Source organism: Mytilus galloprovincialis, chromosome 10 (genome assembly GCF_965363235.1).
Source record: "Mytilus galloprovincialis chromosome 10, xbMytGall1.hap1.1, whole genome shotgun sequence".
Taxonomy (NCBI): Eukaryota; Metazoa; Mollusca; class Bivalvia; order Mytilida; family Mytilidae; genus Mytilus; species Mytilus galloprovincialis.
The window spans coordinates 34,947,271-35,019,359 of NC_134847.1; the positions used below are offsets into that span (position 1 = coordinate 34,947,271).

The 72,089-nt window shown below is 32.8% G+C and overlaps 2 protein-coding genes and 1 long non-coding RNA gene across 3 annotated transcripts; all 3 read right to left on the reverse strand.

Moving 5' to 3' along the window:
- Positions 1-11,801: 11,801 nt before the first annotated feature.
- LOC143047448 (uncharacterized) lies at positions 11,802-17,304 on the reverse strand. The gene is made up of 2 exons (XM_076220517.1): positions 17,247-17,304; positions 11,802-15,396 (listed from the first exon to the last, which is right to left on the reverse strand). The coding sequence occupies exon 2, from the start codon at positions 15,390-15,392 to the stop codon at positions 13,719-13,721; it is 1,674 nt and encodes a 557-aa protein (XP_076076632.1). The 5' UTR covers positions 15,393-15,396; positions 17,247-17,304; the 3' UTR covers positions 11,802-13,718.
- A 1,848-nt stretch (positions 17,305-19,152) lies between these two features.
- On the reverse strand, positions 19,153-23,715 carry LOC143047449 (uncharacterized). The gene is made up of 2 exons (XM_076220518.1): positions 22,419-23,715; positions 19,153-19,719 (listed from the first exon to the last, which is right to left on the reverse strand). The coding sequence occupies exons 1-2, from the start codon at positions 23,650-23,652 to the stop codon at positions 19,610-19,612; spliced, it is 1,344 nt and encodes a 447-aa protein (XP_076076633.1). The 5' UTR covers positions 23,653-23,715; the 3' UTR covers positions 19,153-19,609.
- Positions 23,716-48,458: 24,743 nt separating this feature from the next.
- LOC143047454 (uncharacterized) lies at positions 48,459-54,100 on the reverse strand. Its single transcript, XR_012969555.1, has 2 exons — positions 54,046-54,100; positions 48,459-50,578 (listed from the first exon to the last, which is right to left on the reverse strand). It is a non-coding gene; the product is annotated as an uncharacterized LOC143047454 (long non-coding RNA).
- Between the last annotated feature and the right edge of the window lie 17,989 nt (positions 54,101-72,089).

Consider the following 72,089-nt stretch of genomic DNA (forward strand, 5'->3'; position numbering starts at 1 on the left):
TTTGAAGTTGTATGTCTATTAAACCTCAATAAATTTGAAAAATACTGGACAGTAAATCAGTTGTCGATTCGTGAACTTACTGCATCCAGTAAACCATTTGTAAACTACTATTAAATATTGCGTTTACTTGACCAATAAACTACCAGGAAAATAATAAACTCGGAACTTACAACTGATTTTCAAGTAGTTTATTGATTCCTTAAACTAATCATTTCATGCAGTGTTAATATTGATATTAAAAGACCTCCGAACAAAAAGGGGTGTTCAGATCCCCGAGCCCGAAGGGCGAGGGGATTTGAACAGCCATTTTTGTGAAGAGGTCTTTTAATGTCAATATTAACTTAATCATTGCACTTTTAATGACTTACAAACCGTCAAAAATATAAGAAAAGTACATAAAAAGCACTTGCAGAAACCTAATTCCCCTGAATTGGACAAGTCTAAATATGTGTAACTTAAATGATAGTTAAACAGTACTCAGACTGATATATACAATTAACAGTTACCAAATTGTAATGAAAACGGACCGATTTAATGGCATTACATCATATAAATATTTATTTATCATAATTTTTTTAGCATTAAAATAACACCAAATGATAGTATTACCAAATTAGGGGGTAAATTTATATTTTTTTAGCCAACTTTTCAAAATAACGATTTCTTATTTAATAAATGAGGCAATTAAAAACCCATACATACCTCATTTATGACTGACCAATGAATAGTCTGGCAAACAACTTCTTGCTATATATACTTGATAATTTTGATCTGTCAGTAATCATGAAATAGATTCGTAAAGATCAGACCTTAGAAAATAGTAAGTAAACTCTTCCAACAATATTCATCCGGTAAATGTTCATTTTATATCTGATTCGGTAATTTTCCTACATTACGTAACATGCGAATGCAAAATAATTAGTTTTGTCTATTCAGTCAAATTAATTAATAGATCTTGCTTTTAAAATAAAAATAAAAACTATGCATGCAAACTTCAATGAATAAAACCGTATTAAACTAGATTTCACTGGCCCGATCAAAGTGAGATATATTCACAAGTTCAATGTATTATGTGTAAACAAACTCTATAATTTAGTCGTCCGCTATTCCCTTTTCATGTCTAAATGAAGCAAAAGCACCTGAAAAAAATATCTTTCTTAGGTTTATCCTTGCCTGACAAAATAATCATATGTTATAAATCGTATTAAAACAGTAGATAAGAACCATAGTAAAAAAATATTTAAAACTTATTAATAAGCAGTCAGTTATGTGATAAATTGAAGAGCCCCCCCCTAAAAACCCATAAAAATCTAAATGGAAATTGTACATTATAGCATTTTACAAGACTGTCTTTGTGTGCTAAGTACATGTACTAGTACAGGGAAATTAATTAAGGTGATTGTGATTCATTGTTGTTTGCTTTACGTCCAGTAGCAAATATTTCATGCATGTTCATGACTATAACACATAAATTTTAAATACAATAGGTAGGTCGTGCAATAGGAGGTCGACAGTGAGATTGGACGTGAAACTTAAAAATACCACTGTAAAATGAGGGTGTATTGAATAAGGACAGACTTATCAACAGCTGGCAACATTCGGACCACTCAAATAATAGGTGCAAGACTTTTTAATTTGCCGAGAGCGTTGATCCATAAAATCTACCCTGAAGTCGATCATCGATGTTTACGTGAAGTTTACAATATCATTTCACGCATCCAATTTAGGTTACTCGATACCTTTAGCTCGCTTTAGAAACTGTAAAAATTCTGTGAAATTGTATTGTGTATTGTATTTTGGTATATTTTGTACTACCGATCACTACCGCTCTCCTGGTTGGTCTCGTGAGGAGGTGTTCGTCTCGAGAGCGGGATGTCATTTGTTCGAAACCCAATCGTGTCAAACAAAGACGTTAATTAAATTTGTATTCTATTTCAACGCTCAACACGTGGCATCATATGGTTAGAGCACACGCAGACTGGCCGGCTCAGAGTCGGAAATGTGTCAGGGTCGGTTGACTTTTCTTCCTTGTGAACTTACACAATACAAAACCGACTCAGCGTGTCAGTCTAGTAAAAAACGGGGTTAATACTCTTATTATATTTTCGGAAGCGTATTAGCGCCACACTTTTTTTATTTATTTTTCTTCCTATGTTTGCGTTACAACGAAAACCTTTGCGTTAAACGCAAACCTTTGCGATATAACGCAAACATTTACGTTACAACGCAAACATTTGCGTTATAACGCAAACCTTTTGCGTTTAACGCAAACATTTACGTTACAACGCAAACATTTGCCTTATAACGCAAACCTTTTGCGTTTAACGCAAACCTTTGCGTTATAACGCAAAGATTTGTTTTATCTTTTTTCTTATTTAAGATTCAAAGGAAACAGTAGTTATTAATTGAGGAGGCAGTATATAATAAAATTTATCACCTTTGTAGTAATTGCAAAGTAAACTGCTTGAATAATTAGATCATATCAATGACTAATAATGAGCAGAATAATATAAGAAGATGTGGTATGAGTGCCAATAAGAAAACTCTCCATCTAAGTCACTATTCGTAAAAGTAAACCATCATAGGCCGAATTACGGTCTTCAACACGGAGCATTGGCTCACACTGAACAACAAACTATAAAGGTCCACAAAAACGATATCCAAGTTACTACTAGTATATATATTACAAAGAAAATTGAGTAAATTGAGCTTATACCTAAGAAAAAAATCAACCCTGCTAATATAGCTATAACCGAATATAAATATACTTCCAAAGTAAGCTCTCGTTTGAGAACTGTGTAAAGTAGGTTAGATTCAAACAAGCTACCCTTTGGCAATAAATGTATAGAATGAAGATGGTTTATTAATAAAATTATGTTCTCTCTATTCAAATTGCTACCCAAGCATCTTAAAAATACTTCATTATATTGAAATGAAAATTCAATGACTTTCTATCAAAGAATCTTGATCATATTCTGAGATTTAAAAAAAATGTTTCCTTATTAATAATTCATTTTAAAGCAGAAAGATCATTTTGTCTATTTGACTTGGAGGTTTCACAATTGTATGACATTATTTTTGATCTTTCAATTTTAATATGACTATATACTACATTGTACTAAACTATATCTATTTTCTTGTTAAATTATATACTTTTCTGATGCACAAATCAGTCTTAATTTATGTATAGTTGCACTTCAATTATTCCATTATTCCTATGCATATTTATTATAATGATTTGGCCTTGTATGTATGTTTCTTTTTTTATCTACTAGTAAATCACATCCGAAATGAATGACAGACGGACATATATACAAAACTTAATGAATAAATGAAATCAAGATATTTGCGTTATATCGCAAAGGTTTGCGTTAAACGCAAAAGGTTTGTGTTTTAACGCAAACATAGGACAAAAAATTAAAAAAAAATGTGTGGCGCTAATACGCTTCCGTAGTGAAGTGTTTTTCTTTTACTGGTTTATATTACAACTTCTTAAATTTTCACCGATCAAAATTAAAATAGGGCAGTTGAAATTTTTCAAACAAACACTTGTGATTGTTGGGATATCTTTGACGGTAAATAATATTGAATCAAATGTGCCTTTTCGGATATATAATATTTGACGGTAAATGTTATAAATTAACTCCGTATAGCTATTTTATTTAACCATGGGTCGGGTTTGAGCTTATTATTCTGTATACGCATCTTTCGATAAAAAAAAATAGACTGAATGTTGACTCTAAATATTTTGATTTATCTGTTTCTTTGGGTTGCTGTCGCATCAATGTATACCTTTATCTCCTTTTATTCAAATCCAAATGATTCACTTGGGTATAGAAATATTGACATCTCTGGACCTCTCCCGTTCCACAGTATACCCTTGCCAAATGGGTGCGTTCGTTTGGCTTATCGGATATATAAATGCTTTGTCCGATCGAAATATACATAATAGGAATGTATGGGCGTGTTTTTTTGTTCTTCGGTAGTGAGCCAGAAGAGGTCCATTTCTATTTTTTTGCATTGGGAAGATCTTCTGGCTCTCTTCCATCTCTTCTTTTTAAATAGGTGGTTTAGACAGCAGAAGCACAAAACAAACATGGCGTCGTTTAGTCTAAATGACATTCATAAATTAATGAATGAAGATATACTAGAATGTGAGCTTTGTAGTATAAACGTTTTTATGGTATGACAGCCTTTGTAGGACATATCTGTAGGACGATAAGCTGGATGAATATAAGAACTTCACGGACAGTAACAGTTAAGGGACAACTATTTGAAATTCTAGAGACGGAATTTTGATTCTTCTTTAGGTACAGAAAACCATCAACGTTTTGAAGATTACTTTCCGGCGTATGCCTGATTGAGGTTGCTAGTTTATTTCAATTTTTCTTTTATTTATTAAACTTTACAATTTTATTGAACTTTAAATTTTTTACATTTTTTTTTTATTATATTTTCATTAGTGATTAACGCTAATTTCAATACTCATGATTGGGCTAGTAGTCATTTTAAATCAATAGATGAGGAATGAAAAAGGAAAGAGGACATCATTATTCATTTTAATTTGTCGCTAATCATGCCTATTTTTGTTTTGCTCTTACCAGGCAACCATATTCATAAACGAAAATCTCCTTTCCCCCATCCCAACAAATAAATAAATATCAGATGTTTTTTTCTTATCTAACACAAGTTTAAATTGATGCTAATTTTTAACGCCCAGTGAAAAATATTTCATGCATGTTCAGGAAAACACGAGAGAAAAAGTCTGGTATATAATATTAAAACGAAGAGATGTGATATGATTGCTAATGACGCAACTATCATAATATGAAGTAGTTGATGGAAGCAATAATAGGAAACCGTAAGGCCTTCAACAATAAATTAAACCCGATACTGTAAAGCCGTTTATAAAACGCCATGAAAGTGTGAAATAATTCAAACGATAAAACTAATATGGTCTAATTATACAAAACAAAACAATTTGAAAAAATACCAAATATGAGTTGAGACATGAACCAACGACAAACACTAAACTACATGCTCCTGACTTGGGACAGGTTCATAAAGAATATGACAGAAGTTGATCATATAAAAACGAAGATGTGGTATGATTGCCAATGAGACAACTCTTCACAAGAGACCAAATGATACAAAAATTAACAGCCATAGGTCACCTGACCATATGGCTTTTAACAATAAGCAAAGCCAATACAACATAGTGAGCTATAAAAGCCCCCGAAATCACAAATGTAAAACAATTCAAAGGAGAAAACTAACGGCCTAATTAATGTATAAAATAAAGTGAACGAAAAACAAAGAAGTAACACAGCAACAAACGGCAACCACCGAGTTCCTGTCCCAAGTCAGTAGCCTGTAAGTCACTGACTTACAGGCTACTTACTTGGGACAGGCACATACATACAGAATGTGGCGGGATTAAACATAGTAGCGGGATCCCAACCATTTCGTAACCAGGGACAGTGATTTAACAGTACAACAACTAGTTTGTGAGAGCTCGATCCTCCTCGAAGCTGAAACAGTAGTGTAGCAGTACAATATAAGAACAACCTGTGCAAATCAGTTGCAATTTGATTAACTAAAAAGGTCGGTACGAGATACTCAAAAGAAACCGGCCAACTAACATAAGACCATAGACTCAAAACATCAAACTAAGAGTATTTGCAAAAGTGTTCAAAGCTAGTTGCAACTAGTTCTAAAATAAATCTTGTTCTCCCAGACTGAAGTATCAATCAGTACACAACCAACTGATAAAATTTATTAAAAAGAAAAGTATAGGAAACGTCTGGTTTACGTTGCATACTAACATATGGATCGATATATAATGAAAGCATTTGAAAAGTGGTAGTCCGAAGGTTTTGTCCATTGGAATTTTGCATTAGAAATAATAGTTCGGACCGGATAAGATTTTCTTCAAGGACCGGTACCACCAGAAAAAAATGATTTTGAGAACTTTCTAAAAGCTTTGCTTTATACAAAAATAATCCAGTTCGGTTACTTTAAAAAATAAATAGATAGACTAAGATGTCCTTTTTGTAAATTGATCCGAGTCATTTTCCAGACAAATATTAACGAATTCTTGTGCAGGATAAGATTATTCTTAAAAATCAAATAGTGGGGGATAAAGCCTGATTTGTTTAGCAACATTGAATTGAAGAAAAGCATAAAGAAAATTGTAACGAACAGAGTACAATTTTACAGTCCTTCTACTCTACATGGTCTACTGGACGTATCTTAATTTTCTAAAAAAAATCGTAAACTTAATTCAATTCATCCAACATAACAAGAACGTGCTGTATTCGACGGCAATTTAATTTTTTATTTTATTGATCTTCCGTAGAATATCTCCAGAAGAGGTCCAGATTCATTTTTTTGAACTCTTCACCAGAAGACATTCTGGTGATGTACAGAAGAGACCAATAAAACACGCCCCTGATCTGATGCCTGGTGTAGTGAGAATTTCAAGCTATCTATACCTTAATAAACATTAGAGGGAAAGACGATCTGCGCACGAGTTGAATGATTGAAATGTGTAAACAACAAGAAAGGTCATCTAAAACTTTTCAAATAAGTCGCATGGCTGATTTTAACAACATTTTTTGTGACTTTTGCTAGGACAATAGTAGATGAACAAAATAAATATAAAAAAACCGATAAGAAAGACAATATAAAAAAAATTGAAACACCCAAAATAGGTTGAATCCTTTTATAAATTGTTGTCGACATTTTTTTATCATTTTTTTTGCTTTTATTACAACTATTATACTAGTCTGAGATATAAATAAACTTGAAACAGCAAATGTTGTCACCTAGACGAGACAGCCGTCATTGTACGCTTCAATATAAGAGTTATTGTCACTCAATGAAGATTTTTTTTCTGTTCTTATCCCCTCCCCCTATATTAGCTTTGCTGGAAAGGATATGATGTAGCCCCTGATGTGTACTACTACAAAGTTTTTTTTAATGTTAAAAAAGAAAATTAATGGAAAGAGAACAATGACGGAAGAAATGCTAAGTTTTACGCTTAAAAATTCAAATGTAAATAAAACTGGAATATATAAAAATTAGAAAATTGTTTGAGATAATAATCAACTGAGGACAAATGGTTATACATCACTAAATGAAGCTGATTAATTTATTAATCCTTTGTGTCCAGTGACAAATATGTCATGCATATTCACGACTAGATGCAAAGTGGATCAATCTGTAACAAATGCTAACTTTTCACAATAAGGCAGCGTTCGCTGGAGGTAAAACGAACGCCGTAATAGAATAGATTAGAATCATGATGATCGAATTCGTAAATAAAGCATTTAGCCCTCCTTCCCTTTTTTTTTTATTCACGATAGACGAATGCCATAAACGAAACGTCATGAATTTACAATCAATAACGGCCACTATAAGTAGATGAGATATGGACTTTTTTTTATAAATAAATTCCTATTGCAGCCAACATCTCCCGGTTAGAGACAGGTTATTATTTCCACAAAATACTATTTGATTATTGATCGAAGATATTTAAGCAACCAAAGGCACTTTAAATAAAAAAAAATAAAAATTGTAAATTATGGTATTTTGCTGGATGTTTTTTCCCGATCCTATTTCGGACCCCCTGATTTTAAGAGGGCGTATCTAATTAGTCATGCCCGATTAACTTTAAGTATATTGAACCTTAACCTAAAGACCTACACTGGGTAAATAAGTTCAAGGTACACTAAGTAGACAATAGAAATCCTTTGTGAAATGAGATCGTCCCAGGTCTCTTAGATAATTATTTTGCGTTGAATAACAATGAAAAATGCACGAGCAGGTTTGTAAAGAGTTTGAAAGTGTTTTAAAGTTAAGGAAATACATTAAGTGCATGATAATTTGATAAAATTCATTCTTCTGAAGAAGCTCAAGGCAATATACACATGTTTAAACACATTTTGTTGGATTTAGAGCATGGGTTTGTTCACAAAGCGAAAAAAGCACGTCATGTTATAATTTGAATTATAATAAGTCTTATCATGCATATGCCACAGCAAACATAGCAACTTAGTTAATCTCAAAATCACATCAAGCGTTGGACCAATGTTCTTTATTTCAAAATCTTTTAATTCGTCAGCCTTGAGTACTCTTATTTTATAGTTATCATAAGAGCCAAATACCATCCTACCACCAGGAAGCAGTGAACAGCCTATGGCAACTCTATATTGATATGTTTCTGTAATGTCAAAGTAAGATTTTTGAAATCTCTAGTTGGAGGAGTTACCATAATCTGGGTTTGTTTGTTCCTCCGTTTCTAAACAGAAAAATCACATGAATCGGAGCTGACATTAATTTCTCAAAACTTCTGCACGTTGGCAGTTATTTGCTGTAAATACTCGTTAATCTGACATAATATATTGACTTGGTTTGTTGAGTCACTTGTGGTAATCGATTGAATCCTTTTTTGAGAAAATATAAGTATTGTTAGTCATGTATATTTGTAAAAGAAGGTATGCTATGACTGGATAAAAAATGTAGCCTCGCAACAGGTTCTCTATAGACCTCTCAATAATTGGTGATAGGAATCTTCAACCTGTCCAGAACCTGACCTGATATCATTGCATTTTTAATTTCCCTATTCCTGTCGCACAATGTTGTATATTTATACATCTCGCATGTATTTACCCCTCAACATGGCTCTTTTCTCCAGGGAGGGAGAATGACAGGTGACCATATCAATATATAGATAAGCGAAGCGGGATACGATCGCAGATGTCTAACACTGAAATGGACGGGCCAATATGGACACAATATTCACTCTTGATACAGTTCTGAATTTGAATTGTAATTAAATTTTTGACACATAATAGGTTTCTGACACAGAATCACTGTAGTCAAAGAACTTCAAATTAGTTATATACGATTTCAATTTATATTCAATTTTTTGCTTAAGTGCAATACACTATGCTGTTGCGAATTGACCCCCCCCCCCTAAAAAAAGTGTTAATTTTCCCCAGGTTTTTTGCTTTTGTGCAATATACTAAGCTGTTGAATATTTGCTCCAAAAAAATATTTAAAAAACTTTTCTTTTAATTTCGGAAATCTGAAATGAGAAAAATGTCCCCTTTTCATTTTTTTTATCTTCCTTTCCCTTATTTCAAAAATAAAATAATTCCCTCAAGATATGATCAGTTCCTCAATTCAAATTTCTAATGAAGTTTGCAACCATAATTACCCATCTTAATACATAAAAAAAGTCTTAAAATATAAAATGACATACATTATTATGGCTAAACTAATTTCAATTATTAGTAACTGTTGAAAATAAATTGACAGCTAATCAATTCAAGACAATCATCATTTCTTAATACAATTTTGACAAGCAGTGTTATGGAGGTAATCAAACATTTTTCTTTAAAATAGATTAGGATTACCTCCCTTACACCACTTTTCAATTGTCTAAATTGTCCTTTAACCAGAAAACCCCTTGTCTACCCCTTATTTGTCCATAACTCCTGAATGGCATGGTTTGACCAATTAAACCGCAAAGTCCTTTGTAGTGTAGAAACTGATATAATTTCAGAGAGATGCATACACTTTTACACAATTATTGTCCGGACACCACAAATATGCTTATTTGGGCCGTTTTCTCACCCCTAATTCATAAATAGTTAGGACCATTACCCCGGAAATCAATTACAACCTTTCTATAGTGGTTATATACCTTGTGTTACAATTTTATTGATTTTTATTTACTTATACTAAAGTTAATATCCGGAAATCATCTGTCTTCGGACGACGCTGACAACGACGACGACGACGACAACAACGTGATAGAAATATGCGACCTCCTAAATGATAATGAAACCACATATCCTTATTGACAATCGTAATTGCCTCTACTTGATATCAATCGCATCTATATTTTCTTAAGGACAATCATACAGCGCTTTTTATTCATATTAATTCGTTATATCATATTCTCATTAAGCCACATCTAGTCATTAAATATCCAGCTATATCTTCTTACCCACACTCAAACCACATCTTACTATTTAGATATTTTCAATCATACAATACTCATTATTGACAATCATACCTCATCTTCTTATTGAAAATCGTTCCACGTTAACAAATTGACATTCTTATGACATTGCCGTATTAGCAATCATACCACAATACATCTCACTATTGACCATAATAAGACATCTCCTTATTGAAAAGCATGCCACATTTTCTTATTGAAAATCTTACCAAAATTCAACATTGACATTCATATTTACGTCACCTAAATTGAAAATCATACTGCATCTCATTATTGAAAATGAAAGCAATCTTCTTATTGACAATCATACTACATCTCTTTGTCGAAAATCATAACACATCTTCTTATAGACAATCATATTAATCTCATCATTGACAATCATACAACATTTTCTAATAGGCAATCATACCACATCTTCCTATTGACAATCATACCACCTCTTCTCTTTGAAACTCATAGTACGTCGTCTTATTGACAATCATGACCAAATCTCCGTATTGATAACCATGACAGAATTTCCTTATTGACAATCATGGCCGAATCTCCTTATTGAAATTCATGACAAAATTTCCTTATTGACAATCACGTCCGACCTCCTTATTGACAATCATGTCCAAATCTCCTTTTTGATAATCATGACCGAATTTCCTTATTAACAAAAATGTCCGAATCTCCTTATTGATAATCATACAACGTATTTAATGCGTTATGATTATTTTTCCTATTTTTACATTGTCTAACTTATTTATATATACGATATACCATCATCTTCCTTATCTTCCTTATTGACAATGATATCCGCATCTCCTAATGGACAATCGGGACAGCATAATTGAATTTGATGCGACTGTTATACAAGTGAGAGGTTTAGCTAGCTATAAAACCAGGTTCAATCCACCATTTTCTACATTTGAAAATGCCTGTACCAAGTCAGAAATATGACAGTTCTTGTCCATTCGTTTTTGATGCGTTTTGTTATTTGATTTTGCCATGTGATTATGGACTTTCCAAATTGATTTTCCTCTGAGTTCAGTATTTTTGTGATTTTACTTTTTTCTCATTATTGACCATGACCAAATGTCCTTAATGATAATCATTCCGAATCTCCTTATTGACAATCGGGACCGAATTCTCCTTATTGAAAATCGGGACCGACTCTCTTTATTGACAATCATATCAAAATCCCCTTTTTGACACTAAGGACCAAATTTCCATATTGACAATCAGGACCTAATCTCCTTATTGACAATCTTGCGTAAATCTCCTTATAGATAACCATGACCGAATCTCTTTCTTGAAAATCATGACCGAATTTCCTAATAAACATTCATGACCGACCTCCTTATTGACAATCATGTCCATATCTCCTTATTGATAATAATCCCGAATCTCCTTATTGACAATCATGACCGATTAACAATCTTCTTATTGACAATTCTATCCAAATCTCCTTTTAGACAACCAGGACCGAATTTACCTATAGACAATTATTACATAATCTCCTTAGTGACAATCATGTCCAAATCTTAATATTGATAACCATGACCGAATCTCTTTATTGAAAACCATGACCGAATTTACTTATTAACAATCATGACTAACCTCCTAATTGACAATCACGTCCAAATCTCCTTATTGACAATCATGTCCAAATATCCTTATTGATAATCATTCCGAATCTCCTTATTGACAATCAGGGCCGAATTTTCATATTGACAATCAGGACCTAATCTCCTTATTGACAATCTTGCGTAAATCTCCTGATAGATAACCATGACCGAATCTCTTTATTGAAAATCATGACCAAATTTCCTAATAAACATTCATGACCGACCTCCTTATTGACAATCATGTTCAAATCTCCTTATTGATAATAATCCTGAATCTCCTTATTGACAATCATGACCGACACTTCTTTTTGACAATTCTATCCAAATCTCCTTTTAGACAATCAAGACCGAATTTCCCTATGGACAATCAAGACATAATCTCCTTAGTGACAATCATGTCCAAATCTCCTTATTGACAATCATGTCTTAATCTCCTTATTGATAATCATCCCAAATCTCCTTATGGACACTCATGGCCGACCTCCTTATTGACAATCATGTCAAAAACTCCTTATTGACAATCATGTCCAAATGTCCTGATTGATAATCATCCCGAATCTCCTTAATGACAATCAGGGCCGAATCTCCTTATTGACTATCATGACATAATCGCCTTATTGACAATAATGTCCAAATCTCCTTATTGATAACCATGACCGAATTTCCTTATTGACAATTATGTCCGAATCTCTTTATTGTAAATCATGACCGAATTTCGTAGTTGACAATCATGACCGACCTCATTATTCACAATCATGTCCAAATTTCCTTATTAATAATCATGACCAAATTTCCTTATCCCTGTGTTATCAACAATCATGTCCGAATCTCCTTATTGATAATCATTCAACTTATTTAATGCGTATTGATTTTTTTTCTTATTTTCACACTGTCTTACATATTCATATACGTAAAACCAACATTTTCTTTATCTTCCTTATTGAGAATCGGGATCGAATCTTCTTATTGCCAATCCGGACCGAATGTCCCTATTGACAAACATGTCCAAATCTCCTTATTGATAATCATCCCGAATCTCCTTATTGACAATCGGGACCGAATCTCCTTATTGACAGTCGGGACCGAATCTCCTTATTGACAATCATGTCCAAATCTCCTTATTGACAAATATGTCTAAATGTCATTATTGATTATCATTCCGAGTCTCCTTGTTGACGGTCGGGACCGAATCTCCTTATTGACAATCATAGACAAATCTCCTTATTGACAATCATGTCCAAATCTCCTTATTGATAATCATCCCGAATCTCCTTATTGACTATCATGTCCGGATCTCCTTATTGACTATCATGTCCGGATCTCCTTATTGATAATCATGACAAAAGCTCCGTATTGATAATCATGACCGAATATCCTTATTGATAATCATATAACGTATTTGAAGCGAATTGATTATTCTAATTATTGTTACATTGCCTAACTGCCTCATGTACGTAATACCAACATCTTCTTCACTTAAATTGAAAGTTGTTATGTTAATTTTGTCATTATGTTGTTGTCTCGTTTACGTGTAACGCATTTCTTGCTTATTTAAACTGAACTTTTTAACAGACATCTTCAAATTAAACTGTCTTTGATATTAAGTCGGGATGTTCTCTGATATCTCCTTTTATTTATACGGAACTGTCATTATAGACATTTTTTCGATGAGTTGCTGTCTCGAAAACGTATGACAGACATTTACTATTATTCATATGGAACTGTCCTTAGATCAACTTTTAGATGAATTGCTGCCTCATAACTGTAATTTGTGGTATATCTATACCAACGAAATCCACCAAAACTTGTACCCCACGAATAATAATGAATCCTTAGAAGTTTAATTTTTCTGTATAATCTCGATAAGATTTCGTCTAGTCTCGGGTCCAATACAGCTAATTTCAAATCTATAACAGGGCCAATACAGAAATTGTCAGTTAATAACGCTATAAATTAATTTTAAACAGATCTCAATTAGATCACAAAAAAATTATATAATTCAATTAAAATAATGTTTGTAATCGAGATCAAGAAAATGTTGAATAAGATTGAAAAAGTCACCCGTCATGTCTTAATTATTTAACATCATACAGAAAGGCTTTATTGGATGTATTTGAAACTAACAATTCATTGGTAGACGTGTCATAATGCAGAGCCCATGGGACGCTCAGTCCATCTTCACTTGATAAGAGTTGTCTGTAGTGTTGTCCATCAGCAGAGATAACAACCACATTGCTAGTATAACCTCCCACTACATACACGTTACCATCATGGTCTACAGAGACACCTTTTGGAGAGTGCATAACACATTTATCACAGAACGTCCACAGTATGTGACCATGGTAATCACAGCAGGTTACGTAGCCATTGGAATTTGTGTAGAACAATTTGTCACCGAATGTTGTAACGTACGAAAAACCTGAAAGTTTGGTATTGTTAACATTGGTAATTGTTTCGTCATTCAGACTGATCATCTGTATTCCTTTCTCTCTGGCACAATAAATCAAATGACCTTTTTTGTATACTACTCCACCAGTGTATGAATCAACTTTTATTAATTTCGACTTTGATTTCTTCTTAATATCGATAATATTAATCTGATTTGAATTGCCGGAAGTTACAGCAATAGAATCATCACCAATAAATACCACATCAAACGTTGGACCAATGTTCTTTATCTCAAAATCTTTTGATCCGTCAGACTTTAGTACTGTTAATTTATTGTCTGTATAAGAGGAGAATACCATCCGATCACCAGGAAGCAATAAACAACCAGAAACATCTGACAACTTTGTATTGATACGTTTCTGTAATGTCAGAGTCAGGTTGTCGATATCTCTGGTTGGAATAGTGACCATAATCTGGGCTTGTTTGTTCTTCCGTTTGTGAATCGAAAAATCACATGGATCAGAACAAACATATATTTCCCCAAACTTCTGCACGCTATCTGTGATTTGTTGCAAAGACTTGTTTATCTGACATGAAATATTGACTTGATTTGTGGAGTCACTTGTGGCAATCGATTTGATAAATTTTTCTTCGCCTATAATATCTTTTTCTATATCTTTCATTGTTAAAAATGTTTGAAGTTCTGACGCATGATGTTTGATACTTGCAAAATTTTCTTGTACTTCAGCGATCTCTTTTTCCTTCTTATTTAGAGAAGTTAACAATTTTTCTATTTTGCTTTTTTCTCTTTGTTCAACTGTCATTAGTTCTTTAATCAAGTCATCCTGAAGTTTATCAAGGTGATGATTAACGTTTATCCTGGTTTGTTTTATTGCTGCTTCAATTTCTCTTTTCTTGTTTTCTATAGATTTTAAATTTTCATTCCTGTTTGTGCATAGTCGTGTAATATTCTCGATGACTTCCTGCAGGGTTTGTTCGATTTCATTAAATGCGTTTGAAGTTTTTACGTTTTTTATGAGTTCATTTATGTCAGTTAAACCTTTACAATCGTTGTGAGATTTCACACATTTCTTACAGCAAGGACAATCGTGTTTTGTACAAAACAACTCGTATTTCTCATTATGAAGTTTGCAGGTCTGAGAGATTTGCAGGACTTCGGTGGGTAAGTTTTTGTATTTAGCGATAGAAACGGTTTCATGGTTTTTTGATGCCTTGGAAACTACGTGATGTTTCTTACAATCTCCACATAGTCCTTCGTCACATTCGGAACACCATACTACTGAAGGTTTAGTAATCTGAAGGTTTTCACAAATACCACAAATACCCCAATTGGTGGCCATAATCCTAAAATAGATTGCATGTACTTACATGAATACTCTAATATATGCTGAAATGTCTCGCATACTTTATAGGTTATAATTTAATTTTATCTTTAAGGCCTTTAATATTAGTATAAAGTTCAAGTTTCATTTAAATTCAATATCATTATTTTTACAGGCTAATGTTCAGGAAATGACATATATAACATGTCGTCCGCGTTGAACGGGTTGTTTTCTGTTAAGGTACAAGGACAATTACAAAAAAACTTTTTTTTCGGTTATTGTCCTTGTAAAAACTTTTCTATAATAATCTCAAATAGTTGAATGCTTCAAAGCAAATGTAGTGTAATTTTCCGTTATATTTGTTTTCCCATGGGGCATAACTTATATCACAAGCCCAGTAGTAAGCACTTTTTGTGCTGACATGAATTGTCATTGATATGGTTATATTTATAAATTTACTGTTTACAAATTTTAGAATTTTTTTAAAAACTAAGGCTTTTCTACCTCGGGCATAGATTACTTTAGCTGTATTTGATAAAACTTTTAGGAATTTTGGTCCTCAATGCTCTTCAACTTCGTACTTTATTTGGCCTTTTAAACTTTTTTGGATTCGAGCGTCACTGATGAGTCTTTTGTAGACGAAACGCGCGTCTGGCGTATACACTAAATTTAGTCCTGGTATCTATAATGAGTTTATTTGTACCTCAGAAACTACAAAGCGGAATATTTCGAAACTTTGCAGGAATATATATAAGATGTTGTTGGGTCAAACTAGTCACATTTTACATGAAAATAACATAAAAAAATCAATCTTTTTCTTAGTAGGTATCAAACAGAGTAGTATATACTAGTCAACAAAAGAAACAATCCAAGGAATTGTATTCCATGTAAAGTGAAATTGGATACACTGTTCCTAGGTTAATAAAAAAATATATAGCCCCCCCCTTTTTTTCAAAAGTTAAGCGGGGTATATCATTTGTATTCTTCACGGAAGAATTATTGTATCATATTTGTTCCTTAAGGAATATTCAACAGGATGTTAGCTGTGATAAAGTTTTTTTTAAAAAGACTTTTGTTATTGAAGAAAATATAAGCGGACATCATTACTATGCAGTTTAACACAATGATTCAATTGGTACACAGGTAATTAGAATCTTTAAATAACTTGTTTGCTTTGATTCGATACCGGCATTTAAAGTATAATTTGTCAACCTCAGCGTCGAGTATATACATTACGTAACACGTCTATTAAAAAATATTGATTGGCATTGCTTTTCGCACTCGTATTAGATTTTAATAATACAACCTATCGTATAAGTTTTATAAAATTCAGTCACAAATTGTACATATGATTGCGCTGACAATGCGATGTTCCAATTAATTTAATGATTCTAAATGGCTTATCTACATTCTATTTCTTTTATAAATACATGATCAGAACTGCTTATCGAACTATATAGTCGAATACATTGTTGATGTAAACCTATGTTATAAGTTTTATAAAAAAAATGGCAAGAACTGTAGATATTAGCAAGAGCGCGCTATTAAACAAGACCGGACGGAGGGACGTGTGGACGGAAGGACGGTATTTAAGGACGCCCAATATTTCTATGTCCCCATCAACGCATTACACGGAAACAATAAAGACAAAACTCCACAAAAATCGAAGCACACAATAAAAACATAGTTGAAATAGGCATAATTATTAAGGCATTAAGAAGCGTGTTCTAACATATCTCCTAAACAACTGAAACGAAAGTTGATCAAAATAAAATAAAAAAGTATAACAAAAAACCTACTACACAGTTAAAGTATGTGTGTTTGTGTGGATGTCTGTGTATAAAACAGAGATAAAACGATCAAATTACATACCTAATTTAGTCTTATAAATAAAACATTTCTGTGGAAAAGGAAGGTAAATGGTCATATGATTTAATGTTTGTAAGCCAGAGGAGATAATTCTATAGATATATAGAATAATGTTGTAAATGTTTATCAAGTCAAAAATGAATTATCTGTATTACATAGCTGATTAACCTGGTTTCTGTTTATTATCTTATGTCCCCTTTTTCATCAATCCATCCTATGATTTATTCCTTTTCGTATAATCATTTATAAAAAAAATTTATCTGGAGATTTAATTTTTTGTTCGTTAATGAGATTACATTTTACTCACTATGTACATGTATAAGTATTAGAGTGTGTGCTAATTCGGGTAAAAAAACTCACGAAAGGTTGACCTGGGAAGAAATTTTGGTTTTTATGTACATGTGCATACTGATTTTTTTCTCGCTTTGCTATCTATTGGTGAAGGTATATCTTATTAATACAATACCATTCTACTATATCAGCAAACTTTGGCCTGCACTGTGGGTGTTGATTAAATTTTAAAAAGGAAAGAAAATATTATCACACAGGCTTATTCACAAAAGTCATCTAGATATAACTGTGTATCTTAAACATGGTTAAACATTGGATTTACTCTAACACTGTTTTATAAAATTGTAGTATTGATATTTTACTAAAAGTACGAAGAATTCGTTGGGTCGTATCATTAGGTTAGACATTTGATATATCGTTTGTAACTTCTGTTTCGTTTTGGTTTTGTTTATAAACAATCAGACTATTTATTCTGATGAGGCGGACCTAATACAAAAGTATAAAAAATAATGGAAAGAAGCAAAAATCATTCGCTAACTTCACGTTCCGCTAAATAATGTTATACTCTCCAAAAAAGACACCTCAACATTTGTTGACTATGTTGACTGAATATATCCCATTTAGATCAAAACAAAAGATAAAATATATACACTTAAGTCTGCCTCATATATTGACTTTCATCTGGAATCAAACTATAAGAGTCGGTCAAAAATAAAATTTAACCACAAAAAAAGATAATATCAGTTTCAAAGTTATACATTTTATATTGATGTAGAACCATCCAAGGAGCCCCTGGATATGGAAGTTTATAAGTCCTAGTTGATACGATTTTCCAGCAACTTCATTTCCTATCATGATTACCTTGATGAATGGATATTACTTTCAATGTTGGACTGTACTTAAACAAGGATTTTAAATGGTGAAGTTAAAGTCATCTTCTTTCGAAAAATTTGCAGACGCCTGCATGAGGTGGTTGATTGTTTTGGAATATCTATTTCACAGACGACGACGAATATGACCCAATAATCGTTTTCTTTTATTCGAATGTGGTATAAATATACTTATCAACGAGTGTGTTTTTAATTGAACAACGTGACATTTAGATATGGATATGCTTACCTTCAGGACTTAGAATGTTTTTTCTCGGATTCCTGTTGTTCTGTCATAAAATTTCATTTTCATGTAATTGTTTTTGTTAATATTGTTATTTGGCGTTTGGTCGTTAGTTGACATAGTGTCGTCAGTTTGTCATCAATCCGTTTGAATATTACATTGGTATCTTCCGTCTTTCTTTTTTTTTAAATACTGCGTTTAAATGACAATTCATCATTAACAGTGTGGATTCACGTGATGGTTAATACATGCAAAACAGGGAACTCTTATATTATCGACACACCATTCCTCGCTCCTATTGGAGTTCATAAGGTTCCTTTGTTTACATTGACACGTCTCTACCTATTTGATTACCCGCAACTTGACACTAGCAAACTACTTTTGACGATCTCGATCTACAATGTTTCAAATTTTATCAATAAAAGTAACAAAAGTTTCAAAAGTCAAGACCAAACTACCGATAATGATAAATATCGTAGAAATTGAAATAAAAATTAAAGATCGATTTGTGGTTGGAAACATTTATTTTAATGAAGCAGTTAAAAAAACAGGGGTGATATCGATCCTACTTAAGAAATGCCTTGCTGCGTAGATATTTGCAAGTATACATGTGACAGGATAAAGAATATCGTAACCTAACTGTATTCTTTAGGTTATATTTTTTTAAGGATTTGAAATTATTAAAATTTTAAAATAAAATAAAGTATAATGCAAAAAAGTAAGTCATATTTTACCATTTGATGCAAGTTACATAATAATTATGCTCGTGGCAGCTACATATATAGTTTGTTGTATCAAATTGCCCTTAGAATGTATTCTAGAAAAAAAATACACTGTTATACGCACGAAATTTATAAAGTATTATTAACATTTTATATCACTTTTCCATATATTATATCAATATCTTGAGAGTAATTGTGCGCTTTTTGCAACTTCGTGAGTTTTTTGTATGCTGTTATTATTCACGGTAGAGTCCATTGTGAGTAACTTCCTCGTAATGAAAAGAAGATCCCAATACTAACAACCATAATCATCAAATTGGGGAAAAACATGGATCCATCTCCTGTTACTCCTGAAAATAACAGTATAAACTACAGATAATAATTAATATAGAAATAAAAGGAGAAAATCAATGTGTTTGTATTTTCAAGTATCAATTATATTCTATGTCAAGCTTACTTTATTTCACCAAAGTTTAAATATCATAAATCCATAGATATAAATTCAGGTAAAACAAATAAACTTTGAAAGGAAACTTTTTACGTCTACAGAAAAGGCGTTTAAGGCTGTTCATGCATATCATTCATGCCAATCAACACTTATTTAATATGTCAAATCGGCAAAAGAACCATCGGTAAATTTAAAGTCTGGTATCTTATTCCAATATCGTGGTGGTAAATTAAGACAAATATATTCAGAATTGGGTCTTCAATGCTCTTCAACATCTTTTGTTTGTTGCCTTGTTTGCCCTTTCGATTCAAGAGCCACTAGTTGGTCTGTTGTGGACAAAACGCGAGTCTGGCACATACTTTTATTAATTATAGTACCCTTGCCGAATTGATAAGATACATCGTGTTGGTCAACTAATTCGTGTTGGTGACCATGACCATAATAAAGCGTCGACTTCAGTCATTCTTTTTCATTTGTTTTTCAGGACAGTTTCATGTACAGAGCATATCTCTTATAATAAAGCCTGCATTTTATAAATATACATGTGCGTTCCTAATAACTTTAAATATATAAACGCTATAATAGTGAATGATACTCTACATAATAAAAAGGCTAAGTAGTGTGGTGATATATACAGCCAATAGAAGTATAACGCTGTTCAATAGTCATAAATCATGAATCATAAATCGAATTAAACTAAAACAAATGCGAGTCACAAAACCAAAACAGAGGGAAACCCATACTGTTAAATTGAAATTTTCGTGGAGGATTGAATTTCATTTATTTCGTGAAAAGATTATATCCACGAAATTAAAGCCCCCACGAAAATTTAGCCGCCATATAAAACCACTTACATTTAAGGAAACCACGTTAACTTTGTAGAATTTGTTTAAGTTTAATTCGATTTATGACTACAACACTACAAGTATTGTACACGACTATAACATTTCGTTGCGATGACATTTGCAAATTTACTTCTAATAATCAGGTATTTCCTCGTGGGAAAAACACTTTTGCTTTGTAAAATGATCATGATGACTGTTGACTGTTTGAAAACATCGTATGTATATCCTTGAATATAGAAGTATCAATAATTCTATTCGTTTGTTATTTTGTTTAGAGTCTTTTTCATACTAATACATCAGCGCTGGATGCTTTGAGTCAAACGTCCTTTGATATGTATTTTCATATAAAATATGTGTATGATTGGAATGAGTATATCGAATACGAAGTTAAAGAGCATTACAAACAAAATAAATCAGATTTAAAAAGGTCTACGGCAATCTATTACTGGGGGTGAATAAACGTTAGTGTTTCGTAGTTTTATATATTTCAAAATTTTATAAATAGCGCATCTGAAGAATAACAAAATATCAATGATAATTCAGGTCAAAGTGTAAAAAAAATTAAACACGATTAAAAACCAAACAATAATAAAAAAAAAACCCGCATAAAATAAACACACCACCGAACTACTGGTTCCTGACTCGGGATAATTAGTTTGTTTTTAAGTATTGCCCGTATTATAAACCATTTTGATTTAGCAATTAGTAGTAAATGCAGTTAATTTTATGGGTAATGCAAACATTGGTAATGACTGTATAAGTTAACAGGGTTGATATCGATATGAATCACGGTTTCAAAGTTTTTAGCAATCCAATGTCTGAATTCTTTCATTGAACGCGAAAAAAATATGTATCTAGGTTATCGTACATGACTGTGTATTTGTCCCATATCACACACACTGTCAACCAATATAATCGCTCAAACAGAGCTGTTTGAATTATGTTGAAATTTCGGTTTGAGATTAGTTTTATTAAATTTATTACATGCTAACCTTTTTTTTCGAATATGTTCAAAATAAAACTGCAGCGATTTTGTTTTGGATTTTAAAAATCCACGAGTTTAACCTTAATTTCTCTCTCAGTTATCAACATGTTTACGACAAAAGTCAACCTTTATAACAATTTGTTTATTCTTCTGTTCTCGTTATCAAACAAATCGGTTATCTCTTTTGTTAAGTATACGTTGTCGTCTACTCGAGTTTCACTGTGTCTCCTCTAATAAAGTCAAGGGTAAAAGATAATACCTCGCATTCTTAATATATGTAACAAATCATTTAGGATCACTGAACCTGTTGCGGGCTATTGAGAGATAAGATAAAATAACCATTTCAACAACTCCTTGTCTTTTTACATGCGACTCATTCAAATATAACAAATGAAACAAGGTGTCACATCTTAATTTCAAAAAGATATAGATTTCTATTTCACGTTTTGTGGATTTCCTCGTTGTTGTGTTTTGTTTATTGTAATGATGTAGTTATTTTTCATGCGACCTGTTATACAGCAGTTTTCTTTGGCTGGTGTCTTTTATTATTGTTGTAGTATGAATAAATTGTGTCATATTGTGTCGTAGGTCTTTTATAGCATAAATACAACATGGGTTTGTTCACTGTTGAAGGCTATTTGATAATCTGTAAAAAAAATTACCTTTGTGCATTAGGTGTTATTTATTGTTTTGTCAATCATGCTATATGTGCTTATTGCAATACTGAATGGAGAATATACTATAACATTACATATTGCTACAATAACATACCGTTATCATTTGCAGTTACATTGAATAACAATGTGTCACAGCTTGCATCTAAGCATCCTTGTGATGTTAGAATCTTGATAGAAAACCCGCCAATATTGCCATTGAGATCGCCCGTTTGTGTCATTTTCTTGAACTTGTTTACTGTTGTGTTAAGATTGGATGGTACTCTTGTGTTCTTTGCGTCTAGATCATAAACATTTCGGTTAGTTAGAAAAACATCGATATACGTTTCGCTTGAAGCAGAATTGTTTGAGTTTATTTCAGGATCAGAAAACCAAAGAACCCCGTTTTCCTGCCAGTGAAGTTTGTACGCCATGGAATCTACGAAATCATTAAGAATTTTCATTTTATCATCCGAATTTGGTCGTCGGCGCCTACCTAAAATAAAGAAATATTTCAACTTCAGTTTAACTAAGCGAACGGGTCCATCAAAACTAAAACTTGGAAGGAAAGACACAGTGCATTGTTTTAAAGTTTCGAACATGCTTCTGATTGTACGAAGTGACGAATTGGTCGAGGTTTTTAAGCTGGATTGGATTGTCCAAAACACAGAGAAGTAATCTGATGCATCTAAATTGCAAACGGAAATTGAAGGAGACTCTGGAATTGGTTTAACATAACATGGCGTGTGAGAATCAAACGCTATTCTCTTAACATCCTCACATGTGAAAGGTAAGTAAGGACGGAGAGATTGCACTAAGGAAACTTGAAGACATTTTCTGACGGCATCTATCCACTGTTGTCCGTCCTGTGAAAAATCTTGATAATTTTGGGAATACAAATCACAAAATTTTGTCGCAAACGCCATTGCATAGTCGTCTTCTGTTCCGCTGCATTTAAACTTTCTCTCTAAACAGTCTCGATACCAAGAGCAGTCTGCCCCTGAAGGACTGTAACATCGCGAGGGTAAGGTTAAATTAGACTCTGTATATTCCTGGCCATTTTCACATTTGCAATCATCATATACTGGTCCGGACTCCACGTCATGAAGTTCTAACATGCATTGATAATAACAATATGTTCTTGTGCTATCTCTGCAATGATATTTTCCTCCCGACTTTTCTTGCATATATACATTTGTAATACATGTTCCCCACTGATACTCTTTATAATACGAAGAATCTAGAAAACATTCAGTTACTCCACTTGGACCAGTATCGCGATCACAATTCCCGTCTACAACACGTACACATGACAGGAAAAGTATATAATAGAAATATGTTTGCGTAAACATGTTAAACAAAGTTACTTGATGATCATTGACAGCCGAGCCAGTCTACATATGACATAAATATTCAGAATTCAAACTTAAATTTATCTTGTTGAAAAATCCGAAAAGATAACCTATGACAAATCATGAATATGATAACGCTTTATCAAAAGAAAACTAAAGTAAACACATAATTGTTTTTGTATTACAAATTTACGCGTCTTACGTTAAAACATACATTCAAAGATGACGTAGCATTGTTATTGCATGTACGATTTTTTGTATATTTCTAGCTAAACGTTTATCACCGAATGCGTTCGATATTTTAAATATTCCGAAGACAAATTATTTGAATGACTTGTAACATCCTCGCTTAGTGCGTTGAATCAAGAATGCTATGTTATGGTTTTGTTTTTAACGAAAGTAATGGTTGGCTTATTATTCTTCATACATGTACCCAACTTCTTATTTTTATAGTATACTATTTTAATTCTGGATGTAACGCATCTTCTGATTGGCTTACGTTGTTTTGTTGATCAACTCATAGACATAATTTATTCATTGAGTCATCAACGTTTTTTCATGATTTACTTCGGATAAAAATGGAATTAGGAATTAAACTATATGGAATGACTTTAATATTTTTCTGCATATTCGAAATATACGGGTTTATTTGTGTGCACCACATTTTTGATGTTATTTCTATATAGATAGAAAACCATATTCATGTTTCGTCATATCCGACATCATGAAATGCATATTATCAACGGTACATGTTTGCAATGGTTTTGTTCAGCTAAACAGTTCAAAGTTGTAACTAAAGAATCCAAAGAACCTGTGTCGGTACCCTTTATCTTCATTCCCTAAACAAGGTCAATTTGTTTCAGTAAAAATCATTCTTAAAGGTGAATAACACTATCATGACAATTTTAGTCATGTTAGAATATTTAAAGATATCATCCTGCCTATTATTTACCTTTTTGAAAATTCTATTTAACTACAACAAAAAAATCGACATAACATGAATACAAAATTTAAAAAAGTAATATTTTGTAATTCTGGCTTTGTTGGCGTGGTCACCGTACACATTTTAGAAATTTTATACCATAATGATGATTGTGGCTAAGTTTGGTTTTATTTGGCTTGGTGTTTAAAAAGTGCACATGTTTTGTAAAATATTAATCTTAAAAGAGGAAATGTTAAAATTTGTCTTAAAAGGTCAATGACTCCGGATCCAATACGGAGTCGTCTGACGATTTCTGCCATGTGAAATTTGTGTGTATATCTTATCTGTCTGATTATTTGTCCTTATAAAGTTTATCATTATGGTTTTTAATATAATAGGCAAATATGAAAAAAAAGTAATCGATAAAGTCAACATCCGCGGAAAATAAATCTTTCAAGAAGTCATCTGACAGTTTTGACATGGACGGACAGCTGAAATCATCTCTTTTGTCGTAAAGTTTTGTTTTCAATCGACCCTCATTGTCTATTTCTAGATGTAAGTCAAGATATGATGCCGACTTAATTGTATCTGTCGTATCCTTTATCTCTAGTTCAATGGGATAGATGCATTCGACATAGTCACCAAATTTTGAATTTTTTAGTGAGAGAACATCATCTATATAGCGGAAAAAAGGGTTAAAGGATATTGCTAACTTCTTATCTTTCTTCCTAAGAAGTTCCTGCATAAAATCAGACTCATAATAATAACGAAACAAGTCGACAAGAAGAGGGGCACAATTCGTTTCCATTGGAATGCCGATAGTCTGTTTAAATAACACGAAGATAATACCTACCCATGTTAATACTACAATAAAGTATTGATTGCATTAATCATTTGGATTCTGATAAGGAAAATTTAGTTAATATCTATGTCCGATGTATAGAAGTGTACAGCGTTTGCATAAGCCCTTACATGAACCTCCCCTTTTTGTATGTAAAAAAGCAAACGACTGGCAATGTGATTTTTCAGAGGGAGGAGTTTGACTGGACAGCCAGCATGAACGGCTGTCGTATCTAGGTCAAATATATCAATTTTCATTTGCAACACATCGCAGTGATAAGAAATGAATTAGTAACAACATGTGCATCATTTAATAGTTTGGTATTTTTTTTAAATAATGAAATATATATTAAATGCATGTCAATTTGATAAAATTCATTATTCTACAGTAGTCAATATACGCATGTGCAAACAAATGTTATTAGATGTAGAGCATGGGTTTATTCACAAAGCGAAAGAAGCACGTCATATAAGAATAATAGATAAAATTAAGTAATACATATTTACCGTATGTTTCATTTTAAGCAATGTTGGCTCTTTTGGTGGAAAGGTAGGGTTATCATACACGTTTTCAAACTTTATACCTCTAATAATGGTTGTGGTTAAGCTGTTCAAGTATGTAGTGGAGTCTATTTTTCAAGTGTGAAATTATTTTGTCCAAATAACAAAAACAAAATGGACGCTAGCTACTTCATTAGAAAATATTGAAATTACGCTTCAAACATTTAAAACGTCCTACGAGATTACCTTCACGAGTAACCCTAAAAAGAACAAAAAATGAATAAAAATATGTAAGAACAGAAACACGCGACGAGCATTAAGTCATTAGGGAACATATGAATTGTTTGATTGTTTAACAGACAGTTAAAAAAGTGTATGTTGTAAACAAATCAGTACCGAGATAAAGATTCTAGGTTGATGAAACCTGCGGGGAATAAAACCATATCCAGTAGAGGTATATATTCGGTGCTATAAAAATGAATTTCAAATTAACCTTAAGTGTACCAATATAACGCTTCCAAAGTTCGTCTCTAAATTAGAACGGCATACAACCATGAACAAGAAAACCCAGGATGTATAAGAAAAATACAGGCGAAGATAAAAAAAAAAAGGACATAAATATTCAATATTAGCTTTACCTGAAGGAGTTAAGATCATGCATTTAAAGTTAAAGTATCCAAGTGAACAAATGATTCAAGACTTAATTAATTTCGTGAGGTTGGTCAAGGGATATTCACCGATCATCTATGATACCAAAACTGTTATGATTAAAACAAATGAACATTATGATTAACACGACAAGTTGCACTTGTGCATGAACTTATGAGATAATTTTATTATTTGAAGGCTGCAAATCAAAATTGATAAAACGATGAGCTTCGATTATTTACATGACAAGCATATGATATCACTATTGTCGTGTTCATTATTTTAAATTGAAGCTTGTCCGTTGTGTTTATGAGGAAGCTGGATATATTCCGTTTTTCTTGTCATGAACCTGTCTTTCAAACTTGTATTTGTTATGTATTGCCATTTTGTACCTTTTATTTGAAACAAAATTTATTTGAAAATTATCACAAAAAATATTAGACACAAGACAGTATTATTTAGGTTGTCTTCATCATCAATATCTTCATAATATTGTGATAAAAGCTTACGCAGTGAAGGGTTAGTCATATTTTGAATCTAATTTTTCGAAAGAAAATATGTAACAAGTGTTACTACATGCTTTATTTGGCGGGAAAGGGGGGAGAATAAACAATAAGTAATTTGCATGATTTAAAGTTATGTTGAATATCTACATTTTATTTTCCAATTGCGAAATTTAAAATGTTAATAAATATTTGTTATCATTGATCCATTTGCATTACACTTACTTCTATTATATCAAACATACTGTGATGATCTCGAAATGATATGTTTGAATTCGATCAACATAAAGATAATGAGAATAGAATGTCATTTGGCAATGTTTGGAAATACATGAAATTATAAAATTCTTTTGTTCTAATAACTTTACTAACGGTTCAACTGCATACTATTCCATTTATATCACAAAGGTTTTATTAAATAATGTAAAATTAAAACATGCTACATAATTAAGCGTTGATAAACAGTGTGTTTTTCATATATTTGTTTACTCATATCTTTCAAATACACTTATTACAAATACACAATTAGTTAAAAATATATATTTTTCTATAAGATAGTATCTATATATCTATCTTCTTACATAATTGACAATTGATTATGTTCCGTGATATAAAACAACTTGCGGTTTCGGTATTAGACGAACAAAATGACGTTATTCATTTTGTAAAATGTATCATATGATATGGTTTTTGTCATCTATTATCATTTTAAATAAAGACATTACGTAATGACTATAATTCATATATATAAAAACAAAATGGCGAATATATCGAAAGAAAAATTGGATGAATACTACTTAAAACTACTAAAGAAAACTGAGTACATGACTAAAGAAAATATGCACTACTTTTCGCATTGTACTCATTTATCAACAAAGAGAAAAATCTGTGACAGTGGCAAATTAATTACTTGGAAATAGCACAGATATGCCACTTAGAGCACCACTTGCAGGCAACACACGTTTAAAAGGAGTATGGTTTGAACTACAACTAAAACAGTTACCAAAATATTTACCTTATGGAACTAAAAGATTAATCATTCCAGCTGATAAATTCATGTTACATATGTGCGCAAAGAATTTAAATGGATGCGTGAAAGATGCACGTCAATATTCTGACGACAGCAACAACGAAGACGAAGACGAGTATGATGATTATATTAATGAAAATGATGATGAAATTTTGGACAAATATATGAATGATAAGAATGACACACCCTTAATCCGTAGTGAACACCATTTGAATTTAGCACATGGTTTGCACGTTAAAGCTAAACAAATGAACGAACTTCACGGATTACATGAAACATTAGAAAATAAGCAAGACACATGTATTGCAGAAGAGCTAACAGGTATTATACATGTTATAGGTAAATTGTAATGTAAGATAATAATAATCTTTATTAAATTTATCAATATATTAAGAGTTGAATAATACATGTCCATTATGCAATAAGGGCAAACTAAAAACATTAAAAAAAGTGACAATCAATCTCCATTAATTCTTGAAATAAATTCTCAAAATTGTAACAAAAGATATCGACAACGGTTATAAATCCATTCACACGTTTTTATGTATTCAAATTGATTTTACATTATATGACAATATTACTTTTTTAGCTGAAATATGAACCGCTTACCTTTTACGTTAACCATATATATTGTATATACATTTAAATTTATATTGTAAATGATTCCCATTTCATCAATATGAGATTTTATTTTGTTGAACGGATTTTTTAAGTAAATAAATGTGAATTTTGATTACAGACACGTAACATATATTACAGTAAGTTTATTAAGTAATTCAATTTGTTAAAAAAAATAGGTCATTAATTTTCTTAATTGAATTCGTTCATACTTTGCATGTTGAGGTCTGGCATAGCTTACTATACGGTATGGATTTTTGTCATTGTTGAAGGCCGATAATATCGTATATTATTAGGTCTTTTAACCTTTCAGGTGAAAGACCTATTGTATTTGTTCTGATTATTATTATTATTATTATTATTATTATTATTATTATTATTATTATTATTATTATTATTATTATTATTATTATTATTATTATTAATAGATAGTTGTTATGTTGGCATCACCAGCCCAGTAGCCAGTACTTCGGTACTGGCATGAAAATACGGATTTTTTGTGTTATTTAAATTTGCTGTTACAAAATATTAGAAATTATTATACACTAAGGAATGTATCGAAGGATCAAGGGGGCAGATAGAACATACGGCAATTGAAGACATTGCTTTGGAGACGAAAAAAGAATGCGAATTGCGCCCATACCATGACGAAATAATGATGTTGAAGTTTGAACAAAATGGGTATCATAATGCAGAAAATAGCGAGGAAGGTAAACAAAAGACGCTAACATGTGATCATGCAAACGTTTTTTTTAACAGACATGACAGCATACAAGAAAGCAATAGATATCCGATAAATATAAGTTAAGATTTCTCAAAATAATTATTCAAAAAGCGAAACACTGGCAGGTTGTCAAAGAGAGTAGTCAGCACTTCGGTGTTGACATGATTATCAATTATATGGTTATTTTTATAAATTTTCTGTAGCAAAAATTTGAATTTTCGAAAAACTGAGGATTTTCTTATCCAAAGATAAGATTACCTTAGTCGTATTTGGCACAATTTTTTTGAATTTTAGGTCATCAATGCTCTTCAACTTTGTGCTTGTTTCGGTTTATAACTTTTTTGATCTGAGTGTCAATAATAAGTCTTATATCGCTAAAGCGCGCGTCTGGCGTATATAAATTATTATCCTGGTACGTTTGATAACTAATTATACAAAGGTTATAACTTCATAGTTGATCAGATGGCGTCTGGACATGAATACACACAAAACAATGATACATATTATGACCCATGCCTTGAACATTGTTTATTTAAGACTTTTTTATAATTTGGATTTGGATACAGTTTTAATACACTGTACAGGTTGAATATTATAAATCAAATTACTGAACATTAATTTGACAATCAATGCTTCTTTTAGAGAATACAAATTGAAAAAAAAGATAATTAAAACGATAAAAAAATTCCATTCCTATAAAACCACAATAAGAATAAACAAATGGATATTTAGTTGATAATTATTAAACATGAAGTAAGTTTTCTTTATCAAATTAAAGATCGACTTTTGAAAACATTATCTTGACCTATTTAACTCGACATCTTTTTATTCTTTGATTTTAGATAAACGTGGTGCTGATATTTGTTTCCCAGAGAAAGCAACTGATGCAGCTAAAACAGAATCTTCAATAAAAGAATCGGAAAAAATATTGCAAAATTTGAACCTTAATTCAGAACGAGTTGACATGCTTAAAGTCCAACCGAACACAATAAAAAAAGTGAAAAAAGGACAGTGTAATTTTATAGATAGCTTCAAATGTAACAAAAAGATTCCCCTCAATATAAGATATAAGCGTGGAGATTTTTTAAGGGACGATTTAGAGTTCAGAAAAGCTTCTTTTGAGTGTAATCTGCCAGCAGCTATGTCAAACTGGAAAGAAAACACAGAACTTCCACTTCTTTTCTTTGAAAGTGCCTACATTTACCACAGTGGACAGTATGCTCGTTTTGTACTAGTCCGATCAAACGACTGTGCTCTGGATTGGTGCAAATGAAATTTAAAAGCTCTGGATATTTTACACAATCCATTTTTCCAATGCAATCCGACAAAAAGGAAAGTTAAGTCAATCTCAAAATCAAACAACGGAAGGAAACTCTTCTTTCTTGATTTCTTAATCGTAGGAAATATTAATTTACAAATGTTCAGTCCGTTACCTCACTGGAGTAAGGTTACAAAAGTAAGAAGAGCTGGACGGGAACCCGTCATTGGGATTCTACGGAAAAAAAATGAACGTAGCTTCCTTCTGTGTTCCGTTCAATATGTATGGCACTGTGGGAATGAGAGCTTTCGATTGCAACATTATACAATATTCCATTTAATTTTTTTTTAAATATACACAAGTAATATTCTAAAGTATACCAAAACAACATCTTTGTGAAGTTAGTTATCGCTGTTTTCTTTCGGTGTAGACATACATTTATATATTTATAATAAAAATAAAATGCAGATTTTTCAATTGTTCTCCGTTTTGCTAGAAAAAAATAGCAACATCAAAAAATAATAAACGTTTTTTTAGGTAAAGATTTAAATCAAATTTAAGTATTTTGTTTCAACATATTTTTGAAAAATACTGCACACAGCTATGTAATTATGAACGTTAAACAAAAAAACTACAAAAAGATCATGAATAAAAGGACAGTGCGTGGGGTTAAAATGAATGAAACAGCACTCCTCCGACATAAAACCCAGAGACATACATAAGTCCAATACTGTCTATAAAAGTCGACAGTAAGTATCAAATATGAAAATAATATTTCCGATCCAGGAAGGACAAACAACTTCAAGAAATATATATATAGATCCAACGACTTTGAACTAATTACATGATTAAACATGTTAAGCATGTTAAGAGTTTTTATACATGTTAGCTGTTTCAAGTACAAAATATGACTTAATGAAACAGACAATGAATGTAACATTAAAATGGTAATATATGTGTATTGCCAAAACAACAAAACATAAGTTGGATCGTTTTTGTTATTGAACTGTTTGCAGTAACTGCTGTTATCTTATAGTTACTATGTATGTTGCATTGTTGTTAGTTTTGTTGCAATTCAGTGTTTTGGTTGTTTCGAGGTTTTCCTCTTATAGTGGATGTGTTTCCCTCGGTTTTAGCGGATTTGCTACTCTAAATCGATATATATGACTTTTAAAAAGCGGTATACTACTGTTGCCTTTATAGGTCAAACTATTAAGTTAATTTAGATGTATCCCGCCATATGGATTGCAAAACTAACTTTTAAATTGCGGTTTTCTATATTTCTGTGGGAGACTTTTCATCCAAACTTTTAAAAAGATATGTGTTTTTTTTTTAATATTATCATGACTGATCTTTAAATACATTTATTACGTTTGAGTCAACGTATGATTGTGAAGAGCAAAATTCAAACTTAAAAGTGGGATTCAATTCATGTGAAAGACTTTTTATCAAAACTTTAAAATGTGGCTTACCTAATGTAAGGACTGTGTTACTACAAATAGATGTTTTACGTAAATAAGGGGAGATAAATAAGACGTTTTTTTTTAAAGTGAAGGTAAGCTGACCTAATTTGTTTTTTTTGCAAGAGAAGTCTTTATAAATGATTATTTTGCACAGCCTGTAGATTTAAAAAAGCTCCGTTTCTTTTTTTTTTTTTTTTTTTAAACAAAACGATTTCAGCTTGATATTAGCAAAGTATGAAAGAAATTCTCTCGTCTTTACAGTACCCTCCCCAAATTTACCACACCTAATGCTTTTCATTCTCATTTTCATAATATCAACCGAATGATGAAGGCATTGTGCGGTAAACCCCTTTTGGGAAACTTGCATACGTTTTGCTCTAAAAATAAAGATTTTACAGAATGTAAAACGATATATTTTTTGTTTGGAGGGTGGAATGGGTTTATCTAGTATTTCTACCGTTTTCTGGCCGACTTACTTTATTTTTTAAGTCATCAGGTATAGTCGTTTTTTTTTCAAATGTAATTTCCCGTAAATTTTTCAGATATAGTTGTGAGGTTGTTTGTTAATGCGATTAACATGCATCATGTGTCTAATGAGTATCACGATAAAATAAACTCGCATTCTGATATCTGATAAATATAACTGTATGATGACTTCCCTGAAATTGTAATAGTTAATTTAGTATTTCAGTACATTCTACGATTACAATAAACACACGCAATTATACCTGAATTAACGGTAGTTGCGTAGATACTAAGAAGTAGCAGCCATTTCTACACAGAACCTCTCAATATAATCCTTCTGAATGTTTCGTTTGTTTTTTTTTCGTTTTTAAATCGATATTTTGTCATATATTTTGTCAGAAGAGCGTCCGAAATGATGTTGTTGCTGAATTTCACTTTGCATGATCATCTGGTTGGTGGTCACACACAGAAACATATTATTAGATGTCACGGAGAAATAACTTCGATTAATGTTTGAAAATAATTGGTTCGTAGTTTCCGTGAAAATTGTCAAAACGTAATTTCATTATACATAGTACATGTATAGTATGGTTCTCTCCGGTGCAATATACAGTTCCTCTGGTAAGAGCAAAACAGGAAACTAACAGGAAACCAGTAAAGCTATTAAGATGATAACGTCTGTCAATCAATAGTTTATTAATAATAGTCTTCTCTTTTTTTTTCTTTTTTTTTCAATTATTTTAAAAATATGTGTGCGTTTTAGGTCGTAAAATTAAGTTCAATGTCATATTCAATAATTCCTTTTTGACAATCAAACCACATCTCACTATATATATATTTTCAATGATACAACATCTCATTATTGACAAACATACTACATCTTCTTATTTAAAATCGTACCACATCTCATTATTGAAAATCTTCCAACATCTTTTGATTGACAATCATACCACATCTCACTATTGAAAATCATAATATATCTTCTTATTGAATATCACACCACATCTCATTATAAACAATCGTGATCGCATCGTCGTATTGACAGTCATAGCACGTCGTCTTGTTGACAATCATAGAACGTCGTCTTGTTGACAATCATAGCATGTCGCATTATTTACACTCATATTACGTCGTCTTATTGACAATCATAGCACGTCGTCTTGTTGACAATCATAGAACGTCGCCTTATTGACAATCTATGCATGTCGCCTTATTTACACTCATATTACGTCGTCTTATTGACAATCATAGCACGTCGTCTTATCGACAATCATAGCACGTCGTCTTATTGCCAATTATAGCACGTCGTTTTATTCACAATCATGGAACGTCGCCTTAGTTACACTCATATTACGTCATCTTATTAACAATCATATTACGTCATCTTATTGACAATCATAGCACGTCGCCTTATTGACAATCATAGCACGTCGCCTTATTAACACTCATATGACGTCGTCTTATTGATAATCATAGAACTTCGCCTTATTGACAATCATAGCACGTCGTATTATTGACAATCAAAGCACTTTGCCTTATTTACACTTATATTACGTCGTCTTATTGACAATCATAGCACGTCGTCTTATTGACAATCATATTACGTCGTCTTATTGACAATCATAGAACGTCGTCTTATTGACAATCATATCACGTCGGCTTATTTACACTCATATTACGTCGTCTTATTGACAATCATAGCACGTCGTATTATCGACAATCATAGCACGTCGTCTTATTGCCAATTATAGCACGTCGTTTTATTCACAATCATAGAACGTCGCCTTAGTTACACTCATATTACGTCGTCTTATTAACAATCATATTACGTCATCTTATTGACAATCATAGCACGTCGCCTTATTGACAATCATAGCACGTCGCCTTATTAACACTCATATGACGTCGTCTTATTGATAATCATAGAACTTCGCTTTATTGACAATCATAGCACGTCGTATTATTGACAATCAAAGCACTTCGCCTTATTTACACTTATATTACGTCGTCTTATTGACAATCATAGCACGTCGTCTTATTGACAATCATATTACGTCGTCTTATTGACAATCATAGAACGTCGCCTTATTTACACTCATATTACGTCGTTCTATTGACAATCATAGCACGTCGTCTTGGTGACAATCAAGGAACGTCGTCTTGTTGACAATCATAGAACGTCGCATTATTGACAATCATAGAACGTCGCCTAATTGACAATTATAGAACATCGCCTTATTGACAATCATTGCACGTCGTCTTATTGAAAATCATAGCACGTCGTCTTGTTGACAATCATAGCACGTCGCCTTATTTACACTCATATTACGTTCGCTTATTGACAAACATAGCACGTCGTCTTGTTGACAATCATTATCGCAACTTCTTATTTCAATCATACAACGTATCTGATGCAAATTCATTAGTTCTATTTTTTAACATTGGGTAACTGTCATTTATACGTAATACCAGCATTTTCTTTTATCCAAATGGAAAAGTGTTCATTTCGTCAGGCTTTTTTTCTCGTATTTCTGGACCTCTAGTCCTTGTTTATTCATACTGAACTTGTTTTTTTAGCGTTTAACAGACTTTTTGAAATTAAACCGTTTGTTTTCTCTCTAGTTGTTGTCTGACGTCTCCTTTTATTCATATGAAACTGTAATTTTTTCAATGGATTGCTGTCTCAAATACGTATGACAGACTTATTATATTGTCTATATGGAACTGTCCTTAGATCAATTTTGTAGATGGGTTGCTGTCTCATATCAGTGAACCCGAAGTCATCTTTCAATTTATTCAAATTGAACTGTCTTTGGAAGGGTTAACCGTTACTAAATACAAGTATTAACAGACATCTTTAAAACTTCTGAAAATATCTAACAAAACAAGTTTAAACCAGTTGATTTTGTGGCTCCTGTCCCAAATCAGAAGCCTCTGGCCTTTGTTAATCTTGTATGTATTTTTTTTTTTTTTTGTTCATTGATATTTTTTTAAGTTAATTGTTGCGTCCATCCTCACTAGTCTAGTAACCATTTTTGTTAAGGGGCCAGCTGAAGCCAGCCTCTGGGTTCGTGATTTTCACTCTGTGTTGAGGAATCATTGGCGGCCTCAAGCTGTTTTACTGCTTTGATTGGGGTGGTGTCTGTTTGATACTACGTTGCTGATGAGTTGCTGTCTAACATGATTACACGACATCTTCCTTAAATTATATATACATCTCTTTATTTATTTCGTAGATGTTTTGTTGTATAAAAAACGTAAACATGATCCCTACTATTATCAACGAACTGTCTTTCAGTAAATTTTTTCGATGGGGTTTGGTCTTACATTCGTAAACCTGACACCTTATATTATTCATAAATATAGTAAATTGTCGGCACCTCAATTTTGATGATGGCTTGTTGTCTCACTTGCGTACAGTTTACCCCCCATCTTGTTTTATTCAAGCAAAATGTCTGTTGGTGTATGTTTGGTGTATAATGTCGTTGGGTTTTCTTTTATATACGTATATCCCCAATCTCGATTTTATTTCCTGTTTTTATCAGATTTTGGTTATGTCCTTACAAATATAAAGTTTTTGTTTTGCACCTGTCCTACATGTTAGTCTGGAACCTGATGCTCATGAGTTGTCGTTTGTTGATTTGGTTCATAAATGTTTCCAGTTTCTCGTGTCTTTTATAGATAGGACTGTTGTTTTTCCCGTTTGAATGATTTTACACTAATAATTTTTGGGGCCCTTTATTGTTTGATGTCCAAGGCTCCGTGTTGAAGACCATAATTTTACCTATACTGGTTTACATTTACAAAATGTGACTTGGATGAAGAGTTTTCTGATTGACACTCATACCATATCTTCGTATACATATTTGTTGAAAATCTTTATTTGCGTTTTATCTGTACACCACTAAATACCAATCATAAAACCACAATGATTTAACATTTCTCAATGTAGTCCATCTGCCAATGTTTCCAACTATAGTAAAAATTATTCGTATACGTTTTGTATATATTTCATCATGTTCATTTCTGTCTTCGAAAAGTATGGGTGGCTTTGCATTCATAATAGTTTGGATATGATATGCTGTCTCTTAATGATATGTGTATCCCTTTTAACCTTCGACCTACTCTATTACGAATTTAATGATATCTATTTTTCGATATTAAAACAAACATCAGAACCTGTAGCTCAGTGGTTGCCGTTTGTTGATGTGGTTCATACGTGTTTCTTGTTTCTCGTTTTGTATATATATGTAGGACTCTAAAGTGCGATGGTACTCTAAAGTGCGATGGTCACGCTAAAGTGCGATGGTCTACGCTAAAGTGCGATGGTATCAGACGCCAAAGTGCGATGGTATATGACACGCTAAATTACGATGATGTAAGGGGAATGGGGTTCAGGCAATGATGTTTGTTTTTTGCTGTGTTCATATTAGTTTTTTGTTTTCTGTGTTGTATATAAATTCTCTTATAAATTGTTTTACAATAGTAATTTTGTGGTCCTATATAGCTTGCTTTGCGATGTAAGCCATGGCTCCTAGGGGAAAGTTACAATGTTATTAGGTTCATAGATGAATGACATTTGGTTGGTGGATATTTGTTTTGTTGACAAATACACCACATCTTCTTAACTGTTTTGTGTTTGTTTATTATTATTTGTCTCCTTTGAATTGTTTTATACTGGCCACTGGTCGTTTTGATACTTTTTGGTCGTTATAGAATATTATCAATCATAGTATGTTATACTACATATCTGGTCGTTAGTGACTGTCTTGTTGACGAGTATCCATCTCTTTTACAGAAATGACGGAACTATATCTAAAAAATAATATTTTACAAAATACTTTTATTAAAAAGTTAAAAAATATAGCTTTTATGTACGCAAGAAGACGAGATTAAAAACATATTCTAAATTAAATTTGGACGAATTATGTTCTTTGATACTTGGCGTATTTTACTCTTCAGTATACACCTTTCCCTCACTATCGTCAGTTTCTCTGTTTATGAGAAGTTTGTTTGTCCCGTTTACTAACAAAAACACGTTTGTCTACGACTACACTGCGAGATCAAAGGTTTGCATACCTGTTACTGTTGAGGATATTTTGGGGAAATAACTCCTCTGCATACACACTCTCCAGGTACCGACTAAAAATTTTCTGGATTGGAATCATTTGTTTCTCTTTTCAATAAAAAAAATCCTTAATTTGCATAAACATTCTCGTTCCCCTTCATGTCTATTTTGATTTCTACTGAAACGTCTTGTAACGTCATAATGATACTTCACGTTAAACGTCCATAATTTTGAAAACAAACGCACTTTAGCTTATCAAACCATCGCACTTAAGCGTAGGCCATCGCACTTTAGCGTGACCATCGCGTTATAGCGTCCCCATCGCAATTTAGAGTCCTACATTTATATATTGATTAGGCTGTCGAGTTTCATATATAAATGGTTTAAACTAGTCATTTTTGAGTCATTTCATAGCTTGCTGTATAGTGTGAACCAATGCTCCATGTTGAAGGCCATACTTCGGACATACAATGGTTTACTTTTATAAGTTGTGCCTCAGATAAAGAGTTGTCACATTGGAACTCATAGCACAACTTCTTGTAACTTCTGGCCATGGGATTTTCAGTAAACTTATTGAAATCATTACGACTTTTTCATAAAAGAAATGGAGGATTTAATATTGATACAGAAAGAAATGTAAACGCCATTATAATATGGTATCAAAATGAGAGGCGATATACCAAAAAGCATCCAAACTCATAACAATGCATAAGTCGGAAATAAACTGACCGTGGCAAAAAACAAGATGAAAAGAAAAAACAAAACTTACAAAATAAAACATAAATTAGGGAAAAAAAACTGGGCAACATTAACCCCTAAAAACACTGGAGGCATCGCAGCAGGTTTGGAAGGGTAAGTAATTTATTAGTTAACATATGTCATAACTGTAAACATAATTAGATAATCTATTATTAATATAATTCATTTAAAATCATGTTAGCATTCGAATCAAGAAAATTTTGAATACGGTATTCAACATCATGCAAAAAGGCTTCAAAAGATGAATTAGCAACTAACAGTTTATTGGTAGACATGTCATAATGCAGAGCCCATAGGTCCCTCAGTCTATCTTCTCTTGTTAGGAGTTGTTTGCAGCGCTGTCCATCATGAGAGATAACGACCACATTGTGAGTATTATACCCTGCTACATACAAGTTACCATCACTGTCTACAGAGATGCCTTGTGGTGTCAGCAGAACACTGTTATCGCAGAACGTCCACAGTTTGTTACCATGGTAATCACAATAGGCTACACTGTGATTGTTATGGTTCGTATATAATAGTCTGTCATCGAATATTTTAACGTACGTCAATCGTGTGAGTTTTGGAATTGATAACATTGGTAATGGTTTAGTCATTCAGACTTATCATCTGTATTCCTTTCTTCCAAACACAATACATCAAATGTCCATCTTTGTAAACTACTCCATAAATGTTTGAATCAACTTTTATCGATTTCTTCATTTTTTTGCTTCTTTAAGTCGATTATATTTATCTTGTTTAAACTGCCAGAAGTAACAGCAATAGAATCATCACCAATAAATACCACATAAAACTTTGGACCAATTGTCTTTATTTTGAAATCTTTCGATCCGTCAAACTTGAGAACTGTTATTGTATCGTCGTTATAAGATAATACCATCCTACAACCAGGAAGCATTGAACAGTTTCGGACATAAGACAACATAATATTGATACGTTTCTGTAAGGTCAATGTCAGATTTTTGAAATCTCTGGTTCGAGGAGTAACCATAATCTGGGCTTGTTTGTTCTTCCGTTTCTTCACGAAACAATCACATGAATAAGAATTGACATTAATTTCTCCAAATTTCTGCACGTTGGCTGTGTTATTTGTTAATCTGACATGAAATATTGACTTGGTTTGTTGAGTCACTTGTGTAATCGATTGATTAAAGTTTTGAGAAAATGTAAGTATTGTTAGTCATGCGGTTTGATTTCATTGCATTTAATTTCCCTTTTCCTGTCGCACGTGGATGTATATTTATTCATCTAACACGTATTTACCCCTTCACATGGCTCTTTTCTTCTGGGTGGGAGAATTACAGGTGACCATATCAATATATAAATAAATTGCTCCCCTGAGCGCAGCGGGATGCGATCACAGATGTCCAACCCTAAAAAGGTAGGGCCAAAATGGACACAATATTCAAGCTTGATACAGGTCTAAATCAGGATTGTAATTAGATTTTTGACACATAATAAGTATCTGACACAGAATTATTGTAGTGAAAGAACTTCAAATTTAATTTATATTCATATTTTTGCTTTAGTACAATACACTATGCTGTTGCGAATTACCCCCCCCCCCCCACACACAAAAAAAGAAAATACTATGCTGTTGGTCACTATCTCCAAAAAAAAGTATTTTAAGAAATTTTATTTTATTTTCTTAAATCTGATATGAGAAATATGCCCCCCATTCATTTTTTTCACCCCCCTCTTTCCCTTATTCCAAAATAAAAAAAAAATCCCTCAAGATATGGTCAGTTCCTCAATTCGAATTTCTAATGGAATTTGCAACCAAAATTACCCATCTTAATACATCATAAAGTCTTAAAATATAAAATGACATACATAGTCATGGCTGACATTAATATTAATTTGTAGTAACTGCTGAGAATAAATTGACAGATAATATCCTCAAGACAATCCTCATTTCTCAATACATAATTTGTTTTCTCCTTTTTTTGTTTATAACTCTTAAATGGCATGGTTTAAGTCATAGACTTATTAAGAAGGGATATAGTTACGATACTGTTGTCAGGTCATTAAAGATTGCATATGTTGGAGTTGATATTGATTCACTTATAGGGTCTTTGCATCGTAACTAAACACATTTATTAAAAAAAAAAACAGTTATTGGCATGACACGGAACACTGTAGCATTTGATTTGTGTGTTCCAAGGAATATCCTCCGGGATACCCCTGATTTGACGTACGTTCAGCCAGAAGGTAATTACTACTTTAAAAATTCAGATACTTTTCATAAATTAAAGCCATGTTCCGTTAATATTTTCGACTGTTTGAATACACCTGCTACAAGTGAATCAACACCTATCATTTCTTCTTGTAAACACAAAAAAGGAAAAAGGAGCACGTGTAAGACATGTGATATGTTAATCACGACTCCTGATTTCACCAGTAACTTAACAGGAAAAACGTATTATACTAAATCTTTCGAACCTCTGGACTGTTCCACGGACAATGTAGTGTATGGAACCGAATGTACTTTGTGTGGACTACTTTATGTTGGTGAAACTCGACAAACTTTACGTAAAAGGATGAATCAACACCGGTCTGATAATAAAGATCCGCAATTCAGGGTTCTTTATAACCACTTTAATCAACCGGACCATGGTCCTTCGTTATCTATGAAAGTACGCATCATCGAGAAAATTTATCACCACGCAAATAGTCCAGTACTTAGTACTCCTTTCCGAAAAGATAGAGAAAATTTCTGGATAAGGAAACTAGGTACTGCAATGCCATATGGTTGCAATGATAATGTCAAAGGAGTAGGAAATTTGTCAAGTCCAGCCTGCAGTGATGTTAATGTAATGAGTTTGTTTAATACTACCTTACGAAACCAACGTAGTCATGGACAAAAACGTTACCATTTGCCTAATGTAAAAAAGTCTTCCAAATCGAGATCGGCCTCTGGAAGCTTTTATGACCTTCTTTCTCATCTGCATCATCCGTTAGGGTTACATTACATTAGAACTATTCTATTTTCACTGCCGGTTAATTTTCTAAAATGTTTGAGAGATTATGCTCTTGACAAAGAAGGTACTAATACATTTTCTCCAATATACAGAATTGTCGGTATAATTTGTGATGTAGCTCTTTTCCGTCTCTTTAAACCAGTAAGATCGGAACCTTTACATGAGGAAAAGAGGAAATTCCTTCCTGTTCACTTTAACAATAGAGGAATTGATGCAATCAACATCAGCAACGTTCTACGTCACAAGGAGGTAACATCTAAAATTCCTATTTATTTTCAAAATCAGTCTGTTCCTATTGTATCCTACAGTTACACCAAAACCATTGCACCCAAAATATTTAACTATAAACAAGCATTACAGGACCTTGATTTAGAACAATACTAAAAAAACCTCTGACATGTGACTGTTCCAACTCGCCTTACAATTACAGCCCCTCTGGCCATGTTATTACTGGGGATCTAAACATAATTCAACATGAAAATCTCCGAAAGGTGATTTCTCGTGGTTCTAAGTTTAGAGAACCCCAACACATCAATTGGAACCATAACTTCAAAATAATTATGGATTCCATTGAGAACTACGCCAGAGCATAGGCTAAGCGAGAAGAAGTGCAACTGGACACTTTGTCAGAATGGGTCAAAACAATCAGGTCTCTGATAAAACGTCGCATTCATAAGTTGAAAAACTGTGTGAATGATCGACCTAAGTCCATTTTCAGTGACAAAGAGGCTGTGAAATGTCTATCATCTCTTCAAGATAAGTATGTTGTTGTTCCTGCGGACAAAGCTTCAAATAATATTGTCTTTGTATGTAAATCGTATTACTACGAGTGTCTTATAAAAGAATTAGGAATAAATGAACACTCAGGTAATCCCACATACAAAAACATATCATTTGACAAGGATGAGATTTTGGCGAATCATAAGTCCTTCATGGCTTCTATGAACATTGCAGTGAACAACAAATCGGAGGACTTACCTTGTTTGTATTGGATACCTAAACTTCACAAAATTCCGTACAAACAACGGTACATTGCCGGCTCATCTGCTTGTTCTACAAAAGAATTGTCCATTAGATTGACTAAAATTCTGTCCGCAGTTAAAGAGGGTCTTCAGATATACTGTGAAACTGTTTACTCACGTAGTGGTATTAACCATATGTGGATTCTGAAAAACTCTAAAAAAACTTCTGGATAATTTTAAATCTCGGTCTTATTCTGAAATTAGTTCTATTAAAACTTTTGATTTTTCAACCTTGTATACAACCATTCCCCATGTGAAATTGAAAACCCGTCTAAAAGAAATAATTCACAATGCTTTTCATCATAAAAATGGTAGCATACGCTATAAATTTATCACTTTGGGATACGATAAGGCATATTTTGTTAATAAGGAACAAAAGGGTAAAACATACTACACAGAGGAACAAGTGATCAGTATGCTGGAGTTTCTTATTGACAACATATTTGTTGAATTTGGAGGTAGACTTTTTCAACAAATTTTCGGCATTCCTATGGGAACGAACTGTGCGCCTCTCCTTGCCGACCTCTTCTTATTTTCATATGAATCGGAGTTCCTTCAGACACTTGTCAAAAACAAGAAGATCAAAGAAGCCAGGTTATTTAATTTCACTTTCAGATATATTGATGATGTTCTTTCCATTAATAATCCGAACTTTTCTGATTGGATTCCATTAATATAGTACCCACCAGAACTAGAAATTAAAGAGACCACAGACACGGCTTCCTCTGCCTCATTTTTAGACTTATACCTCGAATTTGACATTCACAGTCATCTCAGTACCAGAATCTATGACAAACGAGACGATTTTAATTTTGAAATTATCAATTTCCCCCACCTTAGTTGTAATATACCAACTTCACCTGCATATGGAATATACATTTCCCAACTTATTAGGTATTCAAGAGCTTGCAGCTCCTATTCAGACTTTGTAAAACGTCAGCAGTATCTGAGCAGAAAATTGATGAACCAGGGGTATGTCAAAGAACGTCTCGTCCTTTTTCTAAAAAAGTTTATCGGAAGATACCCAGAACTTGTTGATAAATATTCCGTATCAACTTCACAAATAATACAAGATGGTCTTGAAGTATAGATTTTGCGTACTGACGTTTGTTATCATCTTAATTACGTATTATAGTATTCTTTTATATGTCTTTTTTAGATATTCATTTGAAGTGACTCTGTGGTTACGTAAAACCACATACTTTGAACGGCAAAATTATTTCATTTATTGATATTACTTTTACTTAAAGATCTTGACTTACTATGAATGACTAAACTATTTTATTCAATAAGACTACTTTTTCTGTTTAGTCTGTTTTTTATGATATACATTTGACGTGAAACTGTACTTATGTATCCCGTCATACTTTGAACCACACCATTATTTTATTTATTATTATTACTTTTACTGTTAAATCTGGTTTTTGTTATATCTACTTTACGTGAGTCTGCATTTATGTATGCCGTCATACGACAAAAATTATTTGTATGTCTACCTGTGCGAATTTCAAACGCGCAATGTTACACCAGTAATGAAAACCTTCTATCATTTATGGGTAGACTTTACATAGATAAATTCAGCCGTATTTGACGTGAAACTGTACTTATGTGTCCCGTCATACTTTGAACCACACCATTATTTTATTTATTATTTTTACTGTAAGTCTGTTTTTTGTTATATCTACTTTACGTGAGTCTGCATTTATGTATGCCGTCATACGACAGAATTATTTTTATGTCTACCTGTGCGAATTTCAAACGCGCAATTTTACACCAGTAATGAAAACTTTCTTTCATTTAGACTTTACATAGATAAATTCAGCCGTATAAGAAAAGCAAAATGAGAATGTTAAATTTGATGTATGCCTTTTTGTGCTACTTTGTTACATTTGTTGTTTATGTAGTGATATTAAGATGATAACACAATATTGACTGTTGTACCCCTATTTTTGACATTTTTACTCTTTGAGTATGTTTGTTTTGTTCATGCATCGTTGACAATGTAATGGAATTTGATGCGACTGTCATACAAGTGAGAGGTTTAGCTAGCTATAAAACCAGGTTCAATCCACCATTTTCTACATTAGAAAATGCCTGTACCAAGTCAGGAATATGACAGTTGTTATCCATTCGTTTGATGTGTTTGGACTTTTGATTTTGCCTTTTGATTTTTGATTTTCCTTTTTGAATTTTCCTCGGAGTTCAGTATTTTTGTGTTTTTACTTTTTTTTCATATATGTTATGATGGTATGATACTAAACCCCTAACGGGAAGGATTGTGCCTGATATTCATATGATGAAATCATAATCTTTCAATCAGTTTAATTGAAGTCTGGAGATGGCATGTCAGTTAACTGCTAGTAGTCTGTTGTTATTTATGTATTATTGTCATTTTGTTTATTTTCTTTGGTTACATCTTCTGACATCAGACTCGGACTTCTCTTGAACTGAATTTTAAATGTACGTATTGTTATGCGTTTACTTTTCTACATTGGCTAGAGGTATAGGGGGAGGGTTGAGATCTCATTAACATGTTTAACCCCGCCGCATTTTTGCGCCTGTCCCAAGTGAGGAGCCTCTGGCCTTTGTTAGTCTTGTATTATTTTAATTTTAGTTTCATGAGTTTCTTGTGTATAATTTGGAAATTAGTATGGCGTTCATTATCACTGAACTAGTATATATTTATTTAGGGGCCAGCTGAGGGACGCCTCTGGGTGCGGGAATTTCTCGCTACATTGAAGACCTGTTGGTGACCTTCTGCTGTTGTTTTTTTCTATGGTCGGGTTGTTGTCTCTTTGACACATTCCCCATTTCCATTCTCAATTTTAGTATGGAAACTTGTGGAATAATTTCAGAGAGATGCATACACTTTAACACAAGTTATTGTCTAGACACTACAAAATGCTTATTTAGGCCGTTTGTTTTCCTCTTATTCCTAAACAGTGGGAACCATTACCCCCGAAAGCAAGTACAACCTTCCTTTAGTGGTTATAAACATTGTGTTAAAATTTGATTGATTTCTATTAACTTATACTAAACTTATTATCCGAAAACCATCTGTCTTTGGCCGACGCTGACGACGACGACAACGTGAAAGCAATATACGACTTCCTCAATGATAATGAAACCGCATATCCTTATTGACAATCAAGCCACATCTCCTTATTGATAAGGAAATCGCATATCCTTATTGACAATCGTGATTGTCTCTCCTTGTTATCAATCATACCCATATTTTCTTAAGGACAATCATACAGCGCTTTTCATTCATATTGATTCTTTATATCATGTTCTCGAGAAATTAAGCCATATTTAGTCATTAAGAATCCTGTTATATCTTCTTATTTACAATCAAACCACATCTTACTTTTAAGATATTTTCAATCATACAACACTCATTATTGAAAATCATACATCTTCTTATTAAAAATTATACCACGTTAACAAATTAAATGGACATTCACATAACATCGCCTTATTGACAATCATACCACATCTCATTATTGACTATAATACGACATCTCCTTATTGAAAAACATACCACATCTTCTTATTGAAAAACTTACCAAGTTACAGCATTGGCATTCATATCACGTCACCTTATTTTCAATCATACAACACTCATTATTGACAATCATACCTCATCTTCTTATTGAAAATCATACCACGTTAACAAATTGACATTCACATGACGTCGCCTTATTGACAATCATGCCACATCTCACTATTGAACATAATACGACATCTCCTTATTGAAAAACATGCCACATCTTCTTATTGAAAATCTTACCAAGTTTCAGCATTGACTTTCATATCATGTCACCTTATTGACAATCATACTGCATCTCAATATTGAAAATAAAAGTAATCTTCTTATTGACAATCATACTACATCTCTTTATTGAAAATCATATCACATCTCATTATTGACAATCATACAACATTTTCTAATAGACAATCGTACCACATCTTTCTATTGACAATCATACCACCTCTTCTCTTTGAAAATCATTGTACGTCGTCGTATTGACAAATCTCCTTATTGATAATCATGACCGAATATCCTTATTGACAATCAGGACCGAATCTCCTTATTGACAATCAGGACCAAATCTTTTTATTGACAATTATGTCCAAATCTCCTTATTGACAATCATGACCGTATTTTCTTATTGACAATCATGATTAAATCTCCATATTGACAATCATGTTCAAATCTTCTTATTGGTAACCCTGACCGAATTTCCTTATTGACAATCATGACCGAATCTCCTTATTGACAATCATGACCAAATTTCCTTATTGACAATCATGACCGAATCTCGATATTGACAATAATGTCTAAAGCTCCTTATTGATATTCATTACCAAATTTCCTTATGGACAATCATGTCCGAATCTCCTTATTGATAATCACAAAAAACGTATTTAATGCGTATTGATTATTTTTCTTATTTTTACATCGCCTAACTGTCTCATATACGTACTACCAACATCTTCTTTATCTTCCTTATTGCCTAATATGTCCAAATCTCCCTATTGATAATCAAGACCGAAGCTCCTTATTGACAATCATGACCGAAATCCTTCTTGATATCATACAACGTAGTTGGGTATTGCTAAGTTTTGCTTAAATTGAAAGTCTCATGTTAATTTTGTCAATAGGGTGTTGTCTCGTATACTGGTAACGCATTTCCTTGTTTATTTTTACTGAACTGTCTTTTTAACAGACATCTTCAAATTAAGTGGTAGAACTGGTATATGGGAGACAACTTTTACACATATATTGAAAGTCATTAGTGTGTTTTAACATACAATGTAGCAGTAAATTAAACAGTGATCAAGCATTTATGTTGTTTACATTTGGCTGTGAGAATGATGCAGAAAGATCCAGTTAGCTGTACATATTTGACACAACCAAACATTAAACTAAAGAACATCTTTTTTCAATGATATGAATGAGAAGGTAGAAAATTACCATTCTTACATAAAACGCGTAAAAGAAACACCTATGAACTGATTGTGAGGTGTACTGAGCAACTTTACTGACTAAAAGACCTTGTGGCATCATATAGAAAAAAATCTTGAAAGTTTTTGGAAATTCGATTTGAACATAGTCATACAGATTAAATAATAAAGATATTTGGTTTCAGTGCTAAGTCCTTGATACAGAGTTTGTGTGTGTTTACTGATTGTGTTTGTTTTTCCCAATATAAAAGGAACTATTCTAGAAAATATTATCTAAACATCAATCCTAGTACAAGTATATGCTAATAGATAATCTACATTAATAGAAAGATAGTACTTAAATAGTGACAGACTGACAAAATCGATGAATTCTGATAGCGTGTGCTATTGATGACAGGGGCATTTTGTAGCCTGGGGAGAAACCAACAAATAGTAGTGATACAAAATTATGTCAACTTACTTTCTTCGTTTGCATTTTTAGCCAACTTGTTGAACAATTTTGAAAATTTCAAACCGTCAAATTCGATAAAAATTTGTGATTTTAAAGATTAATAACCAATAAATGTTTATACATTTTTTTGCAGGAATTAAACAACAAAATTTTTGTCTGGCTAAATTTGAAACAAATGTGTTATCTGAGCTGGCCAGACTTCTCGAAGTACCAATTAACAAAAACTTCTTTCTTTTTACATTTAGACTATTTTTATTACCATGATGTTTCAGATTTACTTTAAAATATGTTTCTTCTATACAATTTAACAGTCAGGGATCTTTCAAATGACAACTTGTGCAGAAACACTCAATGATTTTTACCTACTAGTGTTTTCAACCGTTTTTTAGGGTATCCCAAAACTGGTCATATTCAATATACCCTACACATAAAATGAAACAGTGAATCTCCTTAAGACTTTGGCAGATGATGCATCGACCACTACCTTTTCAATGATGTAAATAGAAGAAAAATGAAACGAGAGGAACATTTTGGTGTTGCCAAGGCCTACCCCCTAAAACTGTCTTTGATTTGAAGTCGGACTGTTGTCTGACATCTCCTTTTATTTATACGGAACTGTCATAATATACTTTTTTTCGATGAGTTGCTGTCTCGAAAACGTATGACAGACAATTTATATTACTCATATGGAACTGTCCTTAGATCACTTTTGTAGATGAATTGCTGCCTCATAACTTTAATTTGTGGTATATCTATACCAACGAAATCCACGAATAATAATGCATCCTTAGAAGTTTTTCTGTATAATCTCGATAAGATGTCGTCGAGTCTCGGGTCCAATACAGCTGATCTCAAATCTATAACAGGGCCAATACAGAAATTGTCAGTTAATAACGCTATAAATTAATTTTAAACCGATCTTAATTAGATCACAAAAAATTTATATAATTCAATTAAAATAATATTTGTAATCGAGATCAAGAAAATGTTGAATAAGGTTGAAAAAGTCAATCTTCATGAATTATTATTTAACATCATACAGAAATGCTCCATTGGATGAATTTGCAACTAACAATTCATTTGTAGACGTGTCATAATGTAGAGCCCTTGGGAAGCTCAGTCCATCTTCATTTGATAAGAGTTGTCTGTAGTGTTGTCCATCAGCAGAGATAACAATCACATTGTTAGTATAACCTCCCACTACATATACGTTTCCATCATTGTCTACAGAGACACCTTGTGAAGAGCGCACAACACTGTTATCACAGAACGTCCACACTATATGACCATGGTAATCACAGCAGGTTACGCTGCCATTGGAATTTGTGTAGAACAATTTGTCACCGAATGTTATAACGTACGCAAGACCTGACAGTTTGGTATTGTTAACATTGGTAATTGTTTCGTCATTCAGACTGATCATCTGTATTCCTTTCTCTCTGGCACAATATATTAAATATCCATCTTTGTATGCTACTCCACCATTATATGAATCAACTTTTATTGATTTCGTCTTTGATTTCTTCTTTAAGTTGATTATATTAATCTGATTTGATTTACCGGAAGTTACAGCAATAGAATCATCACCAATAAATACAACATCAAACGTTCGACCAATGTTCTTTATCTCAAAATCTTTTGATCCGTCAGACTTTAGTACTGTTAATTTATTGTCCAAATCAGAGGAGAATACCATCCGATCACCAGGAAGCAATGAACAACCAGATACATATGACAACTTTGTCTTTATACGTTTCTGTAATGTCAAAGTCAGGTTATCGATATCTCTGGTTGGAAGAGTAACCATAATTTGGGCTTGTCTGTCCTTCCGTTTGTGAATAGAAAAATCACATGGATCAGAACAAACATGTATTTCCCCAAACTTCTGCACGCTATCTGTGATTTGTTGCAAAGATTTGTTTATCTGACATGAAATATTGACTTGATTTGTGAAGTCACTTGTGGCAATCGATTGTATAATTTTTTCTTCGCCTACAATATCTTTTTCGATATTTTTCATGGTTAGAAATGTTTGTAGTTCTGATGCATGCTGTTTAAAACTGGCAAAATTTTCTTGTACTTCAGCGATCTCTTTTTCCTTGTTTTTTAGAGAAGTTAACAATTTTTCTATTTTGCTTTTTTCTCTTTGTTCAACTGTCATTAGTTCTTTAATCAAGTCATCCTGAAGTTTATCAAGGTGATGGTTAACGTTTATCCTGGTTTGTTTTATTGCTGCTTCAATTTCTCTTTTCTTGTTTTCTATAGATTTTAAATTCTCATTCCTGTTTGTGCTTAGTCGTTTAATATTCTCGACGACTTCCTGCAGGGTTTGTTCGATTTCATAAAATGCGTTTGAAGTTTTTACGTTTCTTATGAGTTCATTTATGTCAGTTAAACCTTTACAATCGTTGTGAGATTTCACACATTTCTTACAGCAAGGACAATCGTGTTTTGCACAAAACAGCTCGTATTTCTCATTATGAAGTTTGCAGGTCTGAGAGATTTGCACGACTTCGGTGGGTAGGTTTTTGTATTTGGCGATAGAAACGGTTTTATGGTTTTTTGATGCCTTAGAAACCGCATGATGTTTCTTACACTCTTCACAAAGTCCTTCGTCACATTCGGAACACCATACTACTGAAGGTTTGGTAATCTGAAGGTTTTCACAAACACCACAAATACCCCAATTGGTGGCCATAATCCTAAAATAGATTGCATGTACTTACATGAATACTCTAATATATTCTGAAATGTCTCGCATACTTTATTGGATATAATTCAATTTATCTTTAAGGCCTTTAATAATAATTTAAAGTTAAAGTTTTATTTAAATTCAATATCATTATTTTTACAGGTTAATGTTAAGAAAATCACATACATAACATAAGACGTGTTGGCCTACTAAAGCATCTGACCTCCGAGTCAATAACTCTAACGCAGCATGCTTAGCGAATTAACAGGAAATACCAGTTTTGTAAATATTTGTGCTCGATAATAAGTAATTCACTGCAGCTACATTCATCTTTCTAATCACCGCATACTTGTCGTTCTTACAATTTACTATTGACAATTCACTTGGAAACTCAACATATACCCTCACGACACTTACCAAAGAGGAATTCCTTTGGAATTTCAACCAAAGATGAAGAACTGGATCTTCCATCACTGTATTGGAAACCTAAACTACATAAGTATCCTTACAAACAACGGTATATTGCTGGGTCTTCCAAGTGCTCCTCGAAACCTCTTTAAAAATTATTTGAATCTATTTTATCAGCAATAAAAGACGGGCTTCAAAGTTATTGTGAAACTGCCTATTCTAGAGGGGGCGTGAATCAGATACTTAACTTAAAAATTCGAAAGATCTTTTCGAGTACATACAATCTAACTCTCTTTCATCTTGTAACAGTATTAAAACATTTGACTGTTCTACTCTTTACACAAGTATTCCACATTCCAAACTAAGAGACAAATTAAAAGAGTTGGTATTGCTTTGCTTCATAAAAAAGAATGGCCATGGTAGATACAAGTATCTTGTCTTAGGGAGGAATAAATCCTACTTTGTAAAGGATCACTCTGATTCAAACAAAAAATTCTCTGAAACTGATATTATCAAGATGCTTGATTTCTTGATTGACAACATATTTGTTACGTTCGGAGGACGTGTTTTTCAACAGACTGTCGGCATTCCAGTCGGAACAAACTGTGCCCCTCTACTTGCCGATTTGTTTCTTTATTATTATGAGGCTTACTTGATGCAGGAACTTCTTAGGAAGAAAGATAAGAAGTTAGCAATATCCTTTAACTCTACTTTCCGCTATATAGATGATGTTCTTTCACTGAATAATTCAAACTTTGGTGACTATGTGGAACGCATCTATCCCATCGAGCTAGAGATAAAGGATACTACAGATACAGTTAAGTCGGCCTCATATCTTGACTTACATCTAGAAATTGACAATGAGGGTCGGTTGATAACAAAACTTTACGACAAAAGAGATGATTTCAGCTTTCCAATTGTGAACTTTCCATTTCTAAGTAGCAACATTCCAGCAGCACCTGCATAAGGGGTATATATCTCCCAATTGATACGATATTTCCGTGCTTGCATTTCCTATCATGATTTTCTTGATAGAGGGTTGCTGCTCACATGGAAGCTATTAAACCAAGAGTTCCAAATGGTGAAGTTGAAATCATCCCTTCGTAAATTTGACAAACTCCATCATCATGGAATAACCGTTTCACAAATGATATCGGATATGTTCCTTACGTCGTAACTACAATCCCCTTCCCTTTCACGAATGGGAACTACCGAATTAGACTATTTACTGGATTTGTTATCACATAAACAACACGACGGGTGCCACATGTGGAGCAGGATCTGCTCTCCCTTCCGGAGCACCTAAGATCACTCCTAGTTTTTTGGTGGGGTTCGTGTTGTTTATTCTTTAGTTTTCTATGTTGTGTCATGTGTGCTGTTGTTTGTTTGTCCTTTTTATTTTTAGCCATGGTGTTGTCAGTTTAATTAGATTTATGAGTTTGACTGTCCCTTTGGTATCCGTCGTCCCTCTTTTACTAAGTATACGGTCCACATGAGGTTAGAAACATATATGTTTAACTTGAAACTATACTTCCCAAAAACTACTCGACACACTTCGACTATAAAATTTAGAAGTTTTTCACATATAGTTTTTGTAATTCTAAAACACATAAAATGTTTTTCAACTTTATTTAAAGAGTATGCATGGTATTAATACAACATTAAATTAAAAAAAAAGACAGAAAAAGAAAATGACCAAAGTCTACCGCGTTGCGCTTGTTTTTTATCTGTTGAGGAAAAAGGACAATTTAAAAAAAAAAATCCTTGTAATTTTTTTTTTTAATAATCTTAAAGAAATGAACGCTTCAAAGCAAATGTAAGGCAATTTCCGTTACATTTTTTTCCAAGGGCATAACTCGTACTTCAGAAAATTACAAAACGGAATATTTCGAAACTTTGCAGGAATACATATAAGATGTTGTTAGGTCAAACCGGTCACATTTTACATGAAAATAATATAAAGGAAATCAATTTTTTTCTTAGTAGGTATCAAACAGATTAGTATATAATAGTCAACAAAAGAAACAATCCAAGGACATGTATTTCCAAAGTTAAACGGGGTATATCATTTATTCTTCACGGAATAATTATTTTTCATATTCGTTCCTTAAGGAATATTCAACATGAAATAAGTTATGATAAAGTTTTTAAAAAGACCTGTGTTATTGAAGTAAATATGACATGTCAGTTCTTGTCCATTCGTTTTTTTTTATCTGTTTTGTATTTTGATTTTGCCATGTGATAATGGACTTTCCGATTAGATTTTCCTATGATTTCAGCATTTTTGTGATTTTACTTTTTATCATTACTATGCAGTTTAACACCATGATTCAATTGGTACACAGGTAATTAAAATATTTAAATAACTTGTGTGCTTTGATCCGATACCGGCCATTTAAAGTCTAATTTGTCAACCTCAGCGTCGAATAGATACAATTTCGTAACACGTCTATTAAAAATTATCGGTTGGCATTGCGTTTCACACTCGTATTAGATATTAATAATATAACCTACCGTATAAGTTTTATAAAGTTCTGTCACAAATTGTACAATTGATTCCGCTGACAATGCGATTTTCCAATTAATGACTCTCAATGGCTTATACACATTCTATCTCTTTTATAAATACATCATGAACATGATCAGAACTGCTTATATATCGAACTATATAGGCGAATACATTATTGATGTAAACCTGTGTTATCAGTTTTATAAAAATTTGGCAAGAATTGTAGATATTAGTAAAAGCGCTATTAAACAAGACCGGACGGACGGACGTGTGGACGGAAGGACGGTATTTAAGGACGCCCAATATTTCTATGCTCCAACAAAGACAAAAACAAAAGACAAAAATCCACAAAAATCGAAGCACATAATAAAAACATAGTTGAAATAGGCATAATTAGTAAGGCATTCAACGTATTCTAACATATCTCACAAAACAACTGAAACGAAAGTTGATCAAAATAAAATAAAAAAGTATAAAAAAAACCTACTACACAGTTAAAGTATGTGTGTTTGTGTGAATGTCTGTGTATAATACAGAGAGAAAACGATAAAATTACATACCTAATTTAGTCTTAAAGATAGAACATTTCTGTGGAAAAAGAAGGTAAATGGTCACATGATTTAATGTTTGTAAGCCAGGGGAGATAATTCTATAAATATATAGAATAATGTTGTAAATATTTATCAAGTCAAAAATGAATTATTATCTGTATCACATAGCTGATTAACCTGGTTTCTGTTTATTATCGTATGTCCCCTTTTTCATCAATCCATCCTATGATGATAATTTATAAAAAAATATATCTGAAAATTTAATTTTTTGTTCATTATTGAGATTACATTTTTTTCACTATGTACGTGTATAAGTATTAGAGTGTGTGCTAATTCGGGTAACAAAACTCACGAAATGTTGACCTTGGAAGAAATTTGGGTTTTTATGTGCATACAGATTTTTTTCTCACTTTGCTATCTATTGGTGAAGGTATATCTTATTAATACAATTACATTCTATTATATCAGCAAACTTTGACCTGCACTGTGGGTGTTGATTGCATTTTAAAAAGGAAAGAAAAGATTATCACACAGGCTTATTCACAAAAGTCATCTAGCTATAACTGTGTATCTTAAACATGGTTAAACATTGGATTTACTCTAACGCTGTTTTATTATATTATAGTATTGATATTTTACTAAAAGACTTTGTATGCAAAGTACGAAGAATTCGTTGGGTCGTATCATTAGGTTATAAGACATTTGATATATCGTTTGTAACTTCTGTTTCATTTTCGCTTTGTTTGAGCATATCAGACTATTTATTCAGATGACGCGGACCTATATATATATATATATATATATATATATATATATAGCTATTACAAAACCCTCTTCAAAAAATGGAAAGAAGCAAAAATCATTCACTAACGTCACGTTCCGCTAAATAATGGTATTTTGTTGACTATGTTGAAGGCATTTATCCCATTTAGATGATCATAAAAGATACAATTAATACACTTAAGTCTGCTTCATATATTGACTTTCATCTGGAATCAAACAATAATAGTCGGTTAAAAACAAAAACAAAATACTACAAAAAAGATGATTCAGCTTCAAAATTATACATTTTGTATGTGGATGTAGTACCATACAAGCAGCCCTGCATATGAAAGTTTATATGTCCTAGTTGATACAATATTCCATAGTCGTTATTTTCTATCCTGATAACCTTGATAAATGGATATAACTTGCATTGGTTTACTGTACTAAATCATGGATTTTAAGTTGTGAACTTAAAATTAACTTTCGAAAAATTGGCAGACGCCTGCATGAGGTTGTTGATTGTTATGAAATATCTGTTTCACAAACGATGACGAATATGATCAAATTATCGTTTTCTTTTATTCGAATGTGACTTCACATAATTATACTTATCACCGAGTCTATTTTCTATAAACAACACGACATATAGATCAGAATATGCCTATCCTTCAGAACTTTGAATGATTTTTCTCGGGTTCGTGCTGCTCTGTCATAAGATTTCATTTTCATGTAATAGTTTTTGTTAATACTGTTGTTTGGTGTTTGTTTGTTAGTTGACATGGTGTCGTCAGTTTGTCATCAATTAATTTTAATATTTCGTTGGTATCTTCCGCCTTTCTTTTTTTTTAAATTACTGTATTTTTTTTATAATTCATTATTAACAGTGTGGATTCACATGATAGTTAATACTTGCACAACAGGAAACGCTTAAATTATCGACACACCATTCCTCGCTCCTTTCGAAGTTCATATGATTTCCTTTGTTTACATTGATATGTCTCTACTTATTGGATTTACCAAACTGAACAATGCTGAACACCAGCAAACTACTTTTGACGTACTCTACAAAAAAAAAAATAACGAAAGTATCAAAAGTCAAGACCAAACGTCCGAAAATGATAAACATTGTAAAAGTAAAAATATAAAATGATCTATGGTTGGAAACAGTTATTTTAATGAGGCAGTCAAAAAACACATGGGTGATCCTGATTAAGTAGTGGCACTTGCTGCGTTGATATTTGTAAGTAGATGTGATAAGACAAAGAATATCATAACTATTTTCTTTAGGTAAATACATCAAGTTTTTAATAGAAAACTACAACAAACATAATTTAAGCACATAGAGTTAAGTTGGTAAAACACATGGATCCATCTCCTTTAAAGCCTGAAAATAAAGGGGTAAACTACAGATATTTATATTATGTTCCATGTCACAAGTAGTTATACAAGTAGTCAAATTTCCATTTCTGTGTAGCAACATCCCAGCGGCACCAGCATATGGAGTATATGTGTCTCAATTGATACGTTACTCTAGAGCTAGCTCAAAGTACGTTGATTTTGTTGAACGAGGAATACTGCTTTCTCAAAAGTTGCTAAGATAGGGATATGAAACAATCAAATTAAGGTCATCACTCAAGAAATTTTACGGTCACCATCATGAGCTGATTGGTCATTATGACAAAAGTGTGTCAGAGAAATCATATCTGATATTCTTCCTCAGTCATAATAACCTTCCATAATTACAGAACTGAACAAAGAAATAACACGACGGGTGCCGTATCCGGTGCAGTAAATGCCTACCCTCCCGGAGCACATGATTTCACTCCCGGTTTTTAGTGGAGTTCGTGTTGTTTTTTAATTATTATTTATAACTGTTGATGTAAATGTCCTTTGGTTTTGTGAGTCTTTGTTTACTGGTTGGTTTTGATCGTTATTGTTTTCAAGTGAAACAAATGAACGCTGAGGGAGACTTTTTACGTCTACGTATTTTTGAACTTTGCAAAAGTTCCATCCGTGATCAATGGAGACCTTGTGGCAATACAACTACAAGTACAGATAATTATATTAAATTATCAATTTGAATATGATGCATGCTAATTCTAACATATATAGTGCAACTAGATGTCGTATATTCAGAAGTGATCATGGTAAAATAACGTTTTTGCAAAAGAGTTTTAGTTTATTATTTAGTTTGGTCATAAAAAAAATTATATTCTTCACAGGATGCAGTTGCAGACAAGATGTAACAACGGACGGTAAGACGTATGAAAGGGTCCAAATCGCTTGATACAGCACGCAATATACATGTATATTTTTTTTTTTAGTAGTGAGGTTGCTCTCTGCCAGATTTGTTTTTGATGGTTTTGTGCATCAATTGTTTTTTACTTTTTCGTATAATTTCTCATGTTGTCATGCCGGACCTTACTATTAGGAAGCTTACTATTTTTTCTGGATGGTTGTACGGTTAAAAATGTACCTATATGCGTTACTATTTTTTTTCATTGAGTTACGCCTTCCAATTATTAATCGTAATACGTCTATCTTTGTTGTAATGTAAGACTATTGTTTTCGAAAAAGGGGAAAGTTTGGTACCATCAAAACGTTTAATCCCGCTGCAATTGTTTGCAACTGTCCTAAGTCAGGAATCTGATGTTCATTGGTTGTCGTCTGTTTTTTTTGGTTCATAAGTGTTTTATTTAACTCGTTTTTATATGGATTAAACCGTTGGTTTACCGTTTGAATAGTTTTACACTAGTAATTTTTTGGGCCCTTTATTGCTTGCTGATTGCATTGACGTTAGCCAATGCTCTTTGTTGAAGGCCGTACCTTGACCTATAATGGTTTACTTCTATAAACTGTTACTTGGATGGAGAGTTGTCTCATAGATACTCATACCACATCTTCTTATTTCTATCTATAGTAATTTACACATTTTTCTATAGACTCTGGTAGATTGATGTCCTATTTGCAATCACTCAAGTTATTCTCATGTTTAAAGTTAAAAGGAAAGATGCAATATTGCTTAATACTTACTAGATGTCAATATGAAACGATATTCGATATTGTAAATATAACGAAATTTGATGAGACTGTCATCGAAGTGAGAGGTTTAGTGCTTTAAAACCAGGTTTTATCCACCATTTTCTACATTTGAAAATGCCTGATTCAAGTCAGGAATATGACAGTTCTTGTCCATTCGTTTTTTATGTGTTTTGTCATTTGATTTTGCTATGTGGTTATGGAATTTCCGATTAGATTTTCCTCTGAGTTCAGTGTTTTTGTGATGTTACTTTTTTCGACCGTGTTTATTTGGTGTATGTTTAAGGTAGCAAATACAAATCGGGGATGGTCGATTGATCATATGAGGCTTTAAGCTGATATGTAGTAATTATATGATCACAATGACTGTCTACTGTTTGAAAATATCGAATATATATCCTTAAATATAGAATTAGACTTATCACCGAGTGTGTTTTTCCATGAACAACATAACATGATCAGGATATGCCTACCCTTCTATAATTAGAATGTTGTATTTTGGGTTTGTGTCTGGTTTTTTTTTATGTAATTGTTGTTTTTAAATACTATTGTTTGGTGTTTAGTCGTTAGTTGAAATGGTGTCGTCATTTTTTCATCAATTAACTTGAATATTTCTTTAGACAAATACTGCGTTTTATTGATAGTTCATTGTTAACATTGTGGATTCACATGATGGTTAATACTTGCACAACAGGAAGCGCTACCATTACCAACACAACATTATTCGCTCTTATTGGAGTCTATAATTATAAGATTTCCTTTGTTTACATTGATATGTCTGTACCTATTGGATTTACTAGACTGAACAATGCTGAACACCAGCAATCTACTTTCGACGTACTCTACAATGTTACTATAAAAAAAAATGAAAGTATCAAAAGTCAAGCCTACACGGCCGAAAATGAAAAATATTGTAAAAGTTGAAATAAAAAATAAAACTCGATTGATGGTTGAAAATATTTATTTTAATGAGGCAGTACCAAACACAAAGGTGATTCTGCTTAAGTAGTGGCACTTGCTGCGTTGTAAATGTAAAAAGTAAATGTGATAAGACAAAAAATATCATAACCTAACTATTTTCTTTAGGTAAATACATCAAGTTTTCAATAGAAAAAAATGTAACAAACCTTATTTAAGCATATAGAGTTTAATTTAAGTCTGAGGATTTGAAATTAAAAATAAAATAAATGCAAACAAAAGGTAAATCATATTTGAAAAATTTACAGAGTATTTGTATATAAGCGTGGCAGCTACATATATAGTTTGTTATATGAAACTGCCCTTGGAATGTATTTTTGAAAGAAAAATATACGCACGAAATTAATGTAGTATTATTTTCATTTTATACCACTTGTCCATATAAGTTCAATATCTTCACCGAAATAGATGAGCGCTTTTATAATGTTTATTCACTATAGGGTCCAATGATATTGACTTCCTCGAAATAAAAAGAAGATCCCAATACCAACAATCATGATCATCAAATTGGTAAAACACATAGATCCATCTCCTTTAACGCCTGCAAATAAAGGTTCAAACTACAGATAATTTTATTATGGTCTATGTCACTGGTACTTTATTTCACCAAAGTTTAAATTTTATAAATCTATCAAGTAGTTTTAAATTTAGGTGAAAAAATTAGCTCTGAAGGGAGTCTTTTTACGTCTATGGAAAAGGCGTCTTATGCTATTCATGCATATCTTTCATGCAAATCAACACGTTTTTAAATGTTAAATCGGAAAAAAGAACTTCATCGATAAATTTAAATAATAGTTTTGTTTCTTATGCCAATATGGTGGTGGTTAATTAAGACAAATGCATTTGGAATCGTCTCCTCCGTGCTCTTTGACTGTTTTGTTGCCTTGTTTCCCTTTTGATCCAATAGTCACTAGTTGATCTGTTGTGGACAAAACGCACCTCTGGCATACACAATATTAATTCTAAGATGGATCATAGCTGATTTTATAAGATACATCGCTTTGGTCAGCTAATTCGTGTTGGTGATCATGATCATAAAAAAGCGTCGACTTCAGTCCTACTTTTTCATTAGTCTTTCAGGAGAGTTTTCATTCACAGAGCACCACCCTTACAATGAAGCCTGCATCCTATAAATATACATGAGCGTTCTTAATAACTTTTAAATATATAAACGCTATAATAGCGAATGCTACTTAACATGTACAAATATATCAATACAAAACTTATTCAGTCGTAACCGGCGCGCCATACGTACGCATTTTAATATCTATAAAAAAGAAGATGTTGTATAGTACAACTCTCAACAAGAGACCACATGACATAGAAAAAGCAACAAAAGTACCCGTACAGCCTTTAACAATGAATAAAGACCATGCCACATATTCAGCTTTAAAAGGCCCCGATATGACAACTGTAAAACAATACAAACGAAAAAAATAACGGTCTAATGTATGTACAAATATAACATAGTCAATCAAACTAGCGAGTTGTTGTCGTGTGTTGATGTGTTACTCGTTGGTTTGGATCTTTGGAAACACATTTCCTGAACTCACAAATTGATTTGTATTTGGATAATTAATGGCAGAAAATCTGGGGAAAGCTATTTTTAAATATGAATAAGTTGTTGTTTCATGAGGTAAAGGATGAAGTATATGTCTCGAATACGTATGACAGACGTCTTACAAAATGTATATTATCTACATGAAACTGTCCTAAGATCGATTTTGTAGATAAGTTGCTGTCTCATAAACAGTCTTTGGATTTATTTTGTCGATAGGTTACTGTCATAAATGCGTATATTCACATGCAATGAAGCGACATTAGTTAATAAAGTAAAGCTTCCAACGTGTTTTAACATATCTCATAAAAGAACCGAAACAAAAGTTGATCAAAATAAAATAGGGGGGGTCCTATTACATATACATGTAGTTATATAAATAGTGTGTGTGTTTGTGTGGATGTCTGTGTAAATTGTGACTGTATTACATGTAGTATACAGTGAAACAATGATACAAATGACATACCTATTTAAGTGTGGAAGGTAAATGGTCACATGATTTAATGTTCGTAAGCCAGGGGAGATAATTATTTAAATAAATAGAATTTAACGTTCATCTTGTAAAAATACACCAAGTAAAGAACGAATTATCATATAACTAATTAACCCTGGTTTCATTTTTATTATCATGATTATCGTATCATAATTTTATGTAACTTTATTAATCAGATAATTTTAAAAAGCCTTTTATATATTCATTAAATGCAAAATAAAATCATATTAAACATGAACATGATAAACTAAAGATGAGGGTTCTTCATTTCTATACACGATAGTTTTTAATCAATTTTCGTGTATGCTTTTTTTTTATGGTCCATTATTTCCTACCCTTTATATTTTTACAGACAATTTTCCTTTTTTTATTATTTCAGGCCATTTTCTACCAATTCATCCTATGTTTTTTTCTCTTTCCAGTTACGAGTTACGGTAGTGGTATTCCGATATTTCAATATATTAATTCATGATGGCCATTTTTTTTATTTGTGAGGGCAGCCCATGATACCGTTACATAGGTGATTGGGGAATTGAAAACTGATTTCTTTTGGTTATCCTCCAACCGATAGTTCAACCCTTGTTAAAGAAGTCGTTCAGGTCAGAGACCACAATTGTCGTCCCTTGATTTTCGTTCACAAATATAGTCCCTAGTGTTGACAGTGGGTTACTTGCCATTAATTTTTATACCCCTTCCAAATTTATTTCTCCATGTTTAATGCCTCAAATTGCAAGTAGGGGGGTGAAATTACACTGTAAAGAAATTTGGGTCCAGAATTTTAAAGGAAAGTAGTGATTTGGTCCAGCTGAAAAAGGTTTAAAATTAGCACTTCGGAAGCTGTCAAAAGATTTCAAGACGCCCTAAACATAAAATTGTCCATATTTTGAGTTAGAGCCGATGAAGATTTCTATAATTTTGATATAATTTGTCCCAAAAGTAGTACAACACACTGTAAAAGTTTCTTTGAGAAAGCGCAGGTGGGATTTCTTTTATTTTCATTTATGTTCTAAAAGAAATGCACTACGAAACAATTGTGGTCTCGGACCTGCTTGTGGTTACGGGGGATTTATAATTACAAAGTCACGTGCGACCAACATGGGAACGTTAAAGCCGACACCTCATTCAGAAAAAGTATCCCGCCCACTTTACGTGAAGACAACAGTGTCCGTTGGTTGCCGGTTGCATGGCTTAATTTCTGTCCCAATTCTACATACACTCATTGTTCACTAGCAGTACGAATGTCTCGCTTCCATCGATCTGAGCGACCCCTATGAAATAACAAACCTATTGTATTTATTGTTAATTTGTTCTCGTTCTGAATAACCATGCAATATGTTCTCTAATGGCCGAGCATAAAACGCACTCTGTAAGGTAAAATTTTGAAATAAAATTTAAGAAGATAAAGTTTACAATTAAGACGATTCATACTGGTTTTACGATTGGTTGGCCCTATAAGCTAAATATTTTACCACGAGCTACTTTGTACTGCTAATGTACAAACGAAAATAGCGGTATACCATGAATCTACCTTAAGCTTAGTGTCAACAAGAGTTTAGATTAACTTCAATGAGACAGCAATTCAACACTAGGCAGAAGCTAGGGAACAATAGCTAGCGAATAATAAGCAAGCGAACAATAAGCCAGCGAACAATAAGGCGATATATCGAGAAACCAAAAAATGAATAAGACAGCAACGGCCGTTAAATCAAAAAATATTCAAAAAAGCAGAAAATCAGTCCAAATATTGCAATTTCAATTCAATCTTGAAATGGTTTTTATACCATTTATTGATTAAACAAGTCACATCTCTTTTAAGGCTTATATTTAGTACCACAGTAAATCTGCATCATCTTTCAACAGATTATTTGTAGGTGTAGGGTCACCAATAAACCCACTTCAATTTAGAACGTATGTAAAAATAGTCCTACCCTGTAAAATATCGCACCTGTGATGTCTTTGTTTAATTAAACTAACATACACATTTGAAGAAAAGGGGATTGCCCTTTTCCAGGGCTTCTAGGGAAAAATAATGAAAGGTGTCACGGGGTATAACTATATAGGTCTTGTAGAGGAGAAACAGGCGCTTCTATTGCGCAAAGTATCAAAGGGCGCTATGTTCAAAAATCTGAAACTAGAGCTCCAAAATTGAAAAAAAAATTGGTAAAAAACAGGGGGTCGGCCTATTCAAGGGCTTCTAGAGAAAAATAATGAAGGGTATCACGGGGCATGATTATATAGGTCTTGTAGAGGAGAAACAGGCGCTTTTTTTTGCGCAAAGTATCAAAGGGCGCTATGTTCAAAAATCTGAAACTAGAGCCCAAAATTTGAAAAATGGTAAAAAAATAGGGGGGTCGGCCTTTTCCAGGGCTCTTACCCCGTGACACCCCTCATTATTTTTCTCTAGAAGCCCTGGAATAGGCCGACCCTTCTGTTTTTTACCAATTTTTTTTTTAAATTTTGAGCTCTCGTTTCAGATTTTTGAACATAGCGCCCTTTGATACCTTGCGCAAAAAAAGCGCCTGTTTCTCCTCTACAAGACCTATATAGTCATACCCAGTGACACCCCTCATTATTTTTCTCTAGAAGCCCTGGAATAGGCCGACCCCCCCCCTCCCTGTTTTTACTATTTTTTTCAAATTTTGAGCTCTAGTTTCAGATTTTTGAACATAGCGCACTTTGATACATTACGCAAAAGAAGCGCCTGTTTTTCCTCTACAAGACCTATATAGTCATACCCCGTGACACTCCTCATTATTTTTCTCTAGAAGCCCTGGAATAGGCCGACACCCCTGTTTTTTACCATTTTTTTTTAAATTTTAAGCTCTAGTTTCAGATTTATGAAAATAGCGCCCTTCGATACCTTGGGCAAAAGAAGCGTCTATTTCTCCTCTACAAGACCTATATAGTCATACCCCGTGACACTACTCATTATTTTTCTCTAGAAGCCCTGGAATAGGCCGACCCCCCCCCCCCCCCCTGTTTTTTACCTTTTTTCAAATTTTGAGCTCTAGTTTAAGATTTTGAACATAGCACCCTTTGATACCTTGGGCAAAAGAAGTGCCTGTTTCTCCTCTACAAGACCAATATAGTCATACCCCGTGACACCCCTCATTATTTTTCTCTAGAAGCCCTGGAATAGGGCAACCCCCTTTCTTCAAATGTGTATGTTAGTTTAATTAAACAAAGACATCACAGGTGCGATATTTTACAGGGTAGGACTACTTTTACATACGTTCTAAATTGAACTGGGTATATTGGTGACCCTACATCTACAAATAATCTGTTGAAAGATGCAGATTTACTGTGGTACTGAATATTAGCCTTAAAAGAGATGTGACTTGCTTAATCAATAAATGGTATAAAAACCATTTCAAGATTGAGTTAAAATTGCAATATTTGGTCTGATTTTCTGTCTTTTTAAATATTTTTTGATTTAACGGCCGTTGCAGTCTTATTCATTATTTTTTTTTTGTTTCTCGAGATATCTCCTTATTGTTCGCTGGCTTATTGTTCGCTAGCTATTGTTCGCTAGCTATTGTTCGTTAGCTTCTGCCTGGTCAATTCAACAAAAGAAATATTGAAACAAAATTTACAGAGATAAACAATCGGTCTAACGAAATGCATGCATTGTAAGGAATTTCAATGCTTGATAGTAAGCTCCTTTAATATGTCTTGTTTTTCAGAGAAATTTGCATTAATTTCACAAAATCTCAGTCTATAACAAAAATCTAACTTCGAAAAACATTCAGATATTGCTCACGACGATGTTCCTGACATTGTGCCTGAATGTGGCAACTACTGACGGGCTTTCTGTCTTGGGACCGGCATATGACAACTACTGACGGGCTTTCTGTTTTGGGACTGGTACATATGGCAACTATTGACGGGCTTTCTGTCTTGGGACCGGCATATGGCAAGTACTGAAGGGCTTTCTGTCTTGGGACCGGTATATGGCAACTACTGACGAGCTTTCTGTCTTAGGACCGGCATATGGCAACTACTGACGAGCTTTCTGTCTTAGGACAGGCATATGCCAACTACTGACGAGGTTACTGTCTAGCGATCAGAAGATGTCTAATAGGTTGCAATTTTTTAGGGCAGCCCATGATACTGATATATAGGTGAATTCCTTTTGGTCATCTTCCAACAGATAGTCAAACCCTTGTTAAAGAAGTTGTGCCTGTGGTTACGGGGGATTCATCAATACAAACCAACATGGGAACGTTAAAGCCGATACCTCATTCAGAGAAAGTATCCCGCTCACTTTACGTGAAGACTTAAAGTATCCGTTGGTGGCCGGTTACATGGTTTACTTTCTGTCCCAATTCTTTATACCAAGGACGCGTGACATAAAATAATAGTCTAAAAATCGGTTGACCTTTGTCAGACGAATATTAACAACATCTACAGTTCAGATTGATATAAAAAAAAGATCTGGTAGGATTGACAATGAGACAACTGTCCACAAGAGACCAACATGACACAGAAATTAACAACTATAGGACACCGTATATCCTTCAACAATGAGCAAAGCCCATACCGCATAGTCAGCTATAAAAGCCAACGAAATGACAATGTAAAACAATTCAAACGAGAAAACTAACGGCCTTATTTATATAAAAAAATGAACGAAAAGCAAATATGTAACACATAAACAAACGACAACCACTGAATTACAGGCTCCTGACTTGGGACAGACGCATACATACATAATGTGGCGGGGTTAAACATGTTAGCGGGATCCCAACCCTCCCCTAACCTGGGACAGTGGTATAACAGTACAGCATAAGAATGCACTAAAAAAATCAGTTGAAAAAGGCTAAACTCTTCAGATGGACAAAAAACAAATTTTAAATTTGTACTAAAAAAAGAAGCTGAAAGAAGCCACCGGCTTCCGATGAACACATATTTCAACTGCAGCGATTATCATAGTTTAATGAAAGACAAATTAAAAGAGTTGGTATTGCTTAATTGTTGGTATTCATAAAAAAGAATGGCCAACATAGGTACACGTATCTTGTCTTAGGGAAGAATAAATCTTACTTTGTAAAGGATCACACTGATTCGAACAAAAAAATCTCTGAAACTGACATTATCAAGATGCTAGATTTCTTGATTGACAACATGTTTGTTACGTTTGAAGGACGTGCCAAGCCATTTCAAAGAATTGTGAAGGAGCCAACTACGATGAACTAAGATTATTTTGATGGGCTTGATGCGGTTTTTTTTAAATTATCAATATTAAAGTACCAAAATATAAAAATGAAAAAAATGAAAAAAAAAAATGACAAGGATAACTCAAATCAAAAATGGGTCTATAAAAAGATTAATTATATATAACAGTGTATAATACAAAAATAAAATTTTCGTAAAAAAAATTCGATCTACATATAAGATCAAGGCGATTGGATATTTTTACTAATGAGAAAATCATCTTCATAGAGAAATTCAAAATGCTAGCTAACAGTATTCAAATTTTAAAAATTAATTATAAATCTATCATGCTTACACCGACTACACATCTAAAGACGTAAGAAAAATATTCATATTTGCTTATTTTGGACCAGTTCACCAATTGAAACCTCATACAGACAATATTGGTATTAAATGTTTAAATTAAACTGAGTTTTAAAAAATAAACACAGTGTCTTTTGTTTAATCTGACCATTAAAAAGAATGTTATCTTAAACTTGCTCATGCAGTGTTACAGAAGAAGGTGTATTTCCTTATAGTTTACAGTTATGACTTGTTTGCTTGTATGTGTATGATAAGTAAACATGTTTTTAATGGACGATCATATCACATCTTCTTTTTACACTTTAACAATTAACAAATAACCAGTCGCTTGAAAACAATTGAAAGCCAACAAACTTAGTAGTTAACTACATTAAATCGAATATTAAACCTTACTTTGAACAGGCGAACGGACAGGCAGCCACACCAGAAAACACTATGCCCGAGCGATAGTGAGGGCTAAAATAACACGAATATAATGCCTACCCATGTTAGACCTACAATAAAGTATAGCTTGCATCAATTATTTCGATTCTGAATAGGACCATTAAGGTAATTTCTATGTCCGATAAGTATAGCGTTTGTATAGGCTCTCTCATGAACCTTCCTTTTTTGTTTGTAAAGAAGCAAACGGCTGGGACTGTAATTTTTTAGAGGGAGGTGTTTGAACAGCCAGTATGAACGGTTGTGGTATCTACATGTAGGTCAAATCTGTCAATTTCGGAATGCAACCACATTACAGTCATAATAAATGAATTAGTAACACCATGTGCACCATTTAAGAGTTTGAAAGTGTTTTAAAGTTAAGGAAATACATTAAGTGCATGATAATTTGATAAAATTCATTCTTCTGAAGAAGCTCAAAGAAATATACACATGTTTAAACAAATTTTGTTGGATTTAGAGCATGGGTTTGTTCACAAAGCGAAAGAAGCACGTCATGTTATAATTTGAATTATAATAAGTCTTATCATGCATATGCCACAGCAAACATAGCAACTTAGTTAATCTCAAAATCACATCAAACGTTGTGACAATGTTCTTTATTTCAAAATCTTTTAATTCGTCAGCCTTGAGTACTCTTATTTTATAGTTATCATAAGAGCCAAATACCATCCTACCACCAGGAAGCAGTGAACAGCCTATGACAACTCTATATTGATACGTTTCTGTAATGTCAAAGTAAGATTTTTGAAATCTCTAGTTGGAAGATTTACCATAATCTGGGTTTGTTTGTTCCTCCGTTTCTAAACAGAAAAATCACATGAATCAGATCTGACATTAATTTCTCAAAACTTCTGCACGTTGGCAGTTATTTGCTGTAAATACTCGTTAATCTGACATGATGTATTGACTTGGTTTGTTGAGTCACTTGTGATAATCGATTGAATACTTTTTTGAGAAAATATAAGTATTGTTAGTCATGTATATTTGTAAAAGAAGGTATGCTATGACTGAATTAAAAATGTAGCCTCGCAGCAGGTTCTCTATAGACCTCTCAATAATTGGTGATAGGAATCTTCAAACTGTCCAGAACCTGACGTGATTCCATTGCATTTTTAATTTCCCTATTCCTGTCGCACAAGGTTGTATATTTATACATCTCGCATGTATTTACCCCCTCAAAATGGCTCTTTTTTCCAGGGAGGGAGAATGACAGGTGACCATATCAATATATAAATAAATTGCTTCCCTGAGCGAAGCGGGATACGATCGCAGATGTCTAACCCTGAAAAGGACGGGCCAATATGGACACAATATTCACTCTTGATACAGTTCTGAATTTGAATTGTAATTAAATTTTTGACACATAACAGGTTTCTGACACAGAATTACTGTAGTAAAAGAACTTCAAATTCGTTATATACGATTTGAATTTATATACAAATTTTTGCTTTAGTGCAATACACTATGCTGTTGCGAATTGACCCCCCTCCCCTAAAAAAGTGTTAATTTTCCCCGTTTTTTTTTTTTGCTTTTTTGCAATATACTAAGCTGTTGAATATTTGCTTCAAAAAAATGTTTAAAGAACTTTTCTTTTAATTTCGGAAATCTGAAATGAGAAAAATGTCCCCTTTCCATTTTTTATCTTCCTTTCCCTTATTCCAAAAAAAAATCATTCCCTCAAGATATGACCAGTTCCTCAATTCAAATTTCTAATGAAGTTTGCGACCATAATAACCCATCTTAATACATAAAAAAGTCTTAAAATATAAAATGACATACATTATCATGGCTAAAATTAATTTCAATTAATAGTAACTGTTAAAAATAAATTGACAGCTAATCACCTCAAGACAATCATCATTTCTTAATACATATTTGACAAGCAGTGTCATGGAGGTAATCAAACATTGTTCTTTAGAATAGATTAGGATTACCTCCCTTACACTGCTTTTCAATTGTCTCAATTGTCTTTTAACCAGAAAACCCATTGTCTACCCCCTTTCTTGTCCATAACTCCTGAATGGCATGGTTTGACCAATTAACCCGCAAAGTCCTTTGTAGTATAGAAACTTGTGATATAATTTCAGAGAGATGCATACACTTTTACACAATTATTGTCCGGACACCACAAATATGCTTATATACCTTGTGTTACAATTTTATTGATTTTTATTTACTTATACTAAAGTTATTATCCGGAAATCATCTGTCTCCGGACGACGCTGACGGCGACGACGACGACGACAACAACGTGATAGAAATATACGACCTCCTAAATGATAATGAAACCACATATCCTTATTGACAATCGTAATTGCATCTGCTTGATATCAATCGCATCTATATTTTCTTAAGGACAATCATACAACGCTTTTTATTCATAATAATTCGTTATATCATATTCTCATTAAGCCACAACTAGTCATTAAATATCCAGCTATATCTTCTTACACACACTCAAACCACATCTTACTATTTAGATATTTTCAATCATACAATACTCATTATCGACAATCATACCTCATCTTCTTATTGAAAATCGTTCCACGTTAACAAATTGACATTCTTATGACATTGCCGTATTAGCAATTAAACCACAATACATCTCACTATTGACCATAATAAGACATCTCCTTATTGAAAAGCATGCCACATTTTCTTATTGAAAATCTTACCAAAATTCAACATTGACATTCATATCACGTCACTTAGTTGAAAATCATACTGCATCTCATTATTGAAAATGAAAGCAATCTTCTTATTGACAATCATACTAAATCTCTTTATCGAAAATCATAACACATCTTCTTATAGACAATCATATTAATCTCATTTTCTAATAGGCAATCACACCACATCTTCCTATTGACAATCATACCACCTCTTCTCTTTGAAACTCATAGTACGTCGTCTTATTGACAATCATGACCAAATCTCCTTATTGAAAACCATGACCGAATTTCCTTATTGACAATCATGGCCGAATCTCCTTATTGAAAATCATGACAAAATTTCCTTATTGACAATCATGTCCGACCTCCTTATTGACAATCATCTCCAAATCTCCTTTTGGATAATCATGACCGAATTTCCTTATTAACAAAAGTGTCCGAATCTCCTTATTGATATTCATGCAACATATTTAATGCGTTATGATTATTTTTCTTATTTTTACATTGTCTAACTTATTTATATACGATATATCATCATCTTCCTTATCTTCCTTATTGACAATGATTTCCGTTTCTCTTAATGGACAATCGGGACCGCATAATGGAATTTGAAGCGACTGTTATACAAGTGAGAGGTTTAGCTAGCTATAAAACCAGGTTCAATCCACCATTTTCTACATTTGAAAATGCCTGTACCAAGTCAGGAATATGACAGTTCTTGTCCATTCGTATTTAATGCGTTTTGTTATTTGATTTTGCCATGTGATTATGGACTTTCCAAATTGATTTTCCTCTGAGTTCAGTATTTTTGTGATTTTACTTTTTTCTCATTATTAATCTCTTTATTGACAATCATATCAAAATCTCCTTTTTGACACTAAGGACCGAATTTCCATATTGACAATCAGGACCTAATCTCCTTATTGACAATCTTGCGTAAATCTCCTTATAGATAACCATGACCAAATCTCTTTATTGAAAATCATGATCAAATTTCCTACATGTAATAAACATTCATGACCGACCTCCTTATTGACAATCATGTCCAAATCTCCTTATTGATAATAATTCCGAATCTCCTTATTGACTGATTTTAAAACTATCTTCTTATTGACAATTCTATCCAAATCTCCTTTTAGACAACCAGGACCGAATTTCCCCATGGACACTCTTGACATAATGTCCTTAGTGACAATCATGTCCAAATCTCAATATTGATAACCATGACCGAATCTCTTCATTGACAAACATGACCAAATTTCCTTATTGACAATCATGTCCAAATCTCCTTATTGATAATCATCTCGAATCTCCTTGTTGACAGTCGGGACCGAATCTCCTTATTGACAATCGGGACCGAATCTCCTTATTGACAATCATGTCCAAATCTCCTTATTGACAATCATGTCCAAATGTCCTTATTGATAATCATTCCGAATCTCCTTATTGACAATCAGGACCGAATTTTCATATTGACAATCAGCACCTTATCTCCTTATTGACAATCTTGCGTAAATCTCCTTATAGATAACCATGACCGAATCTCTTTATTGAAAATCATGACCGAATCTCTTTATTGAAAATCATGACCAAATTTCCTACTAAACATTCATGACCGACCTTCTTATTGACAATCATGTTCAAATCTCCTTATTGATAATAATCCTGAATCTCCTTATTGACAATCATGACCGACTCTTCTTATTGACAATTCAATCCAAATCTTCTTTTAGACAATCAGGACCGAATTTCCCTATGGACAATCAAGACATAATCTCCATAGTGACAATCATGTCCAAATCTCCTTATTGACAATCATGTCTTAATCTCCTTATTGAAAATCATCCCAAATCTCCTTATTGACACTCATGGCCGACCTCCTTATTGATAATCATCCCGAATTTCCTTATTGACAATCGGGGCCGAATCTCCTTATTGACAATCATGACATAATCTCCTAATTGACAATAATGTCCAAATTTCCTTATTGATAACCATGACCGAATTTCCTTATTGACAATTATGTCCGAATCTCTTTATTGAAAATCATGACCGCATTTCGTATTGACAATGATGACCGACCTCATTATTCACAATCATGTCCAAATTTCCTTATTAATAATCATGACCAAATTTCCTTATCCCTGTGTTATCAACAATCATGTCCGAATCTCCTTATTGATAATCATTCAACTTATTTAATGCGTATTGATTTTTTTTCTTATTTTCACACTGTCTCACATATTCATATACGTAAAACCAACATTTTCTTTATCTTCCTTATTGAAAATCGGGATCGAATCTTCTTATTGCCAATCCGGACCGAATTTCCCTATTGACAAACATGACCGAATTTCCTTATTGACAATCATGTCCAAATCTCCTTATTGATAATCATGTCGAATCTCCTTATTTACAGTCGGGACCGAATCTCCTTATTGACAATCGGGACCGAATCTCCTTATTGACAATCATGTCCAAATCTCCTTATTGACAATTATGTCTAAATGTCATTATTGATTATCATTCCGAATCTCCTAATTGACAGTCGGAACCGAATCTCCTTATTAACAATCGGGACCGAATC

What these genes read in the sequence shown, in the direction of transcription:
- LOC143047448 (XM_076220517.1), bottom strand. Translation starts at nt 15,392, where the DNA reads ATGGCCACCAATTGGGGTATTTGTGGTATTTGTGAAAACCTTCAGATT.
- LOC143047449 (XM_076220518.1), bottom strand. Translation starts at nt 23,652, where the DNA reads ATGTTTACGCAAACATATTTCTATTATATACTTTTCCTGTCATGTGTA. An exon ending in TGTAACTGCAAATGATAACG is followed by an intron (nt 19,720 to 22,418) that starts GTATGTTATTGT and finishes TGTTATTTTCAG; the next exon opens with GAGTAACAGGAGATGGATCC.